Raw genomic sequence first — 60,948 nt, 5'->3', positions numbered from 1 at the left:
TGTATAAGATAATAATAAACAAAAACAATAACAATACACACCTAGATTCACCTAGACATGAGATATAATATAGGTACACGTGTTAAATGTTAAAATGTATCTACTTACTGTATATTATTATAGTTCTGCCCGCGGGCACTATTTTGGGAAACTCTGCTCTAAGGCAGTTTACATTTTGTTCTTATTAGATTTTTCTATAAAGTACATTTGCGACATATTCAGCCCAATGCCACTTTCAGTTGGTAGGTTTGATGACACCTTTTAAATTATCAGGGTTTCCTAACCTTTTTGAGCTGCTACCAAGATTATTATATGACGTAGATAATGGTTTTTGTTTCGCGATAATAAAAAAAATCGCCTAGAATCAAAATTGAGAGCTTTTTTAAATGTATTGTGCCAAAAGAAACATAAATACAATCGAATTTTTCATAAAAATTGAATATTCCATCCAAAAATCACCTAGGTGGGAGAGATCTTTAGCTCTTCCTTCCATCTATTGTATTAAAAAAAACTTCCAAAGGTTTTAAAAAAGTTGTCTGTCGGCCGAACCTGGCTTGTGAAAAATATTTCGTTTAGGGTTTTGTAGTATTAATATACAACGAATATAATAATATTAATATACAATACTTATATTATGCATATAACCAGGCCGTCATATCGAAAGAAAAAAATATCGAATGATCAATACTAGCAAGTATCGGGTATCAAAATTATACTTATAGGGATTTATTTCTAAATAACGCAAAATCAGTATCGAAATCGTAACACTCACTATAAATTAGTATGGAAGAATCAATAGCTACTTTTTTGACTGCCCTAGTATGTACAACTTAGGTACCTACCTACTTCACGTTGAAATGCTCCACAATCAACGTGATCTCAATACTATATGGTCATCTGTTTCCGGTACAATAACTAACTTTTGTTGTTTGCGACATAAATTCCTACATATTATTTATTATGTACATTATTGTGCATAAAATATTAAAAAAACACAGTTGACGTACATTATTCTGCTATAAGCCATTTTCGTATCAGTACGAATGTCATTTTGAACAGCTGTTTTATGTTTTTCGAGTAAACTCGATCGATAACCAAGCCTTGGTATAAGAACACTAACTTTCTCGATCAGAAACATCGCCTCGGTAGCCGTGATCGTCTAGTGGTTAGGACCCCACGTTGTGGCCGTGGTAACCCAGGTTCGACTCCTGGTCACGGCAGTTGAAAGACTGCACGGTGAGGCTTATTTTTTATTATTTATCGCAATTTATTTTCATTCTTGCTAATTATTAACTAAATAATAGGTTTCTCAATATTACTGTCAATAAAGAGAAGTAGGTAGATCGCATTATAAAGACGATTTGGCTGTACGTTTTTTAGACACTTTATTTATCGTTGTTATCAACCTAATCAAACCCAGTCAAGTTGGACAGGTTCTGGTGATAAAATAATTAATTTTCTCCCGTTTAGGTTGTAAAATATTAACCATGTAATTATAATAATAGGAATAATATGATTGGATAATAAAATATTGTCATTATATTGTATAGGTACTATAAATTTTAATAATATTATTGAGTACCTACCTATGTTTTTTTGTGTAATCGCCAACAGAGGCATCTACCGGAAAAATACGAAGCTTGCGATTTGAGACATTTTTTTTTTAAATTTTAATCAAATTTTAGGTATGGTCCCAATATTGAAGCTTGATTTGATATAAATAAAAAGATGTCAAGTTAATAAACTAAATTTTAATAATAAATATGACCATAAATTAATATAATGTAATAATAAGACGTGACCCTGCAACAAATTCACATTTTATTACATTTTTTTTACAAAAAAAATCTCAAATTGCAAGCTTCGTATTTTTCCGGTAGGTGACTCTGCTAGCATGCCTCTCCCCCTTAATTTTTGTGTTTTTCTTCCAGGATTTTGAATTTTCCAAAGTGCTACACCCGGTCGAAAGTTGCACGTCGGCCGGAAATTGACGGGTCGGTGGGACTTTCGTCCGTTTGTATGGCTTTATAAATCAACAGTATTGTTAACAATACAAACGAGACCATCAAAATGTCTGCCAATACCCTGTATTTGTTAATATTTATATATGTATCTATAGTCTAATATTTATAATATTGTTATAGTAATATAGGTATTATTTTGTTTCACATATTTTTTTATTTTAATAAACACTGCCATCTGAACAAAAATAGAAATATTTTTACAGCAATATTCCAACAGATGGCAGTAAATGAATACGTATATTAAAAATAATATTATATTGTTTTGTGGATTAATTTAATTGTAACACATTGTACAAAAATAATTTATTTAAATTTAAACAAAAATTATATAGTGCATAAAGCAGGTAACCAATTAAAAAAAATATATAACACTCAGCTTTAATAAAATACCGCTGTGTCGCTATACGTTCATATTATAAAAATATTGTGACAACAAAGGCTACAGAGCTATCAGCTGCTTTGCAAAATGAAATTAGTATTGTAACTTGCAAAGTTGTAACCGACAGAGGCAAAACGAGTTCTAGTGGGTTTTGAATTTCGCTGTAAAATAGAGCTCCAGTCCTTGATAAGTTTTCTGTGAACAAAAGGAGTAAGGAATAATCCATCGACAAAACGGCAATTTAATTTGGTAAGTTGAACACAATTTTAATTTATTTAACTTTTTACGATATTCATGCATGTCCATCAATTTTATATTTTCGCACACGTTATTTTTCAATCATTTCAATAGAATACGCACACAAAAATGACAGATAAAATGTCAACATTTACATATTAATTATGAATAAAATATTTTATTTATCATCGCTGTGATTAGGATTTGACCAAAGTTCATTATTATCGGTTTCATTTTAGTCATTATATGTGAATTAATGAAGTACTTACTTATGTATTTATTTATTAAAATAGTTTGATAATATTATATTATTTCATAAGTATGTCGACTATTCCACCTGTTTGGAAGTTATTTTCTATACGTAGTAACAATTAATACTAATTAAGTATAAAACCATTAACAAAACCATCAATATATTTTAGCACGTTTACACGATTTAAAAAAACTTAAATAATTGTTGTCAATGTCCTTCTTCCCAAAGTTTTCGACTCATCGTCCATTTTTCAAAGCTCGCTAATGTCTATATACTTATACACATTTTCAACCAATAATACAATAGTAAAGCCAGCAATCGAAATGGAAATATTTACGAACAGGAGCGCTCTATAATTTTCCGAAAATAGTACATAATATCTGTAATGTGTATTCTTAGAAAAAATGAGTGTGTTCGATTTTTTGTTACCTGTACAGACTTTCTAGTTCAGATGGTCAAATATTTTTTTCCGCGAGACGGAGCGATGATTTTGGGGATTTCATGAACCGGAACGGCGCTCCGGTCCATTTCGAGCCCTGAATGAAGCTCACTAATTACATTGCCAGATTCTCAGGCCAATCGTCTGCCACGATCTCCCCGATCGTGAAAAGTCACCTTTGAATCGTTCCCTGTAGTCGTGACCGAATCGGAACAATTCCTATTTTTGGGCCACGATCGTGTCGAAGATTACCGAAAACGTACGAAATTATCCGAATTAACCTCAAGCTTCTAAGTGTGACCGCACTGTCGTGTCCTGTCTTGCGTACAACAATAGTATTGTTGACCTATTCGGCAAAAAAATATAGTATTGTCCTATAATAATAGTACAACACCTCCCTTGATCCTTCCAGGGTCCACTTTCGGAAACCATGTTTTAATCAAATGGACGACACTAAATCCTGATTTAATTACATCATATTCCATCACTCTATATTCTTTAATAATGTAGGTACCTACATACCTACTGTGACACCCCCGTATGGTCCCCATTTGGGGATGTCTTTGTGTATCTGGAGACGCCCGAATCGGTATCAAAGCCAACAAATAATAAAGCGCTGATTACGAAAATAAATAATGTTAAAAGTCGGCCGGCAACATTGTCTTTGACCGTTGGAGATATGCAACGTCGCCCAAGAAAAAAAAACCGTTGGGAATGATTTTTTCAAGATGGCGCAGAGATCGCGACAAGCAGCAAAATCGCGAACGCGTACATTTCGCCATCCGTAGAATTAAATTATAAAAATGTAACGATTATAATATTAACACGTAAATAAACTCGCCGCTTCCATCACAATTCCGGTGCCTCAATTATCCACCTCCAAATCCCAAACCCAGACGAAAAAAAACCATAACTAAAAAACAAAGTGACAGTTGAGGAATTTCACTTACCAAAATGGAGGGAAGTGATACTACTCATTTGACACTTATTGCTGAAATATTAGCCATTATTTATGTCTACGATTTAAAATCTATCTGCACTAATCTATTTTTTACCATACAATACTATATTTTTAGAGTTAAATAGGAAACTTGTCGAGCTCATAGTAAAAAATATATTTATAACGTGTCATAAACACAGTTTTTCGTAGACAGCATAACCATGAAATTGGCCTCCAAAAACTTTTATACTAAACTATTACTACTAAAATACTAAACAACAAAACAACACAAGAACACTATACAAAATATTTAATTCTGGCCATAAAGATATAAATGCAGGAACGTAATTAACTACACATCAATGCAACTAGCCCTCCCAACCACCTTGTACGAAAAAGCAAGGGCATGGTTATTTATATTTAAAAAAAACCGTTTTTCGCCTGCAGCACTGTCAACATTTAAATGCCACTAGCTTAAAGATTGTTATTCTATTTGACCGTCTGAGGGTAGGTATATAACAAAAAAAAATCGAAACCACTTATTTGTAAGTAAATAATATACCTACATCAAATTACATAATATTTTCTGCAAATTATATTATCATGCGCCCCGGTTCGAAAAAAATCCATTACTAGCGCTGGTTAATATGTTATGTAATTATGATTCATTATGTTAATATCTAAGATGACAAAGATAGAGCATTATATCGACATAAATATTTGCTACGAAGTCTACAGATTGTTCAGACTTAGGCCCGTTTCAGACGGGACACCGGTGTCGCGCTCGTATATAATAAGGAAGCCTTTGTATTCGAATAAAAAGGCCTTTGTATTATGTTTATGAACGCCTCAGATCTAATGAGTCAACGCGTGTCCGGTACACTTTTCCGTCGGCCGCTACATTCTCAAGCCGTCGATACACTTGTTTTTATTACCGCAGCCGGTTTTGTGTTCTAATTTATAACGCGAAATTATGCGTTGACTCATTAGCTCTGGGGCGTTCATAAACATAATACAAAAGCCCCTTTACTCGAATACAAAGGCCTCCTATATTATATCGAGCGCGACTCCGGTGTCCCGTCTGAAATGGGCCTTAGGTCCTAAAGATACCCCAAATAATTCATATTTTTTGATTGAAAATCTTTCTACATTTTAGAAAGTTATTAATGATACAGAATGGTTCACGCTTATTATCCGTGTTAGTAAAATATATAAAGATAGGTACCTATTTATAATAGTTTTAAAATAAATCATTATTCCTATCTTTGCCTAATGACCTACAATACCAGTGTCAAGTTTACATAACCTTTAGAAATTGTTTTTAATAGTTACAACACGATAACATACCTGTCAATAGTGTCAATCTGTTAAAGAAACACTGAGTTACCTATTAACTTTACTTATTATATCAACAGCCATTCTGAATCCCTCTTCGAGTCGTCAGTGACGTCCCTAGGCAAATTGCCGCCCTTCTTTATGTATTCATATTAATTTTGTATTAGTGTTTTATGTTCATGGCCCCCACATCCTGGAGCGGGCCCCCAGGCTAGGATGCTTGGTGGCCCCCTACCTATCGCTAAGGGTAAAGTCAGCATGACGCGCTGCAGCAGCGTTTTCCAAATAGTGTACGCGGTAAAATTAAGGTGTACTTTTAGCGATTTTTTGTGTTTTTAATATGTACATCCATTTGAAGCAAGGAATTGCGAGTACCTGTCAGCACAGTTAAAAATTGCATCTTACAACTAAATATTTTTAATTATTAATATTATTGAAGGAAAATAGCGCTACATGCGACTTTTTTACTATTAGAGCTAATTTGTGATCTGTGTTTATCTCACTTATCTGGTCGAATCGTCAGGCCGAGCCCTTCCTGAGTCCGGGCCCCCAGACTAGAGCCCTGTCACCCCCCCTTGTGGGGGGGGCATGCATCAGCTATATAGGCATGTCCAACTTCAAATAGGTTGCGATCTACTATTCAGTTTCAAAACTGACAAACTATCACAAATAAATAGATACCTAACTAACCTATTCAATTTCCCATTCGTCGTGAAAAGTATAAGTTTTGTTGGTCTTCTTATAGGTACTCGTTGCACTCATTGTCAAACTATTCTTCTACTATACCCTACTGCTTGACAGTAAGAGAAAACCACGCGATTCAAATGAAAGTGTAGGGAAAAGTTTACGAACCGGAGCGCTCGACAAATTTTCTGAAGATATTTACATTGTCATTTAATCGTATGTGTATTTTATAAAAATAAGTGTGTCAGATTTTCTATTCTAGGGCCTATCTATTTCAGACAGTCAACATATTTTTTCCACGAGACGGAGCGATAATTTTACAAATTTCACGAGACGGAACGGCGCTCCGGTGCGTTCCGTTCCATTTCGAGCCCTGGTAGAGATTCACACCTTCTCTCTAAAAAAACTGAAAACCTTTTTTTTTTTTGGGGGGGTTCTAACAGTTCTGATTATCCGATCTAAACAGGATTATGAGAGGGTCGGTTATCCAGAACTTTTTGAGAAACAAAACCATGCTATAATATAATATGGGTGCGTATCTGATAATAATATTTCATCCGTATATTATGCTTGTTCATTCAGGACAATATTATTATATTAATATATTAATGTCAACATGGGGCAGATATCATTTCTAATTTGTTGCCAGCTAATTAAATTATACCCTGACAAGTGCAGTGTGACCTTAACAAGTAGATCAAAAGGTTTCTTATGTGCCAATCTCCAGCGAGCGCACTTAATAATGCAACATAGGTATACTCCAGACAAGTAGTCGCGAACCTTTTTTCAGATTCAGATCGCGTGCCGATTAATCAAACATAAATCTGTACCCAAGACAACAAATAACACCCACTTGATGTCACATTTGGACATTCGGCTTTATGAATTGAGGAGTTTCGGGTGTTTGCTGTAAATAGACTCAAAAGGTGAATTGTCTCTCAAATATACTATGGTACGTTAGGTACAAAATCTTTCCTGAACTAGATTTTTGTAAAATAGTGCGTACGACCGATGTTTCCTCCAATGCAGGCGCTCCATTGATAGGCCAAAATTCTGAGGACAATAAATCGTCCGATTTATCTATACTCTGCTACTGATCAACGAACGAGAAAAAAATCAAACTTTGACAGTTGCGATAGTTAAAAATATCGTAATGTCTTCCGATAATCCTTACATGAAAACAACACAAATTATACGTTTTCTTTAAGAATTTCATAAATTCAGATAACAAAATAACTGGTAAGTAAATCTTTAATTTTCTATTATTATATAAATTAAAAAAAATCATCAATAAACAGGTTTAGAACAATTACATGCACATGCACCCGCTAGTTGGTAGATTTTCTACACTATTGACATTAAATGCGCGCGAACGAAATAGCACTTGAATAAAGGTATATTTTAATTTATTAGTCTATTGCTTTCGACTGTTTAAATAATAGGTCATAAATTTTGTGTCGCAGCACAGTGGTGAGATGACGCACAGGCTTAAGCTTGTTATACGAGCGCTCAAAACATGTTTAAAAATAAAAAATATCACTGTTATTCATTTTTGTTAACAATAATATTGTAACCTAACAGAAAAATAACTCATAAATTTAAAATCTGTTTAAAAATGGGACTTTTCGACAACCAGAGCTCAGCGTATTTTTAGCGATTCTATTGACGCCGATACACAGTCTGAGTTCCCTGAGCCGATACGTATTTCAAATACTAATATGGAGTTGCTTTTAGTTTCAGTTGAGTATGAAACTTTTGTCGCATACGCACGCCAAACGCTCTATATACTATTCCAAATACTATTAAGTATTTTGGAACAAGTATCTATACTAAGTATTTTTTATACTGGTAGTAAGTATACTTTTTTCTTTTTTTCTTTATTTGGTGTAAGTATACTAAAGTCTTCAAAATCGACCAGTTTTCCCATCTCTAACGTCTACACACATCGACTGCAATGCCATGTGTCTGCACCCTAACTCGGGATAGTAAAATATCAAACATGTTTGAAATCCAACGAATCTGGTCTGCGGACTTTCCGAAAAATAGTCCGAAGAGTCTAAAATTGTCTATCTTGCGTGCTAATGGAGTACAGGTATTTATTTTATTATGATTTGTGAATCGAATTAAGACCTTTCGATCTAGGGCACATGGATGATGATAGTAAGTCGCACTTATATAATATAATAGGTACCTTGCGTCAGTATTACAAACCTAAAAGAGATATTTACACAATGAACCATCATTACTTAGTTGAACAATCAGTTAAAGTCTCAAATATGAAACACAATATGTAAATAGGTATTCAAAACAAGACACCAGGAAGCGTCGTTCGTTCACACTATATGCTGATATGCCTACTAATATTATCCTAAAGTGGCTGCTCGCTGGAGCCGACGACAATGTGTCATGGATCTAATGTGTTAACCTCGGAAAAATAGTGTTCCAAATACGGGGGGATAGTATCAAATTTGACAGCGGCTACAAAATTGGTCATCCATCGAGCTCTAAATTAATTTCGCTAAAAATGGGACCGAAGATTACATAATATCTCCCGGTTTAGGCAGTGTCAATACAAGTCTTGTCACATCAGGTTTGGTTGGGCCTTGGCTGAATTTGTGTTACAATTTTTTTCTTGTGTCGTTGACAAACTCCCGCCATATGAATTGGTATATAAATAAGTAAGTACTTATATAAATTTGAAATTCACAAATATTTCAATGTGTCACCTATATCGTTTGGCGTGCCATAAGTTAGCCATCACTGCATCAAGGCCCACAGCGGTATACTCCAAAGGCCAAACGGTTTATGTATACACAATCCACGTTATCAATAGGGGTGATTTTTATTTTATAATTTAAATACCATTACAATTCATATACGTCGTCTATACTATATATCTTAGTTTCTTAACCGGTGGTCCGCGAACATTTTTGGATGGGCCGCAAAAATTTTCTGCAGTTCAAAAATAGTTAGTATCCATTTTTAAAAGCTTATAATAAATTTCAAGTAATAAACATCTTTCAGAACTCGTGCACCTACAAGGGTTCACAATGAATTAACTCATTTAGCGCTGACAACGCGACTGGCACGTGGCCATTATATACTATTAGCATGATAATTAAATGTGATAATTAAATAGTAATTAACTGGTCAGCAGTGAATGAATGGCACTATTGTATATAGTATAAATCGTTTCATAGAAGGCCGAGGGGGGCATGATTTACCTAGAAATCCAACATTTGAAGTAGGGTTGTATTATGTTTCGACAATTGTTTCAAAATAGTGTAAATATAAATATTTATTATTTTATTTCAATGTTGATGGTCCGCAAAACATTTTTTGATTTTTTCGTGGTCCGCGGATGTAAAAAGGTTAAGAAATATTGGTTTATACTCTATATCAGGGATGGCGAACGTATGGCACGCGAGATGATTTTGCATGGCATGCGAATGTTTTATGTTGAAGAGAAAAAAAATAAGATATAATTTTAAAATATTTTTTTTCACAAAAAGTTTTACAAATACCTAAATATATATTATAAAATATTAAAAATGTGTATTTTCTTCGGTTTTTAATAATATTTTTATCAATAATATTTATCAATCGATGCGCAAGCGGAAACGACGAAATTCGTGCATAAATGACAGATCGCATTGTATAAAAAATAACAGGCAGATACTCTTCAAGAATAAGCATTATAATTGATTTAAATTGCATGGATCGGCCGTTAGGTTTTATGCGTTACGCATAATAATAATATAGGACTGACCTCATCAGGCGGCGGGGGAAGCTGCGTCGCGGAGAGGATGCCAAATCTGATCCGAGCAATCCGAATTCTTATAATTATTTTTTCATTTTTTCCTGATCAAACTACTCGAAAAACTGCTCGGCACGTCAGGCAGTCAAAAAATAATATTTGGGAAATCTTGGCACGCGTACGTAAAGAGGTTCGCCAACCCTGCTCTATATTGTCATCACATTATTTTCGGTAAGTAACAATACTTACCATCGTTAAAAAATCGTTGAAAATTATCCATTTCTGTATAATGTTACCACGGAATATTTTATTCTAAAAAAAACATACATATTTTGTTAGTTTCGTACCCCTCCCCCCACCCAACACCTTCATCGTAAATCATCATAATAATATTATCATATGAGACCCTACCTCCACCTAATATTTTGTGGACGAACTTTTATTATAATAAGAAAATCAATGTCTTCTATTTTCTAATGCCGTGAACTTAGATTATAGATAATTAAAAGATAAAAAGAACTTTTTATATACTTACAACGTTTTTAAATTTTCTGTTGAATCATGTAAACTTGACTTGACTAGCTTAAACGATCAAAAAAAATGTACTTGATAGAAATACTGAATAATGAAATGTCATTCCATATTGATTTCCATAGTAACGCACGTATACATTATTTAATAATTTAGTTGCTAATCGTATCGAAATAACTTTTCATACAAAACGGAATTAACTAAAAATGAATTCAACTCTACTTAAAGATGGCTAAGTATTAAAAAATGCATTGGCATCGTGTTCTGATATATTCTAAAAGTTTCAAATGTCTAGCTAGTCGGGAAGTTAGTTAAAAATCGATTGCAAGATTTGTACCAGACAAATAAGAATACGAGCTAAGAAAAACGTTGTAATAAAAAATAGCCGTGAAGTCCCAATTTCGTTAATGCGTTGAACGCATACGTTAAAATACAAGCGTTAAACGCAACTGTAGTTTATATGATTAATATATAATTATAACGATATGTGAACATTTCAATACATAGTAACAGTTTTATCTTGTAACATTTTTTCTCTAATGACTTATTTCTTCGTCACAGACAATAACATTCTTTATCAATTGTACAGTTCTTTGAACTATTTATTATTAAATTATCAAATCAGCTGGAATAATATGCACCTCATCATCTTACATTCTGCGCCCCTCGTAGTCCGATGTGTAATGCATTAGCCTTTTATTCGGGGGCTGCCGGTTCGTTTCCAGGAGGTCGCATGAGCTAAGGAAAACAAGTTTAAGTCTTTCAACCCTAAATCTAGTAAATGTTGATAAAATAATATTATTATCTTCTACTTTTGTTATCGATTTGTCCCATGCACTGGAAAAACGTCGTCTGCTGCCGAATTGTGTTTAATAGTTGTATACATCAGTGGCAAAGACTCCATACTAGGCGATTATTTAAAGACTACCTTCGTAAGCATTTGCATATTGACGTTCCCATAGCTTTAATCACTTTATTTTATAAAAATAATTTAATTTTCCAACGACATCTGTCGTATATGTAGGAAAGTAAAAATGTACGATAAATAAAGGTTTAGAAATATGCAACGGGGTGACATCTGTCTTTAACAAATCTGTCCAATTATTTGCCGTGAATAGTGATTTTTTTGTATGAACTTTGTGTCACATGACCTCGGGATGTCTGGAGCAATGTATACAAAACGATAGGCGCTAATGCGTAAGCCTAAAATTTATTATAAAATGGGTACTGTTCGGTTATACCGGAGGCAGCGGAAAACGCATTTTGAAAATAGCCGATAAACTGAATTATTTGTTAGGTTAACCTAACCAAACCTAACCTAACCTAACCTAACCTAACCTAACCCAACCTAACCGAACCTAAACTAACCCAAACTAACAAATAATCCAGTTTATCGGCTATTTTCAAAATGCTTTTTCCGCTGCCTCCGGTATAACCGAACAGTACCATAAAATGTTTACGAAAATATATAATTTCAACTAATCGCTCAATTTCATGTCGCCAGTGAAATTTACCGAATTAGTGTGTACCTATTCATCAGTAGTAATATCGTATTATCTTCTTATTTCCCGTAAGTATACCTGACAAGTGTGTTCTTTTTCTCTGGTCTTCACAGCCTACCTCTTTCCAGACGCCACCTTCGCCACTGGTATACATACAATTGAAAATTGTGCTTGCGCGACACGAAATATTTTTAATTTTTCTAATAAATTTACTTTATCAATTACCTTACCACCTTTAGTTTGTGAATATTTAACTGGATTGAACTAATTTTGGGTGTTTTTCTTTTGCGTTCAACGCATGCGTTCTGCGCACATGTACAATTTGTCCGCATTCGTGTCGAGTATTATCATATCTACAAAATACGACTGAATTCAGAACGCACGTATTGAATGCATAAGTGAATTAAAAACATAAAAATAAATTAATATTTCCAAATGAATGAGTAGGTATTATAATATAAGATGCAATGATCAATTCACACGTGCATTATTTATCGTGATGCATGATGCAACAAGGTCAAACAACTGCAAGCAGCCGCCTGCACTTGACTTGAGATAAAACGACCGCTAAAGTATAGATATGGTATTTTGAATTATTGTGAAGCGAGAAATATTTAATATTGTTTTAATCGGAAGCGGGCGATGCATATTTTTTTATGGTGAGAGCAGGGTGACCAAATTTTCGTTTCTGGGTTGGATGGTATTTGACCAAGGACAAAAAGCAAAATAATTTTTCAAGAAATAAACATATTTTCCTTCATTATTTCTCAGATCTAAAGCTATATTAGTAAGCAATTGTTTATTTTCGTATATTTAAAAAAAATGTGCTTTCAATACAAAAATCGAAAGCGATGTTTTTCGAGTTATTTCCCATTTTCCAACAATGGCTATTTTTACACAACAATAAATGACTATTACGTATCTGTTTATTAAACTGTTGGTTACAAGCAGGCGCGCACACAACAATGTTTGGGGGGGGGGGTCCATTTTGGAAAATAAGAATATAGCGGTGAGAGGGAGGGGTTCACAAAATCTAGCAGCATATCTAATTATTACATAATAATTAGTTCATCAATTCGTATCAAAAAACATTAAATTCTCAAATTAAAAAAATAAACTTACTTACAAATTCAAAAAAAAACACAATAAAAACTACTTGAACCCTGACGGCTAAAATTATTAAACATGGAACATGCTTTGCTTACTGATTCTCTGAATGCTGGTTGTCCAAATTCGAAAAAAAAAATTGCGGGGCGCGGATAATGTGCAATAAAACTTTTAAACTGTAGTTTAATGAGTTCTGTACAAATAATATAAATATTTTATTAATAATAAATAATTTGAATGTATTAATACCTATTCAATTAAAAAAAAAGTTCGTTGTTCCTGTGTGTCCACGACTCCAAGCCAGAAAAGCGTCTTTGTGTTTTAAAATAGTTACATAGTCTTGTGGTAACCCTATAGTTGTGACACAATGTCACACGAAAACTGCGTTCTTGTTTTATGATACCGTATTTGGAATACATACCTGAATAATTTAAATTTTGTTACCTTGCCTCTTTTGCTTATTTCAATGAATTAATTATTAATCTCAACCATTGTGACACTAATTTATTGTTATTGTCAGGGCCGCATTATGGGTTAGGCAGACTAGGCAATTGCTTAGGGCTCGGATTTTGTAGGAAGCCGGATGAGACATAATAATAAAAGATTTTTAAAACAATACCCGCCTCTGACCACGAAACCCGTTGGTACTAAACCTATTTTAATCGGAAGTAAATATGTACTTACTTTACTTGTGAAAATTGAAATAATTAATAAACACGAGCAATAACTTCTTACATTCGATTTTGCAAGAGCTTAAAAGGTGTATCTATTCTGACTCCAAATACACTCATAATTCGTCACAGAAGCAAAAACCCAACAACAAATACAGTGACTATACAATAATTAATACTTAAGGTACTTGATGGATTTTGAATTTAAATTTATGTAAGTTTTATATTTTTCCATTTGAATAATCTTCAGGCACCATGCAAAGTCACCAATGCGAAATGTAGGTTCAAATGATACAATATACTTAATTACCGTTTATATGTAGCAGTGACAGTCGCCTGGAGGCGGCAGTTACTTGAAGGGCGGCAAATCGAGGAGAATCATGTGGAATATATATAAATACCTATTATTATTACAAAAATTCAGCTCCCTGGTTTTGTTGGGTTCGCGATATCTAGTTTACTTCCGTTGCCCTTCGACGTCCTTGGTGACCAGAAACGACACGTGCGAATTTATGAATTACAGTCTTAGTTATTAACCAGTACGCACGGAAGTTGCGTTGGTCGTCGAATTTAAAGATGCACCCTCCTCTTACAGAGCGTCCATTTACCAATCCGGTCCACGATTTTAGTCTGTATCGAAGCGGCACGCCGTCATTGATTATCGATTTAATAATGCCTAAACCTTTGCGATCTCAAACTAAACATATAATTACAGTAGAACATATTTCTTAGATATTGGAGTCATGAAAGGTGATTAAAAATACTGTATGAAAAATGGGGCGGCATTTTGTCTAAGGACGTCACTGATATGTAGGTGTACCAAATAAACAGATTAAAATATCGTAGTTTTCGCATATTTGCCATTCGTGAGTATGCTTGAAGAAACCAAAAGGCGAAACCCAACCGCAGAAAACGGTTCAAATGGAAAAGTACAAAACGTATAGAATAATACATCCATTATGCTTTCTAAGAAAACATGGTGATTCTTATCTTTTAAGGCCCCGAATTCAAAGTTGTGCATAGGGTCCCAAATTCTCTTAGTCCGGTCCCTCCACACAATTTAGCAATGACCGCACTCTGCTGTGTAATAATGTAAATATTACATTTTTACTAGGAGAGAATTGGCTAGCCCAATTTCTCGAAGACACGTAAATACCTACCAAAGTATTCATTGTCTTGCGAATATTTTTGTGAATTAAATCTCTAAATGTTGGGAAACCTAATAGGAACGCCTAGCTAAAGTGACCCAATAAAAAATATAGTAGTGATGCAGGCGAAATATTGTTTTAAGAAAATAATTATTAAATCCATATGAAAGTATATGAAACATTGGTGACCATTTGTTTAAATTTAAAAAAAAATTCACTGCTGTACCAATTTATTTAAATATTTTCAGATCTTAAAGAAGACAGGGCAAAGATGTCAACAGTTCCAAAGAAAAGAAGACTGCGCATGGCCACCTATATGTGCCCATCACATCCCGTGCAGCTTTACGAGCTAATCATGGAACTCCTTGAAGAAGCTCTCGACTGCCATGCTACTCTGATCTACGAAAGCCGAAGCTCTGAGCATCTCCAGGGAAGAGAGGATCCATTCGAAGCTGACCAAATCGATTTAGGTAACTCATAACTTCATATTTACATGTGGAAACTGTGGCTAGTTTCGTATCACCAGTGACGCAACAATTTAAATTGTCTGTAAGTTTTTTAGGCACTACCAACTTACGTAATTTGTATTTAAATTTTTTGTTACAGACAAATACATAAAAAGTCTTAAATTGACTTACACACCATCTATTGATAATTAGAGCATCTCAGTGGTGGTTTTAGGTATGTAGAAATATGTGGCGCTGACAGGTTTGGAGGCACCTTTCTCAAAAATTTACCTTTGCGATAAATCACCATAAAAGTATACAAGTAGTACAAGGGGTATTACAATAAAACAATAGCTATGTTGTCAGGATCTTTTATACTTTGATTATTATTTAAATTAAGATGTCGATTCATTCTAATGAAGCAACCGTATGGTCTGCTGTATGGAAAACCGCTACTGCTTTCAAAAGTTGTAATACTTGTATCTGTCCCTTCATCCAGTGCTCTTTATTATGTGCTGCCCCTATGCAACGCATAACCTGCCTACCCCCAAGGAAAGTCAGTATGTGTCACTTATTATGTGAATAAAAAACAATTTTGCCGTTCTGATACTATTGTTATCAGGGGTCATCCATAAATGGCACGATTTTGAGTATTATTATCAATTATTAGAAACTTTCCTAACCATACATTAATAAGTTTGTACACTAAAATTAAGTGCGTGGATATTCTTTCTCACCGACTAACTTGGACGACGCCCAGGTGGCTCCCACCACAGAACGCAGCAATGTTATCAAGCAGGAGGCAGAGAAAGAGTCATCGGTTCAGCTATATAAAGTACTACTTGACCTTCAGTTATCATTGAGTTCAGCTCGGTCTAGTATCTAGCTTATCTAGTTCAATACTTGAAATCGGAAAACGGATATGCTGGGTTTAGTTGCCCTATCAGAGTCAAGCGAGCTGGTTGATTGAACAAGGAACATGATCAGACTCGCCGTGAGAATTACCCTATACCTGTATGTATTAAGTGTCATTGTAAACTTTAATAAACTATACAAACTTTGGTCACAACCCACAATGTCTCAATAAAAATAAGGGACAGACCAATGACATTAATATGGACGAAGCATCTGGAAAAAAAAATGACACTCACTTTTTTGTCGGGTCTGCCGAATGGCATAATCTGTTCTAACGCCATTACAATAAAGGTGATATTGCTATAAATTCTCGATGCTTCTTGTCGGGTCTGCCGAATGGTTCGGTTCGAACGGGTTCGCCCAAACGAACATTGATACTAGAAACACTGTCCTAACGCCATTACAATAAAAGTGATATTGCTATAAATTCCCGATACGTGATATCGCATAATGGATATTGCGTGACGTCTACCTATGCACGTGCGAATGTTACGTTTGAATTTACTTGCTAGCTACTGTACTGAGTGCGTCGTCCATTAATAATGTCATTGGGACAGACGAATAAATCAACCTCTTAAGAACACCAAATTGTTCTTAATAATTTTTCCAGCATTCATGTCACCTGGTTCCTACATCAGATTGAAGAATTCAAAAACAACATCTGCTGAGTTATTGCCTGTCAGTCCGGTGTTCACGCATCCGAAAAACGTCAATAACGAACCTGGATACTATGCAGACTTGATTGTTCACAAAGATAAACTGTAAGCCTCCTCTATTTTCTTTTGTTTTCTCACGGAAGGTCATAACCATAGATTAAAAAAATCTTATTAGATATTTTGGATGCATTTGGAATCAAGTAAGACCTATGTCGACGAACGCAAACTGCAGTGTCTGAACCCTAACAAAGAAGCAATTATTATTTATTAGTATATAGTATTTAAGTAGCAATTAGAACGGGAATGGCTGAAACATCATTTGAATCGATGCGGAGTGTCTAGGACATGACTGTACTCGGTTAAAACCAAATGCCACCTATTCGATGCTTGTATTCTGAAAGTGCTGCTTTAAGGTAGCGGATCATGACACCTTATGAAGACTCGGAGCAACCGTAAACTAAGCTTTGAGAACAGATGTTTGCGACAGATATTGGGTGTGTGGTGGATGACTTTAGGAGGATATAATAGAGAACAAGCAGCCTCTCATCACGCTGAGAATGAAGAAGTGACGTTGGACCTGGCCCGGCCACATGTTGCGGACATCTGAAGAGAACTTCAACCTGGCTTGCCGGTTCATTAGGCCAAACGGATTCCGGCGTCCTGGAAAGTCGCTAAATTCTGGAATATTGTAAAATCAACCCCAATTTTGTTTCAAAACCCATTACAATGAAGTTCTGCCACATAAAAACCAGTTGAATTAATAATTGGCATATAGCTGCATAGTTTTAGTTATTGTCTTCCTCATTATAAGAATTATCGCTGATGATCATGTTTGTTCCTTTTAGAGCTCACAATGTGCTGACGATGCAAGACCTGCGGGGTTGCAGTTTTGCTTACAGCGACGAAGAGTCACTCAGCGGAAGTGAAGTCGTTCTCAAAGCACTGCACGAAGCGGGAGAAAACGCCACATTCTTTGGAAATGCCTTAAGTATAATCTCTTTGTGTTAAAATTTCTATTATTTTCATTATTAAATTGTATATTATGTAATTTCTTAAAGGCCCAATTACACCAACAGTTTCAACTCAACTATAACTATTGTCTAAAAACTGTTTACAAACATACAAATGACATTTTTTTTTTGATAGTAATATTTGCAGATGTGGACATGCATTGAGATCAGTATTTCCATCGTTGCTGATTATAGTACAAAGGTGTAGGTAGTATGGCAACATTTTTTATCTTCAATCCTATAAAATTATAGTATTTTTGGCAATTTTAGTGTCAAATTATAGTACAGTAATACCCCGAAGTTACACGATAGGTGGGTTCGACGAAAATTGCGTCAAGTTTGCATAAGTCAGGGTACAACTTTGCATATAAATTTTGTTTATTTGGACCAAGGACTAACAAAATCACAAGTTTAGAGGAAAAGTATTTAATAAAATTGCAGTTCTTTGTACATATTATAGTATGTACGAAATATTAAAAAAATAAATGAGTTATGTAAAAAAGTTACTTCAATGACGATGGCTCCATCAAATCTAACAAATACGTCTGACGACACAATGTCTTCTTTATTTCACGCAGAATTTCTTCGTAGCATGCTAATAATTTTTCAATCCCACGATCAGTTTCTGATATCGTTTCCGTCTCGTTTTTGAAATAAAATGCCATGTAACTCCGAGTTCGCGTAAGTCAGGGTAGCGTAATTTTGGGTTTTACTGTATTTTACATTTTTCGCGGAAACAAATTTAGTATTGTACTATAATTGTAGTACAGTTGTGTGTAAATGGATTGTGTACATGCATTTGTGTACCGGCAAAAGTTTACAAACTATTGTATAATTTGTTTGCAGGAATGTTTATATTGGTCTTGACTCAGGTAGGTACTAGGTTTACATGACAAAAACAAAAATGAAATTGAATGACTTGTAATTGTGGAAATTTTGAGCAGTTGCAACAAACTTGCAGTAATAAATATTTTTTTTTTCAATAAGACAACATTGTGATTACTCTGGTATAAAGCAAACAACGAGCTATGATTGAGCTGAGTTTGTATTTGTGAGCTATTTCGACAATGATCGTAAACCATTCAATATGAATGAATATAATATTGATCATATTATTCTGTGTTACTTTTAGAGTCAGGATCCCATTTGGCATCGGCCCAAATGGTGCTGAGTAAGCAGGCAGAGTGGGCATCCGTGGACGCCACATGTCTCCTGTATAGCAAGAAGTATATGCAGGACGGAGGGAAAGACATCCAGATCCTTAAATCAATTGGTCCACTGCCACCGTACCCTGTTGTCGTGAATGCTAGACTTCCCGGTAAGGTTTTATTGGATTTTTTGTATTTAACGTAAATTAAAGCACAATATGCAATACAATATTTATAAGGAAGATTATAATATAAAGAGGCACATGAACAATGACATTGAGGAAAATCTTCTCTACTATATTCTTTCTTTTCTTTCGACCATGTCCGATCCTAATAGGATCATATGGACCTCCACAGAGTAGAGGTTTGTATTTGACAGATTTTATTTTTTTACAAGAAATGTATGTCAGCCACTTGCTCAACCTATTAGGTCCATACCCTGACACACATAAATTGAAAAACAATATGTGTACTTGCCAGACGCAGGATTCGAACCTGGGACCCACGGCGTTATAGTCCAACGCTTAAGCCGCGCGGCCACCGTGGGCTACTATATGGAGGGAGCATAAACGTGGAAAAGAAGTTATCAAAAGCATAATGGATTATTTATTAAATTAACTCAAATTATTTTTTAGTCAATTTCACTATTTTCATCCCCAACTACTGTCAAAAACTGTAAACAATTTCAACCAAATTTCGACAAAATTTAGATTCGGTGAAATTCGGGTAGAATTGAACTTTCAATTTGGCCGGCTTGAGAGTGGGTCGATTGTTTGGGCCCCGCATCAGTTGAAATATGACCTATGACCTTATGAGGAGCGAGTTCAAAAGAAATTGAGACTCCTTTATTTGAGGTTATATGGATACTATCCATCCACATACCTACTGTAGTTTAAATGCTAGAAGATATCAATATTTGGCCACGTATTTTTTTCAACTTATACGTGGTGTAGTATTGACTTGTGTGTCTCTGATAACTATCTTAGAAATCGGGAGCATCAGTTGTTTGTTCTCTCGAGGAGCAGAACTAACCTGCCATTGATGATGCCAATAACTCTGTTCAACCAAATTGCTTCGGATGTTGATATATACCACCTACGTGAGGATGAGTATCGGTGGACGTTGTTTTATAAATTCATAAAATAGGGTCTACTTAGCTCATTCGGTGTGCTTCCATGCTTTATAATTTATATTTTTTATAATTTTTGTGATACTGCATATATTTATTTCTTCTTTACACTGTTTCTTTGTTTTTAAATGTCATGTTGTGAAGGTCTTAAATTTATAATTTGTAATCTTCACGATATGTAAAAATAAATAAATTTGAATTTCATAAACTATTTTTATGCTGAATCCATGTTAACTTTAAATAGCATTATATGATAGTATGTGGCAATGAGTGAAAATGTGAGACAGGCAATGACATATTAAATGGACAACTCACTTCATACCCGGCGCGCACGAGAAATTGTGCATGAAAGTCATTCACAGATGTATAGGTAGATATCACGTGACCATATGATGTATCCGTTTCCATTATGCGATACAAGCTTTGAGAATTTATAGTAATATAACCTTTATTGTAATGGCTTATTAGTGTCAAGACTCATTGCGTTAGAAGCTAATTCTCAGTTACTTACGACTTCTCGGAGATTAGACGCAAGTGAGCCCAGCGAATCACAGGCGACTGACTGTCCAATGGTTCCTGTCATTCAATTGCATTGAATAAACATTCATCAATATCTTAAAATGGCATTTTATAAATAATAAATAATACTAACACATGAAAAGTGATATCCCATCTTTCTTGGAGTGTTTAGTAGATTTTTTTACAATTTTTAACTAGGCACATTGGCATTTTGTAACACAATAATAACGGTGGAGTCGAAGCCTGACAGTCAGAAATTTTGTATGGGCAGACTCAGCGGTGTCGCCAGACCGCTTGCAAGCAGAATGTTCATTTGAGCGTAGGATACTGATATTAAAATATGAATTTCGCCATCCGGCAGACCCGACACAAAGTGAGTGTCATTTTATTTTCTAAATGCTTCGTCCATATTAATGTCATTGGAGACAGGCCATTGAAATTTGAATCGCTGATAACTTCTTATTATGACATATGCCACAAGTGCGTTTACGCACTCTCCAAATCTTTGCATTCAAGGCTGGCCATAGAAAATGAGCATGTATACACGCCATGGCCCCCACATCCTAAAACGGGCCCCCTGGCCAGGATCTTTGGTGGGCCCCCTACCTATCGCTAAGTTTAATGGCATGTGTGACGCACAACAAAGACGTTTTCAGAATTGTGTTAGAGGTAAAAGTAAGGGCCTTCAGTTTATTTTTAGGGATTTTTAAAGTTTTAATACATCTACTTGAATTATGTAGTTGTCAAGTATCAACACAAAACAATAAAAATGCATCTAACAAACTTATTTTTTAAATGTAAAATTCTCTCATGAAATAGCGCAGGTGACTTTTTTAACTACTATTAGAGCAAATTTGTGATGTGTGTTTATCTTAAATATCTGATTGAACTGTCACGCCGGGCCCCTAGGCTAGAGCCCTGTCAGCCCCCCCCATTATGGGGGCCATGATACAAGCTGTACTTTACACTCACTACACTAGCCCTGGTCAGTTATTTTAAATAAATTAATACATTGTGCACAATATACTGCCATCTCTTGTAATGATATACAAGTCTTTATGATATACTTACTCTTGATATATTTCTAAGCTTTTATTTTTTAATAGAAATTCATGGCCCGCCGGGTACCACCATTCTAATACCTCCTGGCGTTTAAAAGGTTCATAATAGAATTTAATCGATAAATTAACGGTTAAAACTGTCTATTCATGTATTAGGCAAGTTCACGGATTCACCAGAATATTTACAGATATTGTCAAGATATTTAGATGAAACTAGACACATTTAGTCATATTGAAAAATCAAAACAATATTGGCCCCATTGGAGGTTGGTCACCATCAGGGCGATCTTAGCTCTATTATCTGCTACCCGAAACGGAATTACGAAGGTTCTTAAGAAGGAAATGTGACATAGTCCTCCACTATGTTTTCCGTTGATCTTTCCTTGGATGAGTTGGAGAATGCTGTACTTTTGTTCTCTCATAATGGTAAAATAGGTTTATTATTTTTTGAACTAAAGTAGAAACTCAATAATTTAGACTAAATAGGGATGACAATTGGCCAGATAATGGAAAAAAATAATAAAACATGTACAATTTTGCTTCCAGAATAAACCTTTTCAATAACATAATATAATAACTCATATAGCCGGACAATCTCCTTTCTAAATTCTTATTCTTGGTAGAAGGTACAGTGAGTACTCGAATACACTGAGTGGTACTCGATTTACAACCATTCGGACTTATGACAAATAAAAGAATCCGTTTTCTTAAGTGTAGACGGTGGTTTATTCGCGTTCTTCGAAGGTACTCCGCCTCATTCTGCAAGCACTTGCCTGTTATAATGAAATTCGACTTACGATGTAGTTGGTGGGATGGAACCCAGTCATAAGTCGAGAACTCACTGTATATAACCAATAAAATCTATGTTGTGCTTTCCAGATGAATTCAAGAAGAGTCTATCAGAAGTGTTGCTGAATCTTCCTCACAATGGCGAGTGGAAGAAACGTTTCATCAAATACGGAGTCGTTAAGTTTCTCCCCAACAACGATCATGTCTACCAAGGAGAGGATAATAAGGGCGACCATACAAAAAGGGGCAAAATTTCTGTTCCTTATTACTAGATTATTACTCTTCTCATTATTAGTGTATACATTGTATATTTTATATTTGTATGAACTGTAATTACTTAATGAAACATATTCCATAATATATTATGAATCAACAACTAGCCATAAGAAAATATAGATGGCTTATAATATTATTAAATATCCAGATGTAAATATTATTATAATAATTATGTTGTTAATAAAGTTAACCATATGCAAGAAAAGATTTATTTTTAACGTATTTAAGGCTAAGAGCCTTATGCATTACTGGTGAGGTGTGAAGGTAGGCTGTTAAGATTTGATATAATGCCAACTCCTACGTATAAGACCATAACTGCAAAACGGTACTTTTCAGTAGTAAGATTTTAATAAATTTTAATGACAACACAACTGTAATTTTTTAGTTAATTGAATTTATTTTTTCAATTATCAATTTCAATTATTTAATAAAAGGCCATCAAATCAAAATAGACATAAACGCAGTTACGGACTTTTACGTAGGAGGTGTCGATAAATAGTGCATACTCGCTTTTCGATGCGAATGTTAGGTGCTTTCAAAGTTCTGTTGAGAGTGTCCTAGTAGCAACTTACCGAGACCTTGGTTGGTATGTACTAGCAGTGTTTCTCAACCTTTTTACACTTACAGACCACTGAAAATAGGATCAACGTTTGGCGGACTGATAACGCAGAAATAAAAAATATTATCAATTGAGCGGTATAAAACGACTATATCGCAAAACAATAAGTGAAATGTCTGATTGTGGTTGATGTTGTCACGTAAAACCATTAGTCATACATAATGACATACTTATGCCATTTATTTTTAACTAACCCTTTATTGAAGTAAATATATGTAAAAGTTGGTTGATAATTGAAGGCGTCCCCCGAAAAAGGGTCTATATCATAATATATCATGTCAAAAAGTGATTTTATTGACTAAAACGGGTCTATATAGCATTGCTCACGTTATTGGAAAGTTTTATTATTTTATCTGCCACAGTTTTTGAGATATTAGCAATACTAAAATGCTTACCGTAGAAGAGGGGTCTATATTATTATGATTTATTTTATTATCCAAAAAAAAAATTGTCGATGATAAAGAGTGGTTTCATGAACATAATTAGTATCACAGATATACTCCAAAAGTCCGCATGATCGAATAAAACGTTTTTTTCCTCTCCTGAACAATTTTGTTTTTGCATATAGACCCCTCTTCGGGGGACGCCTTCAATTACATAATTACTGTGTGAAATTACACATTGCATATTTTTTGTTAAATTTGACTGTACCTACACATAATAATATGTGAACTTATCAATTTTTGGAAATAAGTTATTTAATTCCAATTTTTGAAACAATTTAATTGGAAGATAAAAAAGCCATCTTACGACGATAAAAAACAATACAATTTGAATATTTTTTAAAATATTTTATTAATGATTTATCTACAATATATTTCTTAAAGTAATTTAATTATTTACATAGAAACATCCGTCAAAAAAATAGTTTAGCAAATGGTAGTCAAAAAATATCATTTCGCAATGTAAACATAAAATTTTATGACGTATTGCTTTTGAATCGAAAATAATAAAAAAAAAAAACAAAAAAGTAATTAGATTTGTGATAAAATAAATAACCTATTAATACAACAAAGAAAATAAGGCAGGCTTCAAATGACGCATTGATTCATATTATGAATATTCAAAGAGGGGGCTCGATAAAAAAGAGGTGGATATTTCCTGCATTGGTAACATAGCAGTGATTTCATTTGAAATTTACACTAGTCAACGCATTGCTTATTGGCACCTCAGGACATCACAATTTGGAGTTGTTTGAAGTGTGAATGGATGGAAGATATTTAGAGAGCACCGCCGAGGTTGATGGCTTCGCATTCAGTATCGCTAATTGGACGCCTCTTGTACCGACGAGGAAGTTGCCAGTCTTCTAATATGCCTGCTGATGCTACCCCCTTTCCGCCTTTTCCCTGCAAATAATTCAAGAAATAATCAATAGAATAAAATATAAACTATGCAAGCCAGCAAGGCCAAGATAGCAATATTCCCTCAGAGATGTGCACAAATTTTTCCAACCTCCACACATAGAAATTTTGTAGAAAGTAGTATGCGATACCAGGTTTTTAGTTTGCCTAAATAGATGAAAAAATTACTGAAATTATATTACACCTGGCAATTTTTACATATTCTTCACAGACTCATTTCTCACTGGGCAAAATATATCATCAGGTTATTCTGTTTCATCCTTCACACTTAAGGTTTGAAGGGATGTAAAAACACACTATCCCTTTTCGTAATCAATTTACAGCAACATAATTACGTCATTTATCCTGTATAACATTTACTACAGAGTGTAGTTTATGATACACACACAACAGAAAATTTAAAAGGATCTCATATATAGAAAGATACTATCGATCCCTAGATCAGGTCTATTGTATCAACAAGCTATGAAGAATGATGCCTACATGGAGGCCTAAGACTAAATCAAGGTTTAATACCTGTCTGCAAACTCATGAAACGTGTACACATTATTTATTTATACACATATACACAGCATTTTTTCATTTAAAATTTAACATCAAATAAACCGGTGGGGTTATTCTAGCATGTGTATATTCATTGTTAATGCTACGCGCACCACCTGCGCGCATTAAGGTTCAAATACATTATCATCAAGGCATGTGCTGTTACAGTAAGCTGCCACTACGGGGAGAAAATATGTAATGTAGTTTTTCTTGGTATTTAAAATGTTATCAAACTGATGCTCCCATCCCGTAGTACATTTTAGACCTTTAAACGAACATTGTCAGTTAGCAAAATCTGCTGAAATCGCCAGAACAACAATGAGGTCACCTCACGCGTATCGCGCTACATCATGAACCGCACTAGTCAGTGAACGTTTTTTTTTTCTATTATCTGCAGGCCTACACATTTTCGACATTCTTTGTTTTTAGTGGTTTTCTCTGTCGATTTTCTATTAAATTATTATCTATTTCTGCTGTTTACGTCTACTATCTATGGTTTGTAGGTTGGCTTCTGTTCAAAATATTATCTATGGATGCAATATAGTAAGGTATTTTAATGTATACATACGTAGAAACTGTTAAAATTAACTGAAATTATTCATGCTAATTTCAGTTAATTTCAATACATTAGAGTTGGCACTCTCCATCATCGCCGTGGCAGAATATAATGTGATGATAATGTATTTGAACCTTTACCTTTAAAAGAACAGGCATACACTTCACCAGTGCCCATGCAGATGCTAAATTTCGCTATAAGAAACACTGGACCGCTGCTACAATAAATTTGTTAGTTTAGATAAAAAATATTTGTTTTTTACGGCAAAGCAATGAATTTATACAACACGAATGTTCATTATATCTTCCAAATAAAATGCTGATATCAACTGTCGTAGGAACAACATAAAATTGGTAAAGATACAGCACTCAATATCAAATAACTGTTATAATTTTTGAGGTTATGAAATTAATTCAAATATTATTCCAAACAACAGATTTTGAAACAAAACAGCATAAGAATAATGATGAATCAATATAGCCATAATAATGACATTTTCAATTGATTATAAATTCATTAGCTGGTTAAGTAACTGTTAGAAAAGAATATATTTACTTGTGCGCCTGCAGGGGATGCTGGTTTTGCAGCAGGTTGCCCGTGTTCCGGTAAGCCTCCTTGGCGGAATTTAATCATCGGAACCCTGGATGACATTCTCCGAATAGTGTTTGTAAACATTTTGCTAAATATTAATTAGCACAAATCCCTATGATAAAACTGTATTGACAAACTGACAGTTCAACTGTCGATGACGTAACGGAAATATTGCCATATCTTTAAGTACTAGTATTGCCAAGCCCATAAATACGATAAGATAAATTAAACAATAGAAAAATGAGATTTTCTTGATTAAAATATAATATCTAGATCTGTGATTAAATTATAATGTGATTTTAAACACACAAAAAATAAATATACTAGAAAAGATCTTAATATATTACTTTTATTTTGATCGAAATATTCTGTACAGAAAATTGCGCACACACTGTCTTGAAAGACATGAATGTCACTCTGTGCGATCTGTAATAAATGCCAATGACGCTGTCATATTCAACAACTAAATGAAGAAACAATCTGCAAAATAATAAAATTATTCATCTTGGGTCGGTTTGGAATTAACGCAGAGAAAACAATGTTTTGTTAGCACCAATCCTGATTTCCATTTCCCCTCCTGACTCAAATGGCTGGAACAATATTTACCTCGATGCAGAAAATCTAGAACTTACTCATGACTGTACTGAAAACTTAAAACAGGTTCCTGAAACCAAATTCTGCCTATGCGCTTGCATTCCTACTGTGCTGCTTTACGGTAACGAGTCATGGCACCATACAAACACTCGGAGCAACCTTATACTGAGCTTCGAGAACAGATGTTTACAGCCAGAGAACTCAGAAATAATGTTCTGTGTTTACGGCGGATACTAGGTGTGGGTGATAACTTTAGGAGTAACAAGGAGAAAAGATAGTGGACCATGTAATCTTTCATCACACTTAGAGTGAAGAAGTGATGTTGTCCTGGGTCAGCTACGTGCTTAGTTTTAATCAGGCCCGGAACTAAGCGGCATTTGGAAGATCACTAACTACTATCCACAGCGTGTATATTGCGAGGCTACAGGATGCTTTCAGGGTCTTTCATTCGGCGGCTCTGGGTTTGATTCCCGGTGAGGTCACAGTATATTTAAGTGATTTCTAATTATGTAGTCCGGGTGTATTACTAACTACACTACTGTCATTCGGTCTCATGGCCTGTTGTAGTGTTAAAAAAAGAATATATTTATTTATATCTGGGAGGACGCAAGACTGGCGAGCCACAGGGATTTTATTATTTGATTAATGATGTATTATAGCCCTTTCAAGCTCAGGTAATAAAAATAACTCGAAAGGTAAACATTCAAACCAAAAATTAAATCTGAATGTTATTTATCTGTGTTCAGAATCGGTGCTTTCCTGTTTCACCTCCAAAAAAATTCTATAGAATCCAGGCCGGTATCATTTATTAGCGCTTCTTCCTTATTTTCTTCTGCATCACTGTTTTTCCAAAATCCAAATCCAGGTCGAAAGCATTTAGTATTTAGCTTTCCTTCCCAAAATGCTTTTTTCCACATGAGTGCTTCGATGTCATTCAGATTTTTTTTTCATCTCTAGTAAAAATTATATAGCATGTCACTTGCCAAAACAAATGTTCTATCTCTCGTTCATGATGACAGCATGTATAAATAATAAAATACTATATTTGCTTTTATAATAAATAAAATTCTATTTTTTATATCTATAAATGTTATGTCGAACAATCTGTGGAAGAAAACGACAATGATATTCATGTTTGCAAAGTGACAAAGTGATTTTTTAGCCTTTCTTATTACTGATCGTGCCATCGTAGTCGTCATATTTAGAAGTAAAACAAAATATATGGAAATATGTAATTTGATTTACATACATAGTTTTGTTCAACCTTCATAATATCAGTTCTATCGAATTTCAGTTTGAAATAAAACAAAATTAATTGCATTGGGAGATATTTATTATCTAAATAGTTCCAAACATTTTATTGCATTGTAAAAATGCATGTATCGTAAAAAACGTTGTAAATGAAACACACATTGTAAGGTTCTCTTTAAAGTATTAAAACTTTTCACATCTTATAATAATATTAATAGCTAGTACTTATATTATTACTATCTAAAGATATGCGTAACAAAACAGAACCTTTCAGCTTATATGAATCAACAAAATTAAAACTGAGTTTATTGAGAAATGTGTCTTTTTAAATTTACAATAGTTTTGATAACACAAATAAAAATTTAAATCATAATATAACATCGCTTAATTTATTAGTTTCTTAACAATTTCATACATTTATTCAGTTCGTTACTCTCATATTATTATCATGATACAAAACGAAAGTTTCCAACAAACTTTTCTTCCAAACAGACTAAGGTGGACTAACCTCACTATATTATTCATGACAAGATCTCCGACAAAATGCGGATAACAATGTACGTTTGGAGATAAATGCACCAGTGTTACGACAGTTACGTGAGAATCTATTATACGGGGTGGCGGAAGTTTTTGCCGGCGTACTTGGCGCCAGCGCCGAGCTCCTCCTCAATACGGAGGATCTGGTTGTACTTGGCGAGACGCTCCGAGCGGCACGGGGCTCCTGTCTTGATCTGACCGGTCGACAGACCTACCACCAAGTCTGCGATGAAGGAATCCTCAGTCTCACCAGATCTGAAATAAATAATATTATGTACTGATATTTTAACATCTAAGTCAGTCGGAGATGATCTGTCATAAATTGGAAGGTATGAAATATTTCATGAGAATGTTATACTGACATAAAATTGATCATTTTTGTTTATTATTGAATGGGAGTTCAAACATGTGACATAATTTAGACATGGGGGGTAAAAGATTTAGTGATAAACTGTGGCGATGGGGAGAAGAACGGATCTAAAAATACCAAAAATAATTTCATGCAAGCCTGCAAGCAGACTACAGGAAAATATCCCTGTACTTTCTGTGTTGCTTTTACCTAAAATTACCAAGGTAAGTATTATTTTAAAATCTTGATGTAGATATTATGATATAGATAAAACGGAGATCATAAGTGACAATAGAAAGATTTAATGATAAATAATTAAGATAAAAATTGAATTTTCTATAATGTGATGATTAGAGTTTTATTATTGTTTACCATTATTCATATTGTTTATGGTTGATTGATATTGTTTGGTTATCTATAAAAGTTCCAGAGATATTGAATTGACAAGCAAATTGTCATTTTGTTTAGTTAGTTGATTGGCTGATTGTTTTGTTTTACTTTTTATGGCTGATGAGTAGACACCGGACATCTGGAGTCCTTTTTTTTTGGGACGGACTCGAATATTACAACATTTTTTAATTAAAAAATGCGTTAATAATTTATGGAACCTATGTTTTTCAGAAAAATAAGTTGTACGATGTAGTAGGTACAATGAAATATGAAATAAATGATATTGATAATATGTGCAAGAGACTTTATCGATACTTAATTATACAGAAACGCTGCTATTAGTAGGTAGATATACTATACTATTTAGAGAAATTAATGAAGCGCTTACGTATAGAGTGGAAAAATTAGTTGTTAATAGTAATATCTATAATATTTAATAATATTCCACTTTTTATATACATACCTATTATTGTAATCAAAGTTTAAAATTTCTACTAAACTACTTTTATTTTTACTATCAAATAACAAATCACACTTGCTCCCATAATGAGAAGGACCTGACAGCTAGTGTATTATTAAAATCGTACCAAATCTGAATGATTTCGTATATTATGTTGATACTACGAAAATATATAATATGAAAACATATTATTATATTATATGGATTTATGGATGGGTAAAATGGGGAATATCGGACCTATGTGGTTAATGAAACCCTTTAGAAAAAGTTTCGTACGAAAGATACTTCAAATCGTACTTTTGTGTTTCAAGCAAGTGGTTGGACATATTGAGATATTCGATTTTAATATATAGGTACTGATGTTGTAATGTTTTTTTTGACATTTTATAGGCCATTTTCAAAAACTTTATATTCATCATGCAAAATATGTAAGTACATGCGTTTTCTGTTAATTGCTACTCCCTAATACTATAAATTATATATCATAGTATTATTTCAATGAAATATATAAACCCGATATAATTATTTATTTCGGAAGTTATCAAAATGATACAATCATAATTAGTCGACATTGATACATTGTGTATATATAGTACCTAATACCATTGATAATAAATTATTTTATCAAGAAAATATTAGATATAAATAGGTATAACACAGTTGCAGTGCCTACCATTTGCCTTAACAAGTTGACCTTGGTTCTAATAGTTCATTGATTTATCCAATCTGGGAGTTCACACATGAAACTATAATTTGATGTTATAGTAATATGGTAGAAAAAACAAAAAAAACTTAACCTGCGCGTTTGTTAACTGATCTACGTATTTTCTTAAAATCGGAGATCACTTCAGTTTTGACGATTATGGATTATAGCTTAAAATTGTTTATTTGTTTTTATTTAGTGAGTAGGTATATTTCGTGATATTTCACATTAGCTGGTTCCATTGTTTAAGGGAAATGACGATTTAACGGGCTTACCTATTGAATGTATTAATAGTATGTAATATATTCATTACGGGTTTTTCACAAACACTTCAGATAATCAAAATTTGTTTTTTACTTGATCCTTTACTAATAGGTAAGAAGGTTTTAACAATCTTTTATTATGTCAATGTGCATTTACGATCGGTGAGTGCGCATAGTGCACGAAGAAGCCAGAAGGCATAAGCCGGGTCGTAAATAATGACTAATAGAATACCTAGTACAAAACATAAATCAATTAGAATTTATTGATTAATATTTTTGCCACTCGTACCCGTTAGATATAGGGACCATTATACCACTTTCCTCTAGAAGGTGTATAAGGTACTTTTGAACACTTTGTACATTTTGCATTTTTGTTTATTGTTATTAAATCTTAGTTGATATTATTCTTAGATAAAAATAACAACAATGGATGAAATATAATATTCCTAAATATTATAATATGTCACATATATAATATTGTGTAAGTATATAATATATAATTATCAAGCCTCGATAGCGAAGGCTGCGTGACTAGCAAATGCACTTACGACCTATGTAAACCTGCCGCTTTGTAATTTTATTCTTGTAAATCCACGGTATTATAGATGGTTGCACTATTATATCTAAAATGTAAACATCAATTTATATGCAATATTGGTATATACTACAGCTGATGATGATACATACTATCGTATGGAAAATAATTCATTTTTAAGTTGTGGGTTTCTTGTACGTATCATGCGACAAAAGCAATAAAATCGTCTTCAAGTTTTTGTCATTGGTCGGGAACCTTTTTTGATACATACACCTACGGCAGGTGAATTTTAAACACAGCAAATTTTTCACAGTTTTGAAGTTACGCTATTTCTTAATGTATATAAACCAGTCATTTAATAAATAAGGACAAATATCACCAACAAGTTAGTTCAAGTAAACAATCGACTCCCACGTCCTCTATACTTAATTGACTTTTTATGCAATAATATGTACCTACCTATATTTTGTACTGTTATTCAATTGAAAATGTCCATTAGGATAAAATCGGTTGAATATCAACATTATGGAATAAATGTGGAAAAAGTACGAAAGTACATATTATAAAGTGTTTTAATGAAATATGTATCTAGGTACCAGTCGTTTTATGTGATGAATAGTTCTTTACACTTTATAATATGTAAGTATTTAAATCAAATACATAATATAATCATATATCAGATAATTTCTTTTTAATAACAACATTTAAATAAAATGCTAATTATGTCGAATGGCCACCTAATCGGCGCGCCTTTAGCGTACAATGTATTAAATGGGACGGCGGGACTTTTTTTAATGTTACACACCTACAAACTTACCTGTAGAATGGCCAAAAATGGAACTACGAATTACCATAGGACGCCATTTTGAAAATTTCATTCGAATGTCAGATTTTGTCCAGTTACTAGTCTTGATTGGGTAGTTTTCGACAATGGCTCCATTTTTTTTGTAGTACTTATTCCACTTTTAATCAATAAATTAGGACCGGTTTCATCCGCCTCAGAGGGACATTTTCAACTGAATCTTCCCTTGTTCGGTTGAAAATGTCCCTCTGATGCGAACGAAACCGGTCCTAATTTATTGATTAAAAGTGGAATAAGTACTACAAAAAAATGCGTTTTTTTAATTAAACAACAATAAATATTAACGTAATACAATCACTAAGTGAAAATCTGAAGTATTACATGGGACGGCGGGACTTTTTTTTAACGTTACACACCTACAAACTTACCTGTAGAATGGCCAAAAATGGAACTACGAACTACCATAGGACGCCATTTTGAAAATTTCATTCGAATGTCAGATTTTGTCCAGTTACGAGTCTTGATTGGGTAGTTTTCGACAATGGCTCCATTTTTTTTGTAGTACTTATTCCACTTTTAATCTATAAATTAGGACCGGTTTCGTCCGCCTCAGAGGGACATTTTCAACTGAATCTTCCCTTGTTCAGTTGAAAATGTCCCTCTGATGCGAACGAAACCGGTCCTAATTTATTGAGTAAAAGTGGAATAAGTACTACAAAAAAATGCGTTTTATTAAATTAAACAACAATAAATATTAACGTAATACAATGACTAAGTGAAAATCTGAAGCAATATTATATTGCAAAACCTTTAGAAGAATGCAATTACGGCTTACGCAATACATAATATTATAATAGTAGGTTCAAACGAATATTTTCAGGGATGTCTCGCATCTACAGATGTACGCCACTGGTATTTTGAAGATGAAATTTCTTACGATCGATTTGATGAAATTCTTCAATGTCAATAGTTTATAATCAAATAGACCAGTTTGGGCAGAGCATCCTCAAAATACTTAAATATCTAAAGAAATAAACAAGTAGGTATGTGACTTTTTTATCGATATGTAGGTACGGTATTGTTGCTTGGTAATACTAATAGGTATCAATATGATACATTTAGAACATAAAACGGGTCAGCGGACAAAATCTTCCAATATTTGTATTTATATTAGTGGTAGGTACGCAAAAGCTATTCGATATTTAATTATGAAAAAACATATTCTACACGCATTTTATAAAAATGGTTTACCATTACTTACCTGCAATAAAACAAACCATCAATTTTGTAATGCGATCTTTTTAATTGCATTTTGCGAATTTGAATTCGTTTGTCGTAGCCGCAAGTCGCGTTATAATATTGGCAAGACGATTATCTTAATTACAATAATTACCATCGCACCTGAGCTGCCAGAAAAAACAACTGACTAATTGTAGAAATCCATACTAAGAATCATTTGGGCAAAAGTCTCCTTAGGATATTGGATTCGTCCACCATTTTAATGTGTTTTTTTATGGGTTGACGGTTAAAAACTTGAAAGATCCGGCCTTTACTGATGAGTCTTATGAATGAAAAATAAAGAAAGAGAACTGTTTATGATTATTGAATGATATTGCCCTCCTAATCACTATGATATTTTTATCTCCTATAATAAAAATATTTACTTAGGTACATAATGCTATTATTTGATGTTTTCTCTAGTAAAAATAGGATTATCAAAGATGCATAGATCTTCTACAAAGAATCACATTCATGACAATTGGTACACTTTTCAATTACAGAATAGTACAGCGGTTTCCAACCTGGGAGGCGCGATCTATTGCCAGGGGAGGCGCCAAAATTTTTTAATAAATTAATTTTTATACCATAATATCTACAAATAAAATATTTGGAGCGGAGAAATTTAAAAATGGCGCTTTTGCAAACGCTCTGTTTCGGTAATGCACAAAACGACCGCTGGTTGCATGAAAACAATAACCTCAAATTTAAATGTCACTCGTAGCTAAAGTGTCAACTGAAGCGTGTAGGCAGGGTGTGATATTGTTTTTTTAAATTGTTTTTGACGTGATTTCTTTAATATAATATAACAATAATACATGTCTTCACTTTTAAATGATTTCTACGCCAGATATATTGAAGCAAACAAAAATCTATTTCCTGAGTTCTTGGTTAGTTTGCTAATGCATTTTTCATATTATTTTATTAATAGTAAAAAAGTCGCCTGCGGCGCTGCTTTGTTTCAGGGCTATTAAATATTTTAAATATATGGGTGAAAGATCCTGGCCTGTGGGCCCTATTCAGTATGTGGAGCCCATGATAGAATCCATTAATTTTTCTCAATGAATGATGATGAATTTGGTTGACTTCTATTAAAATTGATTGTGGTAATAAACAAGCTCATTCGTCGCATGAAAAAAAAAAATTAATTAAAAAATGAATTTAATATAAGTAAGTAGTAAAAACTTGTGTGTTAAAAAAGGGTCTGTATTATTTAATGAAATAAAGGGGGGGAGGCGCCAAGATTAGATTTTTTTAAAGGGAGGCGTAGTAACATAAAGGTTGGAGACCACTGGAATAGTAGTTACCTGTGGGAGACCATGGTGCCCCATCCGTTGCTCTTGGCCAGGAGATGTGCTTTAATGGACTCTGTCACCGATCCGATCTGGTTCACTTTCAGGAGGAGGCAATTGCAGGACTTCTTTTCAATACCGGTTTGGATGCGCTTGGGGTTTGTTACCTGTATGATAAATAAAAATGTTAATATTGAAAAGGTATAACATGCAGTTCTTTGGGCTCATAGCCGGAACGGAAAATAATAATTTGGAAAGTCTCATCGTCAGCAGAAACATAGAGCGTCGATAAAGAAGAGAGGTCACATACACCAACAGTGTTTCACAACCTTTTGAGGCTACAGCTTCTTTCAAACCTTCCTTCCCTACTCTCTAAACACTTAATTTTTAATCGATTAAACAATATTTTGCAAGACACTGGATAGCATACCGTTTATGAAGCTCTGGTGACACATTGGTCTGACCGAGTGAAGGACGCTTTATTCAAATTTTACAAATAGATGCTGAGATGTACCTATTCAATTTTATTTTGCTTATATTTATTGCCGTGAAGGGTTTATTATAAAATAAAAATGGGCATATTATGTAGTTCTAATTAGAAAATACACTACAATGGAAAAAAGAAACTAACATTAAAAACAACCATAATGGAAATTAACATTGATAAAACACAAAAAGTCATTTACTATTACTATATTGAATTGTGGGCATATCGGCATCTGATAATGAATACCTCATATAGTTAACTTGCTGCGGTTGCGTTAAGTTTTAATGCGTGAGCTTTACTATGAGCGAGATTCTCCAACACACGAAAAAGAGGTGTTTATATTTCATTGAATTGTCCATTGCTTTAGGATTGAATCCAAAAAGTAAATTGATATCATACAATGATCAAAGGTTTAAAAAAAACTTACTGTGAGGTCATCACCGACAATCTGAATGCTGGTCTTGGAGGTGATGCTTGTCCATGCGCTCCAGTCGTCCTGGTCGAAGGGATCCTCGATGGAGACCATGGGGAACTCCTTGATGAAATCTAGGTACATGTCTTCCAGCTTAGCGGATGTCAGCCAGTCAGCTTTGTTGGATGCGGGGTTCTTGAAGTCCAGATCGTACATGCCTTCTTTGAAGAATTCTGACGCGGCTACGTCCATGCCGATGTCAATCTACAACAATAATAAACACCATTTAACATTTATATTTATTATGTTATGGTAATTTAAATGTGAAACTATATTCATAATTTGGAAACACCTATGTATGTTTCTGAGGTTTTCTAAATTATTTATGTTCAATGAAAAATGTTACAATCTTAAGACTTGCGAATTATTTTGTTAAATAAAAAATCATATTGACAGATTGGTGAGAGTGGCACAGCCGGATAGATTCTGACATCATAGTTAACTGTACCTCACTCTGCAGCAATGCTACAAGACTGATTCTATACACTGCAAGACTGATATGACAAGAAATAGGGAAACGAAAGAATGGTCTGAGGCTGGAGCTTGTGTAAAGTATAAAAAAAAAAGATTACCATTTTCACTCCTAAACTGAGTATATAGGCCTCCGCAGAGTGGTGGTTATATATCGTATAATTGTCATAATAATTTTACGATCTTTTCCACTATTTCAATAAGCACCATTTATGGCATGTCTCAAAGGTTTAAAAAAATAAGCGACATCTCGTTTCGCTTCACATATTGTATGGATTACGTTCACGTGAATCGAAAACTTTTTTTATATGAAGTTTGTTTCTCATAATTTCAAGACGTCTGCGGCGGCCCATATAATTGGTAAGCTATTTAAGGAGCGCTTATAGTTTACGTAAGTGCACATTTATTCAAAATAATTTATAAGATAATTTAAAAAAATAGTTTCTAGGGATTCAATCACAATTATAAATATTGATTGTTGTTAAAAATAATAAATAATTTATCTCGTGATTTTTATTTGTCAGTTAGTTTATTCATAGACTAAGACAATTTATTCAGCCAATTATGTGAGTTGAAATCTGATATTGTATCTAAGTCTGTGTTTTAAATATAGAAGTATTTTGAAATGTCTAGTTTACGGGTTAAATTATAAATTGTTATGGAACAGATTCACAACAACGGATATTTTCAATATATTTTGAGCGTATCTTGCGTTTATATTTAAGAAAATACATAATTCAAATTAATTGCTTAATTTTATACCATCAGTGAGCTTTTGAAATTTCATTGGTTTTTGTGTACCTAGCTATTCGTCAGTAGATATGTCGGATTATCTTCATATTTCCCGTAAATACATCCAACAAGTGTGCTTTCTCCACAGCCTACCTGTTTCCAAAAGTCACCCTTCGCCACTGCAGCCTTGTATTACCAGGAATGGTTATTAGCCCATTGTATCTTTGTACTGAATCAAACACATATTTTAAAAGCAAGATGTGATTTTTGCCAATTGTAGGATATAGTCACGGTTTCGAAGATGAACGCACTACTACTTTACCGATGTATGTACATACCTTGCCTGTGTATCCAGCCTTGGCAATAGCGTCGATGATGAGGCCGAGGGCATCTTTGTTGTTGAGGATGTTGGGAGCGAAACCACCCTCGTCTCCAACAGCGGTGGCGTCCAGGCCGAACTTGGTGTTGATGACTTTCTTCAGGTGGTGGTAGATCTCTGAGCCCATCTTCATTGCCTCCTTGAATGAAGATGCACCTGACAAAAACAATTCATAATATATAAATATTTTTAATATGCTTTACTGTAATTAGTCATGGCATCTTATTAAGCCTCAGAGTAAACATATTAAAATGGCTTTGAGGACAGTCGCTTGCGGCGGATACTGGATGGTACGACCTTGTCAGTAGAATAATGAGGACATACGAGAGTGGATCCTCTGTTCACAGCTGGATATAAGATACATAATTTGTGACTTGTGGCATGTATAGATGCGAATGCACTTCAGTCACGTACATAGAATGCGCGAAGGAGATACCATCAAGACGGGATATATATGTTGGACCTAGCTCCGCTACGTGCTGTGGATGTCAGAAGAGAACCTCAACCTGGCTTGCCTGTTCTTCAAGCCAACTGGATTCCGGCATCCTGCAAGGCCGCTAAATACTATCTATAGAGTGTATACAGCAGAGCTACGGGATGCTGGTATGACCTGGAACGATGCAAGAAGACTGACTAGAGATAGGGATTCTTGGAGGTGTCGTGTGGTGTCCATATGCCCCAGCTATGGGGCGGATATGGCCGAAGAAAAGAAGAAAGAAATTCAAACTATCCATCTTAAGTTTATGGGTGATCGGTAGTTGACGGTTTAACTACAGGGCTCAATATTCTAATGTTGCTCGCATGCTTCACTTTCATAATACAGATGTCATTATTGAGCTTACCGGTGGGGAAGATCATGAACTCCTGCATGGCGAGTTTGTTGCCAGCGTGTGATCCTCCATTGATGACGTTGAAAGCGGGAGTCGGCAGGATGATATTGTTGTTTCCGGCGAGGTCAGCAATGTGCTTGTACAAGGGGACACCCTTCTTGGCTGCTCCAGCCTTGCACACGGCGAGGGAGACTCCCAGAATGGCGTTGGCGCCAAACTTTGACTTGTTCTCTGTGCCGTCCAGGGCGATCATGAACTGGTCAATCTAGAAAAATAATAGAGATATTAAATTAATTCACAATTTATATTAAAAACACAAATTGATATTATCTGAGGCGATTAGTTTCAAAGTCAGTAACCTCAGTTGGATTTTTTTTCAATCTTTTTTTCTTGGCATGATTCTCAAAGTATTTTTCCATCATTTTAACAACTAACTTTAAACATAATTTTTTTTTATTAATTTTAAATTTTTTTAATTATTTACTAAAATAATTTCAAAAACTAAATATTCTATTTGCAGTCCTAAATGTGCCGAACGGTTTTCTGCGATTATCTCAAAATGTCAAAATATAGAGGTTACCGACATTGAAACTAACAGCGTCACTTGATGATACAAATACAGTCAGTTTGTGGCACCGATTGATGAAAAAACCAGCAGTCAAAGAAACTATCAAGCAATGTTCAGTTTGAGTTCAATGCTCATAATTATACTCGGTAAAAACTAAATGCCACTTGTTCAACACTTGAAGTTTGACGGGTCGCTTTACAATAGCGAACTACGATACCTTGTAAAGACTAGAGCAACCATATTCTGAGCTTAGAGAACAGATGCTGGGAGCGGACCAAGTAGCCTCTTATCATAACTAAAGTGAAGAAGTTATATTGATGACTTAATCCATGTCTCAACTTTTCCACTAAGAGCTGTTTCACACAGGACACCTATGGCAAGTCACCTGTGTGTCGAGATTCCGCATTTACATATAAATGACCGCGACACTCATGTGTCCCCATCTGAACGCACCAATTCAGTTACGTGTAAATGCGGAATCTCGCCACGCCGGTGGAGCCACACAGGTGTCCCGTGTGAAACGGGTCTTAGAATCATCAGCAACAGAATACTGGCATGACCTGGGAAGATACATGAAGACTGGTGAGTAATAAGGGTCCTTGGTATCCAAACGCTTCACTGAAAGAGTGGATACAGACGAAAATGAAGAAGAATAAGCGATGAGTAAAATATACCTCAGCCTGTTGGGTCACTTCAAAGGTCTGTTTGAGGAGCTCGGGGGCGATGATGCTGTTTACATTGTCGATGGCCTTGAGGACTCCCTTGCCGTGGTAGTTGGCCTTATCGTTGTCACGCAGCTCTAGAGCCTCATGGACTCCGGTGGAGGCGCCGGACGGGACAGCGGCACGGAACAAACCCAACTCTGTCACCTGGAAACAAAAAAATACCACTATTGTTGTAGTCGACGATCCGTGTGATGACATTTTATAATATAGTATAACCTCGGTTATCCGGATAACCTTTTTACTATCAGTTTCTTATGACTATAAGAAAAAGGTACAATTTAAAATATATTATAAAGAGTAAAAAAATGTGAAATTTTTCAGAGTAGATGTTTGTTTTATTATTTTTTGATTATCTGGACCACATTCATCCCCAAGTTCGGATAATCGAGGTTTGTAAATCAAAAAGCCATTGACATGTACTATAAATACTAAATAGATAGAATGAAAGTTAAGGGTTTACCGTGGAAATAGCTATAGGTACATTTAATAAATCATGAACTTTACTGTTGTAGTGAGTGAATCTAAAATTGTAGGTTCGGATCATGGTTGGTGCAGGTGGAAATAGGGTGAAGTTTGATACAAATCAATTTGCAATCTGCAAATTCAAAAGTTATTCCATGAATCCTTTTTTATAAGTTAATTACTATCATATAATAATTAGTCCCCCCCCATCTACTAGTACACAAATCTTCTCTTTTAAGAGGTTTGGCTGTGTAAACTTATAAACTTTTCTGAATGTTGGCAGACTAAAATATCAAAATATTTTTTCTAAATTTAAAATAACTAATTAAAAAAAAATGAGAGAAAGAATATTCAATGACGCATTTGTGTTCGAAAATATTGCTTACTACAGTCTTAAATTTTTAATTGCGTTTAATGTTGTATGTGTGTATGTAACATAGTCAAATAAGCGAAGACAACTCCCTATGATTGTTAACAATCAAGAGGAGTGACAACGTCATAGAATATGTGTGCACAGATCACATGACTCAAGACACAATACCAAATCGGGTCATGGTAATAATATACTAAAAATACTATTAATATAAAATCAAAATCAGCTAAAATTACTAAATAAATTTACTTTATACCCAAATATTTTAGCAATAGTGTCCTCAAAGTGGCCGCAATGTATCAGAATCTTTTCCTTTATTTTATGTCGATGGATACCGAATATATAATATGTACTATTATGCTGGTCACTGGTCACAATAAGTAACAACTTGACATTGGAGATGTATTCATTTAAATATAATAATTACATCGTAATATAATGTATCATGAATGTATTTTCAGGCAACAGGCGAGAGACGATATATCTAACTGTTCACTAGCAGAACATTTGTCTGAGCAGGCAATTGGCTATATACCTATTACTCAAAAACTCCTGGTAGGTAGACACGATTTCGGAGGTATTTGTGGATTCAATTTTTGAAATGATTATACCTATTATTAGTGCAAAGATATCACACAGACGTAGATATTCGATAGTACTTGGCACATTCAATAAAACTCATTTTTAACGAAAACAGGATTTCAAAAATTTTACAAGATAGACTGAAAATATAATGGTAAATGTGTTGCAGATGCCTACATGAGCTTTTATAACTTTATTTTTAGACCAAACCCAACCTAACTACCCCAACCTAATCTAACCTAACATAATCTCATAGCGCCTATACACGTGCATGGAATTACTGTCGGCAATCGTGCTTATTTTAAACTATCATGACAGTAACTGTTTACATGTAAAAGTGCTGACTGTCTCTCCAAACTCATTCTTCAAGAGTAAGCGAGGCGCGAGGTTGTCATTTTATACCACTATCAGACAGGTCGTATTGAAAATCGGTTGAGCTCAAAATGAGTAGTTCATTTTTTTACCAACATGTTCGCCCCTATTGCTCTAGATCGAAAATAATCTTACTTGCGTGTAATAAATCATCACAATTCGGAAGCTTCCAAACCTGTTTGATTCACGTACGCAATCTTGCCAACTGCATAATAATACATGTTTCCCCATACATTTACTTACTGTGCACAGTAAATCTATGCACATGTAAATGGGGTATTGGTGTGTGATAATGATGCATCGAAATGTATGAAAATATCAAATTATAAATTAACAGTTATTGGATCGAAAAGCATCTGCGCCGACAGAAAAAGGTCTTTTTCTGTCGGCGCAGATACTTTTCCATCCAATGATTGTTAATTTAAAATTTTTATACATTTCGATGCATCATTATCACAGACTAAGATTATATTAGGTTGGGGTAGGTTATGTTAGGTTGGGTTTGGTCTAAAAAGAAAGTTATAAAAACTCATGCGGGCATCTGCGGCACATTTACCAATATAACTTGTCTACTTGTAATAAACTGTTTTCGTAAAAAAAAATTATAAAAGCTCAAGTACTTATGCGGGCATCTGCGGCACCATAACCAATATAATATATTGTACCTACTTATTTAAAAAATACAAAATTAATTCCATTATGTAGGTATCTTAAATCATTCAATAAAAAATATCACATTAATTAGCATTACAGATTTATTCACAGATCTTATAGTTCATAAATCGTAAACTTTTTGATACCGATCAAAGGTCACATTCAAATACTAAAAATATAGAAAGCAGGGAATAATATAAAATTAATTTGATATCAGATCCACCTATTTTTGAGCTGTTCAATATTAAAAATAGTGTTTGATTATTTTTGTGCATTAGTAGGATATTTTTTTGGGGACATTATTACTTATTGCACATTTGACATTGAATTAATCTAATTGTTTACACTTACAAGGTCAACTTCGACGGTGGGGTTACCGCGAGAGTCGTAGATTTGACGAGCGAGGATGCTTTTGATGGGCATATTGAATGGATTCAAAACAGATCTGCAACAAGTTGAAAAAAGAAAAACATTAATTACATCTCAGTAAACACATTATATGGAATTATCAGGCCATTTTTACAACACTTCTTATAAATATAATATTACAATATGTATATTAATCATTAAGATGCACCGGATGGATTAATCTACTACCTGAGGCGCATTCTAGATAAAACTATTTGACCCCAAAAAGGTCGACTGAAATTTTAACTCGAGAGAAAAAAAGAGTGCCAACGAATTAAAAGTTAAATATTTTTGGGCGGTGATATTCTTATCAGTTCTAAAAATATTCTGATCGGAATCTAATGGTTTGAATTTATTTTATAGACGGAATCGCCGCGTAACCATCGGCCGGCATCCAGATTTTGCCATGTCAAAAAATGCCGGCCGCTAATAAAACTCAATAAGTATGTTGTAAAAGATTAAACATATTTAAAGTACAGTGGGTCTGAGCTTGGGAAAGTATTACATTTTTTTCAAACAACTGAGATAATAAATAGTTCAAATTAGAAAATACTCACTGTTAAATAAGACCAACCACACAGGAGTTCTAGCAATTTTGTACTGAAATATTTGCAGTTTTGACCTTCCCAAGGTGACACCGGTACTGCCAGTCTCATAAATTTGACATTGAATTTTTATTATTAAAAAACCTTTATATTACAAGAAGAAGACAATCATGAAATAAAGTTGATAATAATAAAGTATATCCATTATTTTTCAAAAATGATAATGAACATTAAATTCCAGTTAATAAAAATATTATACGCTTACCTATTCTTAATATTATACCCATCACGAATTTTTGTTATAAGGTTGGTACTGTAATGATAAAATAGTAATAATTTAATTTCATAGATGTCGGTATACAACAATATTATGTTAAAATTAATGCATTTGCAAAAATAAAAAAACAGTATTTATTTTCTGAAAAATCTCAGACGTTAAAAAAAGCAGTGTTCCCCAAATGGATTCCGCGGAACCCAGAGTTCCACGTGGTAAAATTAAGGTTATTCCGTGTATTTTTAGCAGTATATTGTTTTTTTAAATAATTACTGAGTACTTAGTAGGTGTTATGAAGCACTCACTGATCGCGACCCCCTTTTGTAGTACCTAGCCAAGTAACATGAGACCCTTCACCATATTGGATTAATATCCTTTATTATTAATTAGGAAACACATCTACTACTAATTACAAAATAAAATTCTATAAGTAAATTCATTATCATTTAATTAAGTATCACAATAAATCATCACATAGACATTCTAATATTTTAAAATGTCAATGTCAGCTAAGTAAAATAACGCCTAAAATAGACTTTTACTATTAGAGAAAATTTGTGGTGTGTTTTTATCTCACTTAACTGCTCGACTCGCCACGCCGAGCCCCCGACTGAAGCCCGACCCCCCGCTGTGAGGGCCATACCCAGGACCCCCATATTGGTAGGACCCCAGAACTCGAAAAGTAAAATTTGCAAATATTGATGAAAATTCCTCTAGGCTGACCTCGCTCGAATGAAGATGCAAGGTTCAAAAACTGGACTGGAAAAGGTGGGTAGCTATTGTGAAAAAAAAAATTGTAGATATCCAACTCAATGGCAATACATAATATTATACTACCAGAAGAAAAATATTCACTAGAATATGCACAAATTTGTATAGGTATTAGAAGTCACCAGGCCCCCGACTGAAGCCCTGCCAGACCCCTTGCTGTGAGGACCATACCCAGGACCCCATATTGGTAGGACCCCAGAATTCGAAAAGTAAAATTTGCAAATATTTATGAAAACTAGCTGAGCCAGCTGGCTCTCGCCAGTCTGTCTCGCTAGGTCTTCCAGACGGCTTGTTTATGAAAATGCTTTGAGGCTGACCTCGGGCGAATGAAGTTGCAAGGTTCAAAAACTGAACTGGAAAAGGTAGGTAGTTATTGTCAATAAAATATACTTGTATCCAACTCATGGTAATACATATGCCACCAGAAGAAATATTTACTAGAATATGCACAGATTTGTATATCAGAAGCCACCACGCTCAGTCGTTGTGACACGCAGAAATTATCAATTTTCCATACCTCAGCCAAAACATTAAGGTGATACATCAGTGAAACGGCAAACAATTTTCAACTATAGGCGCGACGAAATTTTGGACTCGCTGCCATTCGGAGAGAGAACGTCGAGCTGGAAACACGTCAATTTCTTTCGTGATGGCGACGGGCGTATTAATTCCTAAATCGTGTAAAGATGACTAAAAACGTTACCCATTTACTTTAAAAAGAAAACATGTCAAAGAATATATTATTATTGTTACTGATAGAACAATAAACAGAACATTACATGGACACATGTTGGATTTATATGACAAATTATATTTCGTTTGACATGCGTCATTTGCACCCGCGACCCGCAATCCGCGCATCGCCTAGCCACGATCTTTTTAGACCGTGCCTCAACTGAGGTATAGCCTTAGTGATTGAACGACGTTATAATTATATTATATTAACCTAAGGCCCCTTTAAGCGTGAATACAGCTCTGCTTATTGCCTTTCGTCGCTTCAATCGCAAGCCCCGTACTTCTCCTAGTACAATACCCACACCCAAATACTCCGCACGTTGAGCCTACCTACGTGGCCTACATGTGTAACTAAGGCTCCTCAGTGCTCACATACGAGTTATTGCGTGCTGTCACATTCACAAGTGGTTATCGAAAGTCAGTTTCCTAGCGATCATAATTATTATTATTATGATCGTTGATGTCTTTGTGTCGACCGCGTTGTCGGCAACCAAATCATCCGGGTCACGATCCTCAGTCATGAGGTCCTAACGAATAAGAAGTAATATTTCATTTACCTACATAAATAATTTGTATTGTTTCCGTTCCTTCGCATTTCTACTCTACTACACAAGACTCAGGGCTCGAAATGGACAGGAACTCACCGGAGCGCCGTTCCTGTTCGTGAAATCGGTAAAATTATCGCTTCGTCTCGTGGAAAAAATAATTTGACCATCTGAGCTAGATAGGCCATATAATAGAAAATCTAACACACTTATTTTTATGAAATACACATAAAATTTGATAACTTTGCCATGTAAATATCTTCAGAAAACTATCGAGCGCTCCGGCTCGTAAACTTTTCCATTTCGAGCGCTGACAAGACTGCTTTCGGCCGCTACGGCAGCTATCTAGGGTAGGTTTGTATCAAATTAGTTGTAATTGTTACAATAAATGCTATGTTTTAACAGCACCTCTCTTGGCTAAGCTAAATTTTAGAGCGAGATAGACAGTGTTGACTGTTTATTAGACGGTTAACTTATTGTATTTGTCACAATAAAAGTGCAAATAGGTACTTCGATACAAACGCATGCTTAGGCATCTTAGGCATCTTAGGCATGCTTACATACTGCAGTCTGCAATTTAGAAGAAATCTTTATTTAGCTACGTATTTTTTTCGACTTATACAAGGTATAAATGAGAACTCTGCCATTCTGGGCAGTGTTGACCTGTGTGTCCCTGATAACTATCTTAGAAATAGATACCACCAGTTGTTTATTCTCCCAAGGTGCAGAACCAACCTGCCACTGGTAATGCCAATTGGGAGAGTGATAACTATGTTCAACGAAATTGCTTCGGGTGTTGATATATTCCACCTACGTGAGAATGAGTTTAGGTGGATGTTGTTTTATAAAATCTTAAAATAGGGTCTGCTTAACTCATCCGGTGTACTTCCTTGTACCTATCTAATTCATCTACTGATATATCTCTTTTTTATGTAATACTCTTATATTTATATATCTTTGTTTCTAAATTTCATGTTGTGAACGTCTTAAACTTATAATTTGTAATGTCCACAATATGTTAAAAAAATAAATGAATTGAATTGAATTGAAAACCTACCCTAGATATATAATGTTTGAGGCTTTCACGGTTGTTTTTTATCGTAGTAGATTTTTGGGTTTCCACCGTGTGTCCTTCTTCCTTCTTCACTCGACGTGAATTCGATTTTATGACTCGATTTTACGACTCGATTTTATGACTCTGCAACGAGCCCGAAACGTCGAGTGAAGAAGGAAGAAGGACACACGATGGAAACCCAAAAATCTACTCCGACTACCCTAGATAGCTGCCGTAGCGGCCGAAAGCAGTCTTCTGTATAGAATAGATGCGCTGACGAGGTAGCTAGTTGATTATAGTTATATGATAATTTAATGTGTACCATTTTCTCTTACCCAAGATGTCACTTAATGGGAATTATTATTGTTTCATAAAATGTAATCGATCTGTCGCGGGAAGAACTAAAAAACAATCTCAGTGAGTAGATACCCAAAGATGTTGATGAAAACCTTATTCCATGGAGATGGATCCTAAATAATCTATGAAATTGAAGCAAAAAATTACCACTGTTCTACTGATCAACCTTCGTTAGCTAGAAGTCAATCTCGCAATTTTTCCAGACAGGGTCGCGTATAGAAGCCGCATTCATAAGCCAATAACTTGCGTTGCAAACTCGAATGAAGTTTTTCTAAGGTTACACTTTCAATAAGTTGAATACTTTAATAATAATTCACTGAACTATTTTTTGGTATTGCATTAAAAAGAAAATTATTCTTTTTGGAAAAACAAAGTTAAAAAATACAAGATAAAAAGAACTTTCCATATACAACGTTTTTAAATTTTCTGTTGAATCATATAAACTTGACTTGACTAGCTTAAACGATCAAAAAAATTTTCACTCGATAGAAATAATACTGACATGTCATATTCATTTCCATAGTAACGCACGTATATATTAATAATTTAGTTGCTAGGTCCCAGACAGTAACCAATAATAATTGTATCGAAATAACTTTTCTTACGAAAGAGAATTAACTGAAAATTAATTCAATTCTACTTAAAGATGGCTCAAAGTATTAAAATAATGCATTGGCATCGTGTTCTGATATATTATAAAAGTTTCAAATGTCTAGCTAGTCGGGAAGTTAGTTATCAATCGATTGCAAGATTTGTACTGGATAAACAAACACCGGACAAACAAGAATACGATCTAATAAAAACGTTGTAAACATAATACCTAAGTACGTCAATTTCTACCTACAGCAAAGATGCCGTCCATAAAGAATTAAATTAAAGCAATGTGTATTTCGGTATATTTAAAAAAATACGAATTACCTAATGATAAGCTCTGTTCAAGTAGGTATATACCTATTACCAATGTAATCATGATCAAAATATTTTATGATATTTTTAGATTTTTATAAGTAGAATCCAATAAATATTTTGAATCTTTAAAAACAGAATTAATTATAATTTGTATCTCAATAACAACACAACGATAATATTACAATCTACCTACAGATCTACACTCTCACAAAGGCTTGATTGAAAATAAATTTATGAACAAATATTTTTCATAAACATTGCTTATACCTATTGAACTGAGTTTTGTCATTCAGAACCTTGGAGCTTTCTACCTATCTATGGTTTCGATCAGTAGCGAAGGGTGGAGGTAGGCTGTTAAGATCTGCCAGAAATAGTGTAGGTACATTAAGAGAGTACCTACATAAGTGAAACGACAAATAATTTTCAACTGTATGTGGAACGAAATTACGGCCGCGTTGCCATTCGGAGAGCGATAGTCGAGGTGTCTGCACGTCGATTCGTTTTGTCATGGCGTCGGATGAAAATATTCTTAAATCGTGTAAAGATGGCTAAAAAACTTTACTTATGCACTTAAAAAAGAAAACATGTGAATGAATATACTATTATTACCTATTACGAATATAATAATAAACATAACATAAAAAGGACGCATGTTGAACTTTTATGACAAATTATATTTCGTTCGGCTTGCGTCATTTGCAACCGCGACCCGCAATCCGCGCATCGCTAGTCACGATCTTTTTAGACCATGCCTCAGCTGAGGTGCCTTAAACTTTGTTCGACATACGAATTTGTTTTTTATTGAATAAAGACCACAATTTACATAATATTATGGTGTTGGTTAGTTTTTAAAAATCAATTAAACCCTGCCAAAACCAAACCATAATAGTTTTGGTATATTTTGGTCGATACGACAAAATTGTACACACTTTTTCATTTATACTTATTTTTGTTTTCGTTGGATTAAGAAAACACATGACACATATTATTATTGCTGGCTTATGTTTTTTAATTCATTAAGCCCTACCCGAACCAAACAATAATCGATAAAAATATTATTATATCTATAAAATATCCAAAGTTATAGATTATTTAATGGCATAGTTTTAGATATTTTATAGATAAATGAATATTTTTGACTATTATCTATTAGCTGTGGCTTGGTTTCGCATGGTTTAATTGAATTTTAAAAACTAACCAACATCATCTGTAAAGAGTAATAGGTATTAGTTCAATGAAAATAAATACGTATGACTGACAAAGCTTATAATACCTACCTATGTCGGATCTTAACAGTCTACCTCCACCCTTCGCCATTAGTTCAAGTAGGTACCTACATACCTACTACCAATGTAATCATGATTAAAATGTTTTATGATGTTTTTAGATTTTTGTAAGTAGGAATATAATAAATATTTTGAAGCTTTAAAAACAGAATTAATTATAATTTGTATCTCAGAAATAACAACACAACAATAATATCACAATCTAAGCATAAACTCTAAAGCAGTGGTTCCCAAAGTTGACTGGGCTCCGACCATCTAACAAAAATTTCCAATCTTGGGACCCACCTCTTAGCTGTCTTAGAGAAAAGAGGGGATAAATATTGGTAATGCTCAGATTCCCTAGTGGCGAGTCGTGGAACTACTTAATGCTGTCTTTTGTTCTAATTGAAATAAGAAAAATATTTTTTATAAGTGTTACCAATATGAATAAAAGACTGTTGAAATAAGAAACACAACTTAAATAAAAAAAAATACTTAAATACCTACACCTGCAAGGTTTTTTTTACAAAGTAATTTCAATGGGAAGGATGTATTTGTTTCTTATTTTTCTTCATTACAGTTTTAACATCAACTTCAACTTTAGTTACTTTTAATCGCAGTGAGTTTGATATATCCAATTTATCTCGGTATTTAGTTTTAATGTTAACCATAGCCGAAAATCCGACCTCACATAGATATGAGGTAGTAAAGAGGAGGAGGACTTTCATAGCTTCATCGAACAGGCAAGGATAATTATCAGCAACTGAGAGCAAGAATTTCGTTAACTGTTTACGATTGAAACTATTTTTCAGTGACGTATCTTCTGATAAATCAATGAGTTCTTCACTTGCTTTTGTTGACATACTAGTTGATAAGTGAGCTTGAGAATGAATTCTTCATCCAGTAGATGTTTAATATATTCAGTTTTTACGCAATTCCACTAATCGTGTCAGTACTTTTCCCCTGGATAACCAGCAAACTTCTGTATGCAGAAGAAGAGATGTATGGCGGCTACCCATTTCTTCACATAGTTTTTGAAATAGGCGGGCTTGTTAGGGTTTTGTTTTATTATAATTCACAATTTTAACAGCTGTATCAAGTACTGTTTTGAAATCAAGTTTATTTCAATTTTTAGGAATTATAAATAGCTGAATGAAATATCAAATTTATCACTTCCTATTTTTTTAATTCATGTATACAGTGGCGAGGGCCCACTCAATATTCGCTCGCGACCCATAGTTTGGGAAACCATGCTCTAAAGGCTTGCTGGAAATTAAATTTATGAACAAATATTTTTCATAAACGTTGCTTACCTAGGTATATTGAACTGAGTTTCGTCATTCGGCGTCTTGGAGCTTTCTACTTAGGTATCTATGTTGTCTTTATTATAATATTTACACTTTACAACAGCATGGAGATCTCGAAAGTCAAAACATCGAAACCACCTAAACCAACCTTATGGAAGTGTACCACTTGCAAATCTTGTTTTTTATTTGCGTGCATACAGTGACGTCCCGTGGGGGTAGGCAGATTGAGCATCGCTTGGGGGCGGCAGTTACTCGAAGGGTGGCATTATTATCGTTGCAGGAATGGAGATCCGTTGATTGTCATACAAATGTTTGTGCACGTGTAAAAGTTTACAAACAAGGACATTGTATAATTTGTTTGCGAGAAGATATACTTAATTATGTCGGTATCAGAAATAGTCATTCATTCATTCCGACCATGTCCGATCCTAATAGGATGGGCCTCCACCAGCGACGTCCCGTGGGGGTAGGTAGATTTTTTTTTTTTAGAATTATTAATAACCATGGCGTTGCTTTTTCGTACAAGGTGGTTGTTAGTAATTTTGAACAATCACAGACACCCAGGCTTTGAGAAAAACACATAATGTTTTTGTCATGACCGGGAATCGAACCCAGAACTCTCGGGTGGAAGGCCAGCGCCTTACCCACTCCACCACGAGAGCCACCTAGAGGTAGGTAGATTGAGCATCGCTCGGGGGCGGCAGTTACTCGAAGGGTAGCAAATCGAGAAGAATCATTAGGTATATATAGAAATAGGTACCTAAACTTAGTAAAAAATCACCTCACTGGTTGGAAACAAAATGTATTAATAATTAACATAAGTTTAACAGGAATGTATTTTTTTTTCGGGTTTGCGATGTCTAGTTGTACTTGGATCAGGGCTCGAAATGAACCGGAGCGCACCGGAGCGCCGTTCCTGTTCGTGAAATTGGTAAAATTATCGCTCCGTCTCGTGGAAAAAATAATTTGACCGAATGAGCTAGATAGGCCATATAATAGAGAATGTAATACACTTATTTTTATAAAAAACACATACGATTTGATAACTATGTGAATATCTTCAGAAAACTGTAGACTGCTCCGGTTCGTAAATTTTCACATTTCGAGCGCTGACTTGGACGTAACGTCCTTGATAACCATCAATGACACATGCAGAATTGCGGTTTATATTTGAATTATAGGTAGATACATACTTACCTAATTAATTTATCCGAATATTTTTGTCACTTGCAAGTTTTGAAAGTTGTCATGTGTATTTTTTAATGTAGGTATCTAGCATCGTAGACTCGCAATACTGTCTATTGAAGTAGAGATGGTATTTAATTTAGATTTAGTGGTATGTATATATTTTGTTAGTAATGTATCCACACAACACATTTCGATATTGATGTCATGAAAGAATGATAAAAAATACTGTAAGTATAAAAAAAAAGGCTGGCATTTTGGCGCTGCCTAGGGGCGGCATTTTGTCTAGGGACGTCACTGCGTGCATAGGCAGATAGATGTTATTGCAAATATGTCGGTAGGCATCTGAAAAAACTTATTTTGCATACGTATTTTTTTAAAATTAGGTAAGTACCTACTTACTTACAAATATCTGATAATAATGCTATCATTATTGTTATCAGATAGGTATTAAATTTGATCGTTCGATTTTATATTTTACCTAACCTAACTTAACTTAACAGATAACCATTCTTGGCGGTGTTGGCTTGTGTGTCTCTGATAATTGCCTTAGTAATCGAGGGCATCCGTTGTTTGTTCTCCCAAGGTGCAGAACTAACCTGCCATTAGTAATGCCAATTGAGAGGCCAATAACCATGTTTAAAATGAAATCGCTTCGGTTATTGATATATTCCACTTACGTGAGGGTGAATCTAGGTGGACGTTGTTTTATAAGTTTTTAAGATAGGGTCTATCAAAGTTCACTCTGTGTGCTTCCATCTACTTTTATTTTTGTTATTTTATTTTATTTCTTTTCTTATTTTATTATTTATTGTATTATTAACTCATATTTCTATGTATTTTTATTTTAAAAATTGTTACTTAACACTTATTTTATGTCATGTCGTGAACGCTTTAAATTTATAATTTGTTATGTTCATTATATGTAAAATAAATAAATTTGAATTTGAATAATCCAGTATTTCGGCTATTATCAAAATTTGTTTGCCGTTGGCTTCCTGTAAACCGATAAGAACCTTGTTTTATTTAGACATGAATTTTATCTCAGTACTATACGATCCAAGGAGGTTGGACGGTCTTTAATACACGACCATATTATATTTCCGATACAACATTACACGGTGAAGTGTTATACGGCGATCTGCATACGTACAAATTTCCGGACACGGTAAAATAAAATAGTAAATAAGTAGTACGTTGAACTTTATAGGTATAAGTTTAAAAAAAATATACCTATGTAACACGATGGCCGCGAGGCTAAAGCGTCGGCCTATAGTGTCGTGGGTCCCAGGTTCGAATCCTAGGTCTAACACATATATTGTTTTTTAATTTGTGTTGAGTCAGAGTATGGACCTAATAGGTTGAGCAAGTGGCTGACATCCATTTGTCGTAAAAACAAAATTTGCACTCTGTGGAGGCCCATATAATATATGATCTTATTAGGATCGGACATGGTCAAAAAAAAAATACAAATATTATTTCATAATAATATGTATTCATCAGCAGTGATGATAAATTGGCATCTGTAAATCTAAGCTTGGGCCTGTTACTAATTATTTTCATCGAAAAACTAAAATGACATTTTGACAAAGCAAAGCAGATCTTTAACAATGTAATTATATTATGTAGTTGCTGGGACCCAGAGTAGGTACCTATATAGCCCTTATAAAGATGTACGCAAGATAAAATAATGTTCCACGTAATATGAGTCCAGTGCATTAGTGAGAATGGCTGCTAACGATCTCAGATTGCATTATTTATTAAAAATATTCACCATACCGCACATGACGATAGGTCAATAAATGTCATTGGTACGTACCTATTTACAATTTCAGTTTCATAATTTATTACTCTATTGTTTTAAAATACCTACATACATTGTTAACTAAACATCCGCAGGCTGCCGGAGCGACGAGCTATCAAATTACCAACATGGAACTTATTGTGTCTGGATGGGGGTACCTCCACGTGAAGGTTATAATCTTATAATATTATAAGCTTAGATTACGATTAGACTAACGATTCCCAAATACACCCCCTGCCATGCGAGACCTGCAGCGCGTAGATTGCTTTTGTATTACCGCTGAAGAGTGAGGGAGAACCGACCACGGCGACGGAATCCTTGAGGTTGAGCCACAGGGGTACAGAGCGTCACACTCTTTAGCGGCATCCGGAACACATGTCCCAGCCACGTGAAGCATAATATCTTCGTGATTATTTCTTCAATCATCGAGGGCTGCATGTCCGATCACGAGCTATAGTGTTTGTAACGCGGTCGTACCATCGTGCCTCTAAGATTCGATTCTCTAAGCTCAAAAGCCGAGACATTCACGTTAAATATCGTAGGTATATTATATTTGAAGAGGCCAGCACTTTATAAATTGCATTTTTTTGCACTTTTTACTACACTGATCTTTCCCTGATTACTTTGTATGATATTCACTTGTACCTATCTATTAATATAATATGTAGTAATACGAAAATAAATAGATAATACATACATATAGGTAGGAAATTATGTAAAAATAATGAATATATTATTAAGTAGGCACTTAATTATTTTCATCCTAGAACCGGGGTGCAAAGTTATGAAGTGGCAACTCTTACTCTAGCTAGAACATACATAATTTTGAAAACACTTCTAGTATATTATACCTAACCAATAAGAAAAATCTTTTTGAAAAAAGTAAGACACCCCGCAGGAATCAAATCTGCATTTCTCGGGTATCGCGCCCACGCACATTGACCACAATGCTAAAGGAGTCATACTTAATTACGAAAAATTTTAACTAATGGCTTTTAATACTCACTGAAGCGCTTTATAAATTGAGCTACTTATTGGCGACCGGCTTTTGTATTTTAAATTAAAGTAGGTACTTATTACTTTAATTACTAACCGACGTCACAGCTCACTCCAAGATTTTTTTTCTTACTCTAAATCTTTTGTGAGAAAAATAATTAAACTGTTAACGTCGAAAAATGCAAGATTTAACGCCATACGCCTGATTTATATTTGTGATTTGTTTTTTCAAGCTGATGCCTGTTAAAAAATGCTAGAGTTGGCAATGCTGCCATGGTCAGTAAAGTGAATAAGTAAGTGTTGATAATAATTATATCCAATGAGAAATGGACATATTATTCTTTTTTTGAAAGTAATACGATATTATAAAATAAACTTAGGTACGTTATGCAGTGACGTCCCGTGGGGGTAGGCAGATTGAGCGTCGCTTGGGGGCGGCAGTTACCCGAAAGGCGGCAAATCGAGGAGAATCATTAGGTATATATAGAAATAGATACCTAAACAGCTTAGTAATAACAAAAACATCTTTCTATTAAAAATATCGGCTCACCGGTTGCCAACCAAAATGTATTAATTACTGTAAAAGGTTTAACAGGACTGTAATTTTTTGTCGGGTTCACGATGTCTAGTTTACTTCCATTGTTCTTGGACGTCGCGTCCTTGGTGATCAGCAATGACATGTGGAGATTTGAGAATTACAATTGAATTATAGGTAGGTACTAGGTATTCCAATCCCGGGATCCCGAGCTATTTTCGATACCTATGAATCCCGGGATTGATAAACATAGTCCCGGGATTTCGGGATTGATTTTTTTATGGATTTTTATGGAAAATAAAATAAAAGCGAAAATATAACAGAAAAAATACTTTTAATAAAAAATAACTACATTAGAAATAAACTGAGTTTGAATGAAGTTTGATTTATACCCATGTGTAAGTTGCCGATTCATTTTATTTTTTCACATAAATTAATAAAAATGGAAAGATTGGAAAAAAACAATGCTTCGCACTTTTAACAAAGTAATTCCACCATGAGATCATACGTTTTACGCCAGTTTCATATTTGTCTGTCTAATTAGATTTATGAAGCGGAAAGGCCATAAGTACGCCATGATTATTTGCTTTACTATTTTAAATCCCGCTAACACATTCATTAAATCTTTACTATCAGAAACAGCAATCTCCTATTAAATTCACATTATTATTTAAATTACAATATTATTTACTCCGTTAAACTTGTGTATTACCAAGATTGAACGTATACAATATTAACAATAAATGTATTAAATAGTATAAATTATACTAGATTTATTTTTGATAGGTTTTATCAATGTTATTTGTAAATATAAAAATTTTATATTAACAATGGAAAAAATGCCCATCCCGGGATTGTCAAATTGTAATCCCGAAATCCCGGGATCAGAATTTTGGCTCGGGATTGGATTCCCTAGTAGGTACATACTTACTTAATTTAAAATTTATCTAGATATTTTTGAGAGTCACTCGCGAGTTTTGAAAGTTGTCAGGTGTATTTTTAAATGTACTTATCTGAAACCGTGGACTCGCAATTTTGTCTATTGAAGCAGAGATGGCATTTAATTTAGATTTAGTTGTATACCTATATCTCTTTTCGTAATCTATCCATCAACACATTTATTAGATATTGGTGTCATGAAAGGATGATAAAAAATACAGTATAAGAATTGGGGCGGCATTTTATCTTGGGACGTCACTGACGTTATGTAATTCTAACCGGTTACGATTAGGTACCAACCGCACACAAAAGTCGTTTTACCAAAAGCATTGAATTGTGAAGACTTTGTAATTAGACGCCTGAACTTGTCAGTTACGCTGCGTAAAAGGAAACTTTTAAACGTGCACTTCCCCTACTTGTAATAATTGAATTAAGATAACAATATTAATTTTTATGGCCTACAACGGGTACATTTTTTTAAAACAATTTAATAAACATAGTATTATAGAAATTGTCGAAAATATCTCTTGTAACGCTGTATTGATGACGCGTTCCACCATGGCCCCCACACTGTAAAGCGGCGCCCTAGGCCAGGATGTGACTTCCCTTACCTATCCCAATGAAGGGCAGTGTGATGCTTTCCAAATGATATCCTGCGGAGCCCCAGGGTTCCGCTAGGTAAAATTAAAGCTAATCCGTTTGTTTCCGTAATTTTTATTTATTTATTAAATAAATCCATTTAAATTATGAAGTTATTGACACTGATAGCAACCCTAAGCCAAGTAAAATGCGACATTTCGCCATAAAGGATAAACAGCTATGCTTATTAGTCAGAAAACAAACTAAATAATTACAAGATAAAAATAACTTTTTATATACCACGTTTTTAAATTTTCTGTTGAACCATATATACTTGACAAATCTATGTATTAATAAATATAGAATACTGAAATGTTATTATGACATTTCATATTGATTTCCATAGTAACGCACGGATATATTAATAATTTAGTTGCTAGGACCCACTTAGCAACCAATAATAGTGAGTAGTAAATATTACTTTTAACGATTTATTTATTAATAATAGTGTTTTACTTTTAACGATTCTTTTTCCGAAATAACTTTCTTTACAAAACAGAATTAACTGAAAATGAATTCAATTCTGCTTAAAGATGGCTAAAAGTTTTGAAAGAATGCGTTGTCGTCGTGTTCTGATATATTCTAAAAGTTTCAAATGTCTAGCTAGTCGGAAAAATCGATTGCAAGATTTGTATTGGACAAACAAGAAAAAATTTGTGCAGGATAAACAAGAATACGAGCTAATAAAAACGTGGTAATAAAATAATATTATAATAAAATTATAAGAACACGTCATGAATTATTGAACATACTATCACTTGAAAACGATTCGGATACGAATTCCGTCGAGGTTCGCATTTTTTTTTTTCAAATATGAATTTTTCTAGTGGGTATATACTTATCTATATATCTGAAGTGTTTTCAAGTTATGTATGCTCAATATTTGGAATGTTACATTCTCAAAATCTTGTGAATTATTAATTTGAATAAAAGAAATAGTTTATTATCTACATGAATTATCAATGATTATTATTATGAAAAAAATCGCACAACTGCATATTTTAAAACACCCCTGCGCATCTATTCTATACACAATACTGGTTTCGGCCGCTACGGCAGCTATCTAGGGTAGGTTTGTATCGAAGTATTAGCACTTATTGTAACAATTATTGCAATAAGTGCTATGTTTTAACAGCACCTCTTTTGGCTGTGGTAGATTTTAGAGCGAGATAGACAGTATTGACTGTTTAGACGGCTAACTTAATGTAATTGTTACAGTGGTGCTAATACTTCGATACAAACCTATCCTAGATAGCTGCCGTAGCTTGTATATAGAATGTATGCGCTGGAACTAATAAATTCATTATAATTGTGTGGAGAACCACTGAAAAAAGCGCACTTTCAAAGTCCCAATAGGAAGTCTTAGTGTCATAGCTCATAACATAATCAATAAAATATTCCTGAAAACATTTTTTTGTGTGACATGGCTCCCAAAAATCAACTGTGCCATACAGGTAGGTTAGTATCTACCTGTATGGCACAGTTGATTTTTTGATGAAAAGCAATTATTAGTCTCATAAGCAAGGAACTCAGAAATAATGGGAACTGAAATACCTAACGAGTTTGGAGGAACAGGCAACCGATCTCGAGTGTGGAAGAATATGGGATACACTTAAACACGTGTTATTAGTACGCCATTCTACGCCTGCCCTTCATTCTGACAACTGCTCTCGGTTAATGCACTGACGCTCATTCAATATTGGTGTATTTGAAGGTTGCAACACACCGTATTGCACGTCTATGAGTGGTTCATTTTCGTAGGACACTCACACATTCAAAACCTTGCGTCAAAATATATCCTTCGGGTACCTATGTAGGTATATCATATTGGAATTATATTTATTAATCTGTTCTGTGCTCATAAGCAGTGACGTCCCTAGACAAAATGTCGCCCTATTTTTTATACAGTAGGTATTTTGCATCATCGGTGGATGGTGTCGTTTCTCGTCACTGGAAGTAAACTAGACATCGCAAACTCGATAAAAAAATTACGGTCTTGTTAAACCTTTTATGTCAATTAATAAATTTTGTTTTCAACCAGTGAGCTCATTTTTTTAAATGGAAAGATATTTTCGTTATTAATAAGTTTAGGTAGCTATTTCTATATATACCAAATGATTCTCCTCGATTTGCCGCCCTTCGAGTAATTGCCGCCCCCAAGCGACGCTTAATCTGCCTACTCCCACGGGACGTCACTGCTCATAAGTTTGCTTCACGCATACTGAAAAAAGTTGCCTGCTACAAGACTTGGAAGATTTCTTGTTAGCTAAGTCTTGGCAAAAGAAGAATTTTCCTTCTCAAGAATCTCAGACGGAATTAAGACGGCTAACTTATTGTAACAATTATAATAGGTACCTCAATACAAACATATTATGGTAAACTACCCTCGTTAACCGCCGATATCGGCCGATAGCAGTCTTGTGTATAGAATAGAAGCACAGATCGAGTGATTGCAGTCACATAAGTTAGGATAAAGTATATACTCAGAAGATCAGTCCAATGCGACATTTCTTTTTCCACGGGAAAAACGTGGCTATAAATCGCAGTTCTCAGTTCCCAATGAATATCTACCACAAAATATTCATCAGAATCACCACTGTCTTAGGCTACAAAGAATTTTATAGGGTTTTTGCTAGGTGGTTTCATAGGCCCTTGTCGAATTCAAATTAGCAATAGGTACCTACCCGATGTGAATTGTTTTCAATTCAATAAGGCATTTTTCTCAGCCGGCACTAGTTGCCGTTGACTTAGCAACAAGTAGAGTAGTTTACGTGCCAAAGCCCTTAAAGAAACCTCGATAGTAAATGCGAGGTACCTATCTATGCGCATTTCTATACACAAGACTGCTTTCGGCCGCTACAACAGTTATCTGGGTAGGAAAGTAGGTATCGAAATAGTAGCACTTATTGTAACAATTACAATAAGTTAGTTGTAATTGTTACAATAAGTGCTATGTTTTAACAGCACCTCTCTTGGCTATGATAAATTTCAGAGCGAGATAGTCAGTTTTGATTGTTTAGACGACTAACTTAGTGTAATTTTTACAATAAGTGTTAATACTTCGATATTTTCCTACCCTAGCAGTGACGTCCCATGGGGGTAGGCAGATTGAGCGTCGCTTGGGGGCGGCAATTACTCGAAGGGCGGCAAATCGAGGATAATCATTTGGTAATAATAGAAATAGCTACCTAAATTTGGTAATAACGAACATATCTTTCCATTAAATAAATTTAATCAGATCACCGGTTTTAAACAAAATGTATTAATTAACATAAAAGGTTTATAGCACTCTATTTTGTGTCGGGTTCGCGATGTCTAGTTTACTTCCGTTGCCCTTCGACGTCGTTGGTGACCAGAAACGACATGTTCACGGATGATAAAAAATACTGTATAATAAATGGAGCGGCATTTTGGCGCTGCCCAGGGCGGCATTTTGTCTAGGGACGTCACTGCCCTAGATAGCTGCCGAAGCGGGCCTAGTTATTTATTTGTCAGGCTGTGATTTTGTATGGCAGAGAATTTAGATTATTTTTTCATACAGTCTGTAGCGCCCTTGACTGTTAGGTCTCGGCGTCCCAGGGCACCGCGGCGCTCAGTTTGAATACCACCGAAGTATGACATTTTCATTTTCATTGTCATTGTGTCGCCATTAAATTAGATTAGAAGAATTAGTGAAAAATCAAAAATAGGTGGTGGCGAGAAGATTGCGATGTATTTATTTGGATTAATTCTATAGAAACAAGCATCTACACAATTTTCTATCTGCAGACAATTTCTAGATTTTTCCGAAAGGGATGCACTAAAATGCAATTTCCTACCTTTGGATTGATGCGTGGGCAGGCTCAAATATAATGCATAGGGTATTACCTTGTCTCTCATTGGCCAAAATTATCGGAAGAGGGAATAGTGGGAGGGTAATTGCGAATGGACCGGCTAGGAAAATCATCACTTTAATACCGTCCCTTGAAGAGTAAACACGTAGCGCGCTCCAACTTGATAAATAATATGTGAATTCAATCTAAAGACATTTTCAAAACTCAGACATTTACAGGGACGCTATTCAGAATTTAAATTATATTCTTTACCCGGACGAAATATTGTCGATTGAGTTACAAAAACTCTTTTTATTATTTCGAACAATTAATAGACGCGCGATTTTCCCGCTAAATTCAGTTCTATAAACAAAATTAAAATCAGTGTTCCGGCACCGGCAGAGCAGAGAGTATCCGGCATTATCTGACACCTGTGAGTTATCTTTTAATTTACTTATTATTATTTAATATTATTATATTGTACTGTTTTATTGGCATACACGTTAAAATAATAAAGTGTTTTTTTATGTTAAGTTACGTTATGTTACCACCTATACAGGTTGGCTGAAATTTCGTAAAAGTTTAGAGGCAAAATTACGCGGGAAATCGTCAGAATGACCGCATTTCACTTTTGAATTTAACAGTTGGCTATATTGAATGCGTATTTAGGGTACATCTATG

At 34.4% G+C, this 60,948-nt stretch overlaps 3 protein-coding genes and 1 non-coding gene across 4 annotated transcripts; 2 read left to right on the top strand and 2 right to left on the bottom strand.

The window, feature by feature from the left end:
- The first annotated feature begins 1,148 nt into the window (after positions 1–1,148).
- TRNAH-GUG (transfer RNA histidin (anticodon GUG)) lies at positions 1,149–1,220 on the top strand. The gene has a single exon. It is a non-coding gene; the product is annotated as a tRNA-His (tRNA).
- A 1,292-nt stretch (positions 1,221–2,512) lies between these two features.
- LOC147074052 (uncharacterized) lies at positions 2,513–23,154 on the top strand. The gene is made up of 6 exons (XM_085944328.1): positions 2,513–2,652; positions 15,256–15,477; positions 16,979–17,129; positions 17,870–18,012; positions 19,167–19,352; positions 22,771–23,154. The coding sequence occupies exons 2-6, from the start codon at positions 15,279–15,281 to the stop codon at positions 22,950–22,952; spliced, it is 861 nt and encodes a 286-aa protein (XP_085800454.1). The 5' UTR covers positions 2,513–2,652; positions 15,256–15,278; the 3' UTR covers positions 22,953–23,154.
- A 1,197-nt stretch (positions 23,155–24,351) lies between these two features.
- Positions 24,352–26,787, bottom strand: LOC147074051 (uncharacterized). Its single transcript, XM_085944599.1, has 2 exons — positions 26,591–26,787; positions 24,352–24,921 (listed from the first exon to the last, which is right to left on the bottom strand). The coding sequence occupies exons 1-2, from the start codon at positions 26,708–26,710 to the stop codon at positions 24,796–24,798; spliced, it is 246 nt and encodes an 81-aa protein (XP_085800725.1). The 5' UTR covers positions 26,711–26,787; the 3' UTR covers positions 24,352–24,795.
- A 1,748-nt stretch (positions 26,788–28,535) lies between these two features.
- Positions 28,536–43,197, bottom strand: Eno (alpha-enolase). Its single transcript, XM_085944139.1, has 8 exons — positions 43,153–43,197; positions 42,539–42,632; positions 39,694–39,888; positions 38,464–38,716; positions 37,581–37,777; positions 35,995–36,243; positions 35,096–35,247; positions 28,536–29,263 (listed from the first exon to the last, which is right to left on the bottom strand). Exons 2-8 carry the CDS (start codon positions 42,608–42,610, stop codon positions 29,080–29,082), a joined length of 1,302 nt encoding a protein of 433 aa, XP_085800265.1. The 5' UTR covers positions 42,611–42,632; positions 43,153–43,197; the 3' UTR covers positions 28,536–29,079.
- Positions 43,198–60,948: the final 17,751 nt, after the last annotated feature.

The sequence above is a fragment of the Rhyacophila brunnea genome, unplaced genomic scaffold (genome assembly GCF_057557595.1).
Source record: "Rhyacophila brunnea isolate RB1 unplaced genomic scaffold, BYU_Rbru_1.0 scaffold_17, whole genome shotgun sequence".
In the NCBI taxonomy this organism is placed as follows: Eukaryota; Metazoa; Arthropoda; class Insecta; order Trichoptera; family Rhyacophilidae; genus Rhyacophila; species Rhyacophila brunnea.
The sequence above is the reverse complement of the archived record's forward strand: the minus strand, read 5'-3'. Positions and strand labels throughout refer to the sequence as shown.

Bases quoted from the DNA above. Each gene is read 5' to 3' on its own strand.
- LOC147074052 (XM_085944328.1), top strand. From the start codon at position 15,279: ATGTCAACAGTTCCAAAGAAAAGAAGACTGCGCATGGCCACCTATATG. The intron at 15,478-16,978 runs GTAACTCATAAC...TAATTTTTCCAG, and splicing joins AGCTGACCAAATCGATTTAG to CATTCATGTCACCTGGTTCC. The intron at 17,130-17,869 runs GTAAGCCTCCTC...TGTTCCTTTTAG, and splicing joins ATTGTTCACAAAGATAAACT to AGCTCACAATGTGCTGACGA.
- LOC147074051 (XM_085944599.1), bottom strand. From the start codon at position 26,710: ATGTTTACAAACACTATTCGGAGAATGTCATCCAGGGTTCCGATGATT. The intron at 24,922-26,590 runs GTAAATATATTC...AATTATTTGCAG, and splicing joins CATCCCCTGCAGGCGCACAA to GGAAAAGGCGGAAAGGGGGT.
- Eno (XM_085944139.1), bottom strand. From the start codon at position 42,610: ATGCCCATCAAAAGCATCCTCGCTCGTCAAATCTACGACTCTCGCGGT. The intron at 38,717-39,693 runs GTATATTTTACT...TTATTTTTCTAG, and splicing joins AAGTGACCCAACAGGCTGAG to ATTGACCAGTTCATGATCGC. The intron at 37,778-38,463 runs GTAAGCTCAATA...TGTTTTTGTCAG, and splicing joins GTTCATGATCTTCCCCACCG to GTGCATCTTCATTCAAGGAG.